This window comes from Hemibagrus wyckioides, linkage group LG02 (assembly GCF_019097595.1).
Source record: "Hemibagrus wyckioides isolate EC202008001 linkage group LG02, SWU_Hwy_1.0, whole genome shotgun sequence".
In the NCBI taxonomy this organism is placed as follows: Eukaryota; Metazoa; Chordata; class Actinopteri; order Siluriformes; family Bagridae; genus Hemibagrus; species Hemibagrus wyckioides.
This window is the reverse complement of record NC_080711.1, coordinates 8,460,813-8,521,760: the sequence shown is the minus strand read 5'-3', so window position 1 is coordinate 8,521,760 and position 60,948 is coordinate 8,460,813. Positions and strand designations below refer to the sequence as shown.

The 60,948-nt window shown below is 37.5% G+C and overlaps 3 protein-coding genes and 1 long non-coding RNA gene across 4 annotated transcripts; all 4 read left to right on the top strand.

Annotated features, from left to right (window-relative positions):
• Positions 1 to 3,222: 3,222 nt before the first annotated feature.
• LOC131367190 (trypsin-1-like) lies at positions 3,223 to 9,328 on the top strand. The gene is made up of 6 exons (XM_058412464.1): positions 3,223 to 3,376; positions 4,069 to 4,089; positions 7,330 to 7,492; positions 7,720 to 7,991; positions 8,343 to 8,488; positions 8,586 to 9,328. The coding sequence occupies exons 1-6, from the start codon at positions 3,316 to 3,318 to the stop codon at positions 8,847 to 8,849; spliced, it is 927 nt and encodes a 308-aa protein (XP_058268447.1). The 5' UTR covers positions 3,223 to 3,315; the 3' UTR covers positions 8,850 to 9,328.
• Positions 9,329 to 30,592: 21,264 nt separating this feature from the next.
• Positions 30,593 to 34,019, top strand: LOC131342936 (serine/threonine-protein kinase pim-1-like). Its single transcript, XM_058374268.1, has 8 exons — positions 30,593 to 30,649; positions 31,325 to 31,391; positions 31,522 to 31,616; positions 32,042 to 32,092; positions 32,357 to 32,732; positions 32,832 to 33,008; positions 33,152 to 33,269; positions 33,403 to 34,019. The coding sequence occupies exons 5-7, from the start codon at positions 32,396 to 32,398 to the stop codon at positions 33,256 to 33,258; spliced, it is 621 nt and encodes a 206-aa protein (XP_058230251.1). The 5' UTR covers positions 30,593 to 30,649; positions 31,325 to 31,391; positions 31,522 to 31,616; positions 32,042 to 32,092; positions 32,357 to 32,395; the 3' UTR covers positions 33,259 to 33,269; positions 33,403 to 34,019.
• Positions 34,020 to 39,012: 4,993 nt separating this feature from the next.
• On the top strand, positions 39,013 to 40,147 carry LOC131362814 (uncharacterized). Its single transcript, XR_009206240.1, has 3 exons — positions 39,013 to 39,133; positions 39,277 to 39,394; positions 39,528 to 40,147. It is a non-coding gene; the product is annotated as an uncharacterized LOC131362814 (long non-coding RNA).
• Positions 40,148 to 46,582: 6,435 nt separating this feature from the next.
• Positions 46,583 to 59,647, top strand: slc4a1a (solute carrier family 4 member 1a (Diego blood group)). Its single transcript, XM_058374379.1, has 21 exons — positions 46,583 to 46,738; positions 49,961 to 50,053; positions 50,197 to 50,252; positions 51,193 to 51,296; positions 51,682 to 51,728; positions 51,834 to 51,999; positions 52,214 to 52,349; positions 52,551 to 52,617; positions 53,427 to 53,469; positions 53,579 to 53,763; positions 54,109 to 54,316; positions 54,492 to 54,686; positions 54,783 to 54,931; positions 55,288 to 55,482; positions 55,663 to 55,839; positions 55,955 to 56,044; positions 56,673 to 56,839; positions 57,350 to 57,591; positions 57,895 to 58,064; positions 58,317 to 58,490; positions 58,906 to 59,647. Exons 2-21 carry the CDS (start codon positions 50,027 to 50,029, stop codon positions 58,981 to 58,983), a joined length of 2,676 nt encoding a protein of 891 aa, XP_058230362.1. The 5' UTR covers positions 46,583 to 46,738; positions 49,961 to 50,026; the 3' UTR covers positions 58,984 to 59,647.
• The last annotated feature ends 1,301 nt before the right edge of the window (positions 59,648 to 60,948 follow it).

Here is a 60,948-nt window from a genome sequence, read left to right as displayed (position 1 = left end):
TGGCGGCGTGCTTTACACCACTGCATCCGACGCTTTGCATTGCACTTGGTGATGTATGGCTTGGATGCAGCTGCTCGGCCATGGAAACCCATTCCATGAAGCTCTCTGCTCACTGTTCTTGAGCTAATCTGAAGACCACATGAAGTTTGGAGGTCTGTAGCGATTGACTCTGCAGAAAGTTGGCGACCTCTTCGCACTATGCGCCTCAGCATCCGCTGACCCCGCTCCGTCAGTTTACGTGGCCTACCGCTTCGTGGCTGAGTTGCTGTCGTTCCCAAACACTTCCACGTTCTTATAATACAGCTGACAGTTGACTGTGGAATATTTAGGAGCGAGGAAATTTCACGACTGGATTTGTTGCACAGGTGGCATCCTATCACAGTTCCACGCTGGAATTCACTGAGCTCCTGAGAGCGACCCATTCTTTCACAAATGTTTGTAAAAACAGTCTGCATGCCTAGGTGATTGATTTTATACACCTGTGGCCATGGAAGTGATTGGAACACCTGATTCTGATTATTTGGATGGGTGAGCGAATACTTTTGGCAATATAGTGTATATATATATATATATATATATATATATATATATATATATATATATATATATATATATATATATATATATATATAGTATTTATACTATATATAATTAATTAAATAATTAATGATTCTGGTTTATTCACCACCATAAACTATTACTAATGGTATTTTTTGTTGTATTAGTTTTACAAAAATACATGCTCAAAATCAGTGTCAGAGATTTCATTGTCATGTCTGGAGCAATAACATCCTTTTGCTTAAGAGATTCTTGCTAATTCAGGCTTCTGAATTTTTTTTTTTTTTTCAGATTAATTATAATAATATAATTGGATAATGACCTTATAGCTTATATTTATATAGCTCTGGTCATTGTGCTTCTCTCTTCCTTTTCCATTAGGCTCACTCGCCCAGCTGGATGGTAAGTTGTTGATTCATCATTTTTAAACAAAGGTTACATATGAGATTTACCAGTTTGTCAGCTAACATGTTTGCAATAACGTGATATCCATGTGAAAGCAACTTTAACAAAGCATTAAGCTTAAAGTTAAATTGAGTCAGAGATTGCAGATCAGCACTAAAACATACACAAGGTTAATATATACACTACCAGTCAAAAGTTTGGACACACCTTCTAATTCCATGGTCTTTCCCGATGTTTATTTCTTTCTACATTGTAAAACAATGCTGAAGGCGGCCGAAATACACAATAATGTCCTCTGAACAGTTGATATTGAGATATGTCTGCTACTGATGCTCTGTAAAGCCTTCATAACGCCTCTAATCTGAGGTGCTGTTAAATGGTCTTTCCTGATGTTTATTTCTTTCTACATTGTAAAACAATGCTGAAGGCGGCCGAAATACACAATAATGTCCTTTGAACAGTTGATATTGAGAGATGTCTGTTACTGATGCTCTGTAAAGCCGTCATAACGGCTCTAATCTGAGGTGCTGTTAATTGGTGATTTCTGAGGCTGGTTACTCTAAATGAACTTCTCCTCTGCAGCAGAGGTAAATTTTGGTCTTGCTTTACTGGGATGGTCTTCATGTGAGCCAGTTTCATCATGGTGCTTGATGGGTTTTGCAAATGCACTTGACAATACTGTTCTTGCAAGAACTATTCCAGAACACCGGACCTTCGTGTCTTAAAATAACAACTGACTGTTTTTTGTTGTCATTACATATGGATTACTTATCTGACATCCATGGTGTTGACCATTGTGTGGCATTAATCTGCATGGACTGCATTTCTCTAGATGCTTATAAACTTATTAGGTCTTTATTTAATGAGGTGAGGTGACTCCATCTGCCATGATTCCCCAAGAGTCTGATGTGGGCTGTTCACCTTGTGCTGGAGTCTCTTAAGGTTCCTGGAGTGTGTTAAGAGCCAACACAAACTGGAAACAAAATGGATCTCTAGTATTTTTGCTAACTTTAGCAAAAAAAAAGTGAGAGAACTGCAAGCATCGATGAAAACCTCACCTTGTATGCATTAAATGAAAGGTCAAATGACTTTGGGATGATCTTATGGGTAAACATGACCCATTGTGTACCCTACACTACTACATAGGCATCCAGAGCGCCTTGTAATACTGTAAGAAGTACCAACCTGTCAAGAATTAAAAAAGAAGGTTGCATCTTTACGATGAATGTATGACAGAGGCATGACAGTCACCATAACAATGACTTAATTGAAGGAAAAGAAATTTTACTTTACTTACATTTACATGCACAATTAATTATGGAATTTTTTATTTTGTTCAGCTTTGTAACTGTTAACTTTCTCTGTTCAACTAAGTTTCCAGCTGCCCAAGAGACTTCTATGCCCATGAAATGATATATACAGTACTAAGTCACTGATGGTATTTAGCTTAGAATGAATTAAGCCATTATACAGTAAATTAACAGTTCACCTAAAATGCAAATCTTGGCATTTATGAATTCTTTGACAATAAGAATGAAACTGAAGTAGTGTTAACGTGTCTTATTGTTCGTTGGTATGAGTGAGCTCACTTAAAAACAATTCAGTGACACTCTCTGTGTTTTTCTGTATAGGTGTGTCTGAATGAACAACACAAAAAGACATTTCCTTGTGAGCTACATTTGACTTTTACAGGAATCCAGATTTTGACAGATGAGCCATGACTCAATTTAAACCTCTCTCTGAGCAGCAGTAGAGAACGGGACTTCAGTAAAAATATTAACTTTGATTAAGTATTAACTTAGATGAGCATGATTAAATCATGAGATTTAGACCTTAGAGAGGAAACCTTTATGGAAGACACCAGTTAATTCTGATGAGACCTACACAGATCATTAGAAACGTTGACATACCAAGAGGTTCAGTAAAGCGTGTACAGAAGGTGTAAATCCATGTCGTCTGTCATTTATAACTGAGGTTGGTCAATGAATTGTTTTAAAACTTGTGAAATTTAACTTGTAATTGTAAAAGACTCAAGAATAATCCTGGAGAGAATTTATATCAGCGTATACATTTTATATCAGACATTTTTACATAGCAAGTGTGACACCTAAATTCCCCTGATGCCTGAGGAAGCACTCCCTGTTATGTAATTTATTGTATGATTGTGTGGGGTGGGGGGACTAGTTCTTTTTTTTATCAGTGTGGGAAGTAACCTCTCGTGAGGGTGTGTAACAGGTGAGAAATTTATGGGAGGTTACAGTTTTCATCTGCTTGGCATATACTACAAGAAATTTAGAGACACATGACATCAAGACACAGAAGACTGTCTGAAACCGGAGCAGACACAAGAGCATGGGGATTAATTTGTGGAAAGTCGTGTATTTTGTGAGTGCTGTACTCCTTAATTCTACAGGTAGGTGAACAGAAAGTCCAGGTGCTGGGGAATATTACATTTAATCTATCATATGATCAACGTATTTAAAGTAAGGCAAGACCCTACAGGTGAATATGGTGATTTTTAAGAAACTATAAATATCACAAGTGCTTGTTTAATGTATTTAATTTGTAATGGGATTTAAAATAGAAAAATGTACAAAACAAGTCGTTGTCTAATTAAACACTGACAACTATGCGTACTTAATAAAACCAAAAAGCTAGTGTTTTGCCTGTTGAGATACACAGGGTATCTTTACTTGATATATCTGTAAATTTATATATCATATATATTCTTCTCCCCTCTGTGTATGTATATATATATATATATATATATATATATATATATATATATATATATATATATATATATACTATATATAATTAATGTAATTAATTAAGTAATTAATGATTCTGGTTTATTCACCACCATAAACTATTACTAATGGTATTTTTTGTTGTATTAGTTTTAAAATCAAAATCAGTGTCAGAGATTTCATTGTCATGTCTGGAGCAATAACATCCTTGTGCTTAAGAGATTCTTGCTAATTCAGGCTTCTGAATTTTTTTTTTTTTTTTCAGATTAATTATAATAATATAATTGGATAATGACCTTATAGCTTATATTTATATAGCTCTGGTCATTGTGCTTCTCTCTTCCTTTTCCATTAGGCTCACTCGCCCAGCTGGATGGTAAGTTGTTGATTCATCATTTTTAAACAAAGGTTACATATGAGATTTACCAGTTTGTCAGCTAACATGTTTGCAATAACGTGATATCCATGTGAAAGCAACTTTAACAAAGCATTAAGCTTAAAGTTAAATTGAGTCAGAGATTGCAGATCAGCACTAAAACATACACAAGGTTAATATATACACTACCAGTCAAAAGTTTGGACACACCTTCTAATTCCATGGCCTTTCCCGATGTTTATTTCTTTTTACATTGTAAAACAATGCTGAAGGCGGCCGAAATACACAATAATGTCCTTTGAACAGTTGATATTGAGAGATGTCTGCTACTGATGCTCTGTAAATCCTTCATAACGGCTCTAATCTGAGGTGCTGTTAATTGGTGATTTCTGAGGCTGGTCACTCTAAATGAACTTCTCCTCTGCAGCAGAGGTAAATTTTGGTCTTGCTTTACTGGGATGGTCTTCATGTGAGCCAGTTTCATCATGGTGCTTGATGGGTTTTGCAAATGCACTTGACAATACTGTTCTTGCAAGAACTATTCCAGAACACCTGACCTTCGTGTCTTAAAATAACAACTGACTGTTTTTTGTTGTCATTACATATGGATTACTTAAGTCCATGTGTGTTATTTCATAGTTTTGAAATCTCCAGTATTGTTCTACAATGTAGAAAATAAATCCCTAAACAAAAAACATTGAATTAAAAGGTGTGTCCAAACTTTTGACTGGTAGTGTACCTCCAGTCTCAGTTTATAAACTCTGTGTCAGTGCTTTTCAACAAGCAAGTAAATGAACTGTGCGTGTCTGTAATGTACAAACAAACACTGAGCCAGTGTAAGACTAAGGAAAAGTACCACATAGTGTTTATGCTCTACTTCCTGTTCCAACATGACTGCACAACACAAAGCTAGGTCCATAAAGACATGTGGAGGAACTTGCCTGGTCTGCACTGACCTCAACATGATAGAACACCTTTGGGATGAATTATTGTGGAGACTGTGAGCCAGGCCAAAACTGAGACGTCTGCCTTTACATGCACATGATTGTAATATGGAGTTGGCCCACACAGCTTTAACAGCTTCAACTCTTCTGGGAAGGTTTTCCACAAGTTTTAGGAGTGTGTTTATGGGAATTTCTGACCATTCCTCTAGAAGAGAATTTGTGAGGTCAGGCAGTAATGTTGGACGAGAAGATCTGGCTCACAGTCTCCGTTCTGATTCATCCCAAAGATGTTCTATCAGGTTGAGGTCAGGTCAGTCAAGTTCCTCCACACCAAACTCACTCATCCATGTCTTTATGGACCTTGCTTTGTGCACTGGTGTGCAGTCATGTTGGAACAGGAAGGGGTTATCCCCAAACTGTTCACACAAAGTTGGGAGCATGAAATTGTCCAAAATGTCTTGGTATGCTGAAGCATTAAGAGTTCCTTTCACTGGAACTAAGGGGCCGAGCCCAACCCCTGAAAAACAACACCTGAATTCAATGATTCGGGGGGGTCTCCTAAAACTTTTGCCAATATAGTGTATGTATGTATTTACATATTCCAAAAATTATATTTGTTATCCAAATCTAGGTTTAAACATGGAATATACACAATCCACATAAAAGACGCAGACAAAAGTCAAACACTAGGAAGAAACCAGGAAACAAATATGGCTTAGTAATGGATTTACTTTAACACCTCTATAATACAAAGTACTAACCAGAATCAAAAGAATTGAACGAATCTTGTCTCGTTAATCTTTTCATAAGTTTGTTAACACAAGGTGTGCTAAAAAGCATACTTTCAGTTATTTTACTTAGCCGGTCAGTGCAACAAGGTTAAACTGGAGGAAAGTTAGATATCTTTACCTCGCAAAGATGCTAATGTTTGCTAATTAGCCTGACAATTTAACAGAAAAGCATGCTTTTGTTCTTGTTTTTCTTCAGTGAAAACTCTGTACCTTTGACAAACTTGCCATTATTTGAAAAATGCATCTGAAAAAAATATGGTTAAAAAATATAAACTGTACAACTCAGGATTTAAAACTTCATGGAAAGTCCGGCCTTCATAAAATTCCACTGAAATGTAATCTAGCAGTCAGATATTTCTATATGAAATGCAGAAATGTGTTTGTTATTCATTACACTAGTTGAAATGTTATATTTTAGCTAATATTCAAGCTATAAAATTACACTTTATATGTTAATGAATATCTGTATAATATTATTGTATAATAACTTTATGTCACTATGTTGCTAAGTGAAATAGCTGATTTTAGCATTGCCACAAGTTCGAGCTTGATGTGGAAATAAATGCAGAATTTGCTTTACTGTCATGTTGAAGAAAATACTATTAGGAAATGTGATCAATAAAGCAAAACAAACACAGAATCAGAGTAGTGCAGAGAACTACTCAAGAACAAGATCTGGATAGGTAAATAGGTTTCAAACAGGTATTTAACAGAAGCTAGACAACGAACAGGTCACGAAAAGGGTTTAAATCAGGTATCTAATTAACTATGTGACTAATCACTTAACACCAGAACAGCTGGAAAACCAAACAGGGAACATGAACCATACAACCAAAGAAGACTTTAACTTAAAGGTGTAAGATTGCCTTCTGCTGGTTTGTCAGGGAAATGTCCCAAATGTCAGCATAGCAGACACTGCTAATTTGGATTTTTTAAATCTCTTTTGCTAAGAAATAAGAGTAGGAATTTAGCAGAAGGCCAGACCAACAAATGAAACACCCACACACCCACACACACCCACACACAGACACACCTGATCTTTTACAAACCACCAGTGGTCTACATTATAACTGTCATTAACAATTTTGTTGTTTTGGCCCATAGGATTTTTTGACACTGTACTGAAGATGTTTCATGCAGACAACAAATGAATTAAAACAACAAATCCAGTATAACTGCCACTATCACTTTTAATATTAATTACAGTACCTACCTGTCAAATCTGTGCTGTTACTGTAAATGTTACAGGTGTGATTTTATTACACTGTGGCTACTTCACAATGCAATTTAGACCCCAGGAGTAACCCAAGATGATGCTTAAAAAGACCAGACAAGAAGTAATAACCACAATGATCAGTGATTGGAAAACATTCTCACAATATCGTGTAATTCAGTTTACAGCCCAGTGTCTGCTGAGTGATGTAATAATTGTTGTTCTTAAAGTTCAGTAACATTTCGGCTAGAATAAAGATGTGTGTTTCTGTGACCTTCCTCTTGTCTCCCAGTGTGTGGTAAATCTCCATTAAACTCCAAGATTGTGGGTGGTGTAGACGCCTCTCCTGGGACCTGGCCTTGGCAGGTCAGCTTTCAAATAGGTGGCAAGCATTTCTGTGGAGGCAGCCTGATTAACGAGAACTGGGTCTTATCAGCTGCTCACTGTTTCCAAAGGTATATACAGATCTGTGCTTATAAAAGTCTAAAATAACCACACAATAATAATGTAGGTATTTCCATTTTCATAGTGTACAACTGCTTAAGGTATCTCATAGTTTACTGTATGTAGGTGTTATTATTTATTGGTAATATAAAACATATAGGGATAAGGGCTGGGGAGTGACAAATTCATAATATAATATCATAGTATCAGTCTCAATATCTCTTCCTTTCATTTTCAGTGTTGCTGCATCTAATGTCAAAGTCTTGCTAGGACTGGAAAATATACAGGGGACTAACCCAAATAAGCAGCAGAGAAGCGCTAGTAAAATTATCAACCACGAAGGCTTTAATGAAAGCAATACCCTTTACAATGACATTGCACTGGTCCAGCTCTCCTCTTCAGTGACGTTTAATAATTACGTCGTGCCGGTGTGCCTCACCGCAACCAATAGCACTTTTTCTTCTGGTACTAATGTCTGGATCACAGGATTCGGTAGAGCCGGTTATAATGGTGAGTGACACATAGTGACACAAAATGGTCTGCTTGTTCAATTCGTTTATATCAATGTGTCAAGTTTATTTGAAAATAAAATCAGGAAAAAAATGAATTATTCCTTGCTAGAAAAATCCAGTATGGACCAGCCTTTCCAATCCAAGCTGTTCCTAACAAGAACAACATATTCCCTGTTTCTGAACTGCTGCAACTAATCATGACAACAACATCTTAGACACGACTGAGAAAGTAACAGTCAGGAAAAACCTCAAACACTGTTGCTGGTAGCCATTCAAACCAAGCTGGATTTTTCAGCAGGTTTCATTATGCAAAAGCATGTTGGTAAAACTAAATTATGGATCTTCACAGTGGATCTGCCATCCCCTCAAACCCTGCAGGAGGTGCAGGTGCAGATTGTCAGTAACAGTGACTGTGCAAAAGTTTATGGAGCTAATGTTATCTTAGACTATATGATATGTGCTGGCGTACCTGATGGAGGAAAAGACTCATGCCAGGTAAGAAATCTAAAACCTGTCGTGTTAATTTGGGACATGGTACAGTCTCATGTAATAGCATAGCAGACATGTAGCTAACAACATATTGTTCATGCAGGGTGATTCTGGAGGTCCATTGGTGTTGAAGCAAAACACAACCTGGGTTCAGGCTGGGATTGTGAGCTTTGGCAGTGGCTGTGGTAACCCTAATTCCCCCAGTGTGTACACCAGAGTGTCTTATTTCCAAGACTGGATTAACAACAACGTCAACAGCAACAAACCTGGATATATGTCAATCAGCAGTCATGCCTCCCCCAAACTTTTCTGTCTGTTCCTTCTTTCCCACATCATCCTGTGCCTTCTTTTCCTTTCTATATTCTAGAGATATCAGTCAAATTCACCAAACAAGCACAAACAAAAGGTGTAAGCTGACATTACTGTATATTATTTATTGCAGTTTACCTATTATATTATCTATTGTGTCTTACAGAAGATCCACACTTAACTTTTACTGGAGTACACAACTTTATTTTCTGCAATACATTTTAAAAGGTCAAGTTTAAGCCTAGTTTCAAGTCAAGTTTAAGCCTCTAACAGAAGGAGTGAGCTAAGATTACTGTATGCTAGACATTTTATCTATCCTACAGAAGAGCAATACTTAGCTTTTACTAACTTACCATCAGTACTTATTTTGAGTAAATCAGTTTGTTTGTATAGTCTATAGATAGAAAGTTGTTCGCAACTAGTTGGCTAGTTGCTCTCTGCATCATCTACAGACAATTGCTTCATTCTCTTGCTTTCTTGCACCCCCGTCTATGTTGCAAAAATAAAGTCCATACACATATATGTTACATTAAAAACATAAAAGAAAAAACAAAAAGTGTCTTAGTACATAATTGGAAGACTGTGAGCCATGAGGTTAACATCAGTGCATCATGGGAAAGATTCTACAAGCTGCTGGACTGCCCTGGGGGGAAGAACATCATTCCTTTATCTGTTAGTGAGTTTTGATGATGATAGTGGTGGACTCTGCTGCCCAAAATCTCCAAACAGTGTTCCACTGGATGAGATCTGATGACTGTGAGGGTCATGCATTATGATTTAAATTATTTTCATACTCATTAAACCATTCACTGAGCCCTCATGCCCTGTTATGGAGGCATCCTGGAATACATTTACATTTCTGGCATTTGGCAGACACCCTTATCCAGAGCAACTTAGATATTTAGGTCTTGAGCAATTGGAGGGTAAGGGCCTTGCTCAAGGGCCCAGTAGACCTTTCCCATCAGGATGGAAATGTTTCATTATAGGATAAATAAGTCAGAAGAACCAGTCAGAAGAACTCTGTATTGAATTGCCATGCAGTAAGGGATGTGCATGAAGTTGGCTCCTGACGTGGTCAGAAAACTAAAACAAACCATATTAATTTGTTTGTGCATCTCAAAATCTGAATGAACACAAATGTTTATTTTGCATGCACAAATGATGCACAAACAAATTAGACCAGTCTGAAGCGATTTTGATGATTGGGGTCTGGGCTGTATCAAAAATATAACATTTAATGTGTTATATAAAAAGTGATTGAGCACAAATGTTTATTTTGCGTGCACAAACGAACTGATAATGTGGAGGGCCAGCTTCACACATGTCAATAAGAGGACAAGTGAACCCAAACCCATGCCAACAAAATGCCTGTCACAGCACAACTGTATGACTATATGTGTGGGAGTGGGAGGATATATAATTTTAACTGATTCCTCTTTGTTAGAATGTATACAATCAGCTGGACTTTACTCAGACAAAAAATATAAATTATTCACAATCTTTAACATATTGAAAACTTAATGCTTATAATTCCTCCTGCACTAACAACTAATATTATATATATTGTGCTGTGCTGATAGTTTCTGAAAACCTATTAAGAATATCACAGGCATATATAATAATATGTATATATATATATACACTATATTGCCAAAAGTATTCGCTCACCCATCCAAATAATCAGAATCAGGTGTTCCAATCACTTCCATGGCCACAGGTGTATAAAATCAAGCACCTAGGCATGCAGTATTATAAGAACGTGGAAGTGTTTGGGAACGACAGCAACTCAGCCACGAAGCGGTAGGCCACGTAAACTGACGGAGCGGGGTCAGCGGATGCTGAGGCGCATAGTGCGAAGAGGTCGCCAACTTTCTGCAGAGTCAATCGCTACAGACCTCCAAACTTCATGTGGCCTTCAGATTAGCTCAAGAACAGTGCGCAGAGAGCTTCATGGAATGGGTTTCCATGGCCGAGCAGCTGCATCCAAGCCATACATCACCAAGTGCAATGCAAAGCGTCGGATGCAGTGGTGTAAAGCACGCCGCCACTGGACTCTAGAGCAGTGGAGACGCGTTCTCTGGAGTGACGAATCGCACTTCTCCATCTGGCAATCTGATGGACGAGTCTGGGTTTGGCGGTTGCCAGGAGAACGGTACTTGTCTGACTGCATTGTGCCAAGTGTAAAGTTTGGTGGAGGGGGGATTATGGTGTGGGGTTGTTTTTCAGGAGCTGGGCTTGGCCCCTTAGTTCCAGTGAAAGGAACTCTGAATGCTTCAGCATACCAAGACATTTTGGACAATTCCATGCTCCCAACTTTGTGGGAACAGTTTGGAGCTGGCCCCTTCCTCTTCCAACATGACTGTGCACCAGTGCACAAAGCAAGGTCCATAAAGACATGGATGACAGAGTCTGGTGTGGATGAACTTGACTGGCCTGCACAGAGTCCTGACCTCAACCCGATAGAACACCTTTGGGATGAATTAGAGCGGAGACTGAGAGCCAGGCCTTCTCGTCCAACATCAGTGTGTGACCTCACAAATGCGCTTCTGGAAGAATGGTCAAAAATTCCCATAAACACACTCCTAAACCTTGTGGACAGCCTTCCCAGAAGAGTTGAAGCTGTTATAGCTGCAAAGGGTGGACCGACGTCATATTGAACCCTATGGATTAGGAATGGGATGTCACTTAAGTTCATATGCGAGTCAAGGCAGGTGAGCGAATACTTTTGGCAATATAGTGTATATATATATATGTATACACACTACCAGTCAAAAGTTTGGACACACCTTCTAATTCCATGGTCTTTCCTGATGTTTATTTCTTTCTACATTGTAAAACAATGCTGAAGGTGGCCGGAATACACAATAATGTCCTTTGAACAGTTGATATTGAGAGATGTCTGTTACTGATGCTCTGTAAAGCCTTCATAACGGCTCTAATCTGAGGTGCTGTTAATTGGTGATTTCTGAGGCTGGTAACTCTAAATGAACTTCTCCTCTGCCGCAGAGGTAAGTTTTGGTCTTGCTTTACTGGGATGGTCTTCATGTGAGCCAGTTTCATCATGGTGCTTGATGGGTTTTGAACTATTCCAGAACACCTGCCCTTCATGTCTTAAAATAACAACTGACTGTTTTTTGTTGTCATTACATATGGATTACTTAAGTCCATGTGTGTTATTTCATAGTTTTGAAATCTCCAGTATTGTTCTAGAATGTGGAAAATAAATCCCTAAACAAAAAACATTGAATTAAAAGGTGTGTCTTATATATACTTATATATATATATATAAGTATATATATACTTTTGACTCGTAGTATATATATATATATATATATATATATATATATATATATATATATATATATATAAAGGGTGTAATTTGGTAAATGGAAGATAATGTTTTCGATTTGAATCCCATTTCCTGCATTTACATACATTTAGAGACTATGGTGATACAATATCCAGGAAATAATGAAGTTGATTATAATGATAAATGCTGTCAAAAAGATTACCAGGCTACTAAACTACGTATATAAAAAAAAGATGTCTTACTTTCTTTTGTTGTTTAATAGGGGCCGATAAGCAAGACTTGAGAGAATCATTCTCAAGTCAAAAATGTTCACCATTAATGATGTGTGAATAAAACTGAAATAATGTGAGACTCAATTTCCTCTGTTAAACAAACTTTTATTTCAAACTAACCGCTGCACCTGAAAATGTCAAATAAATCACTTGTTGCACACGACGTCTGTCAGAGACACATCCGCCAAGCCGACAGGGGTTTAGAATAGAAACAGCAGAAAGCTTTTATCAACTGTGTGTGTTGAATCACTATTTTGCAATATCAATTGCAGACAGACAGCAGCAACATGAATATGTAATTATATGGAAAATGTTGATCATTACTTTAATAATTGTCTCTCATGCATAAACAACCGCCCTTAGTTAATGAACAAATGAAAATATCTACATTCCTGTTGCTAATTATCTGTGCAACACAAAGCTAAAGTAGATGCCTCCAACACTGTATTACAGTGGGATGGGAAAATTTATAACACAATAGAGACACTACTTATCTGGTACACGGGATGCAAGATTCTCACACAATCTCACAAACATTAAAAAAAATTTCATTGTCCTCCACCTATCCTTTCAATCCCATCTCTCCATGTGTCCTAACTGTCCACCTCATCTGTCCTCTGATATGAAAAAGAGTTGAAGAGTTATGATCATACTGAGTCTAACATTAAACTAGCATCCAGAGTCTGCTTGGTCCTACATTGCTGAGAGAAAATGTGAACTCGTTTAGAATCGTCTAATCTACATTAAATATTTAGCTAACGGTCTGAAGTTGCCTAGCAACGACAGTGCACGTTAACGTTAGCTCAGTCAACGCTAGGCTAACAGCAACAGGTGTAGACAGAAAACATGATTGTCCTGACCTGAGCTAATTTTACATAATTTACATCTCCTTCCTTTCTTTTCATCCATGAGGACATTAAAGTCATCTTTTGCTGCTTCTGGCATTATTGTGCCGCAACCGCGATACCTGTTCATTACACCTTCCAGTGAGAGAGTTATAGAGTGTGCACGCGGCGGTCCTGGACGCGGACGCGCGCATCGACACCGGCAAACTCTGTGTGTCCTGCTCGGTCCTGCACCTCCGTGGAAGGGGGGGTCACAAACGGGATTTTGAAAAGTGTGTGTGTGTGTGTGTGTGTGTGTGTTGGGGGGGGGGGGCGTCACCAGTGGAAATGACGCCCCTGATGAGAACTCAATTATGACGCAACAAAACACCGAAGTCAGAGACATAGAGAGTGCTGCGCTAGTGATCAGTTGTACTAGCGTTAGTTTATTAATCAGAAAAAAAAAAAAATGTTTAGGAAGCTAATAAGTAGGGTAAGCGGAGAACAAGCTATATGGATGCAGCAGTGTATTACTCTGTAGGCTTTTCAAAAACGTTAACTTTGTGTAAAACTGTGACGAGTATGGATGGTGTTAAGCAGCAGCAACATAGTCGAAATGTGATAATTGGTTTACAAAACAGTAGTCACAAGATATAGTAGAATGTCATTTCCTGTTTATTAACGATAGAAGAACTATTCAGTAGCCAGTGGCTGTTTTTTTTTGTTTTTTTTTTGTGATTGCTGCTCAGCATCTCAAAATCCATGTCTGTTCAGTCACAGGTATTATTGAGATGTGTGGTTTGAGTATAATTATCACGTTTTTCCATATACAATATTCATGCCATATCATACCATAAACACTGATTTTGTTGTATGAGTAACAATTTTCTGACACTCTGTTATAGCTGAGTTCGTTTCTGAGGATCAAGCGCCGGTCAAACAAGGTTGGAGTCTACTCAGAGTGTGGTCATGTGAGTATTTCTGTCATATAGATAGATAGATAGATAGATAGATAGATAGATAGATAGATAGATAGATAGATAGATAGATAGCTCTGGGAAAAAAATAAGAGACCACAGTCCAATCTCCAGATCTGAACCCTATTGAAAAACCTCTGGAATGTGGATGGATGATCACAAACCATCAAACAAAGCTGAGCTGTTTGCTTTTTTGCAAAAAGAGTGGTATAAAGTTCCCCAACAGCAATGTGAAAAACGCATGCAAATCAGAGTTATTCCACCAAATACTGATTTCTTAATGTTATTTAGCCAAAGCTTTAACACAATTTGTTTACAAATCATTTGCATTTTGTTTTATTTGAGTTATTAAAGCTCTGCAAATGCTGCATGATCTTGGGTTATTTTGATGTGTTGTCATTTCCTTTAAATATACACTCTAAATGACAATAGTTATATTTTGAATTTAGGAGAAATATTGTCAGCAGTTCACAAAAAATGAAACAAAACTGTTCATCTCACCAATACATGAACCTGTAAGAAAAAAACATAAGAAACTGATTATTTTGCAGTGGTCTCTTATTTTTTTTCCAGAGCTGTGTATATTGTTTTTATACAAAATCTGATTTATAAAAGATTGCATACACACATATGAATGAGGTCCCTGTAGTGTAGTGTCCTCCTCTGTTCTGCACCTAGCTATGTTTGAGTTTGCTTCAGTGATTGATTCTAAATCCTGAAATGTATCAGTCAGTGCAACAAAATAGAAAAGGAAGGTTAGATGGTCCAGAGTCTCCCATGAGTATATGTCATTATTTAAGCTCCTACTTAATGTTATATGATTTGGATATTTGTAAACCCTTTAAAGAGTGCATTGACGCCTAACTGGCACAAATTTACACTGCATGTATTTAATGTACTGCATATCTAATAAATGCCATATATGTAGATAAATATCTGCTGTTTGAGCTGAGTCTAATCTACATTCCCTTGTGTGACTTTCCTGACATTTCTCCAACATAACATTCTTTACCCTTAAACATTCACTTGGTTATGAAACCCCTACATCAAGCACAATTATCACTATGAGGTGAAAATAGAAAATGATTGAATGATCACTTTTAATAGTCAGTAGCATTATAAGATTTAGCAGCCTGTAGGATGTTGCTCTCAGGAACATCAGCTCAATGATTAATTGTGGAAATAGGATCAGGTGCCAGTTACTTCAGAAGTAAGGACAGAGTCAAAGGATGTACCCGAGCAAGTCGACAACCAGTGCCATATCAATGAACAGGAGCACAAGAAGAGACCTCGGTTTCCCATGACCCCCTCAGGTACAAAACATTCTTAGAGTAAAGAAAAAGAGTTTACTGATATTAGTCTAAAGGACATTCATGCTGTGTCTGACATGGTTTAGGAAACATCAGCCCAGGCACTTGGGGATTTGATGCAGCCTAGATCCTATTAATTAGACAATAATTTAAAACATAATTAAAAACAATCTGTGCTTTATACTTGCTGTCAATTAACTGGGATAGAATAACAAGGATTGTGAAATTTTACATAACATTAAGTCTTCATCTGTCCATTGGTAAAATTAAATGAGCAGTAACAACATAAAAATCACCACTGGTTTACCCTCTGCTTGTTCCAGATGTGGTCAGGCATTTTGAGGACAGGTTGACTTATTCCGATGTAGAAGAGATCTTTTCCTACCATGAGCTATGGTACTTGGGCAAGAAAATTGATGGATCCGGTCACAATGCTGAATCGACTAACAGCAAGAAACAGGTAACAGTCTGCCTGTATTTTTGTCCTGGTGAATAGTTCAGTAACAATTCTTTCATATATCTGTGAAAGATCATTAACATGTACTGGTTTTGCATCATGTTCTGTGTTTGCAGCTTTTCCACGATCATCTAGCGTACCGCTATGAGGTGTTGGAAATGCTCGGGAAAGGATCCTATGGAAAGGTTTATAAGTGCCTGGATCACAAGACCAATGAGATGGTGGCTGTTAAAGTCATTCAAAACATGAAGTAATAATATTACATTGTATTTTAATACCAATAATTTTATATGCCTTTCAGCATAGTATTACTATACTGGGAATGGAAAAAAAACATTGGCTTGAATTATTCAAGGTGTGTAGTGTAGATTGATTACTGGGAATTACTTAGGAATTGTCCTATAATTACAGCAAACTACTAGTGAAAGCTATCAAGCCAGTAGGTTTGAAAGTGTGACTGCTCACAAAAAAAAATAATATAGAAGAAATGTATTAAGATTAATAAAAGTTTGAGAGAACTGTGAATATGAGAAAAGGAAATGTTGAAACCCTGCTTCTCGTGTTAGAATGAGGAGGGTTTGGTGAAGTTAGCTTTTAAAATTAGATTGAATGTTTTTTCTTAGGTTAGAAAATTCTTTACTGCTGTGAGCATATATGGGAAGGTTGACAGTGAACTGCTACTGTCTTTTTCCCACATCAGACCCTTAATCTAACTGATTTATACGTTGTTTATATTTCTCTTAAATCTTTATATTTCTCTGAAACGTGTGCACACCCACAGTCACTAAGACAAGCTCTTACACTGTAGTTTTTACTGTAGGAGTGCTGTCGTAGCATTAATTTGCTTTGGTCTACATTCAGTTCTTACAAGCAAGAGGTGGAAATCCTTGATTATTTGAGGAAGAAGGACAGACATGGCTCCCACGGAATTGTGTTCATGAAGAACTACTTTGTCTTCCGCGGACACCTCTGTATCGTCTATGAGCTCCTGGGGTGAGTGAATTTGAACTGATGGGCATGTCTGACCTGATCAAGGCCAATATATATCTCACATTCTTTTCTATTATAGAGGATCTTTCTAGTGACAAGTCTGTGTACACAAGTGACAGGAACTATCCATTTCAAATTTTCAAATCAATCTAAATTATAAAAGTCAAAATAACCAAATACAGTCACTCTGATTACATTTTCTTATTATTCCTTTTCTGATAGCTGTGATAAATAATCCACTGAAGGCTTAACATGTCTCTTTCTTTCCACTTAGGAGAACTTTAAGTCAGCTAAAAAGAAGTCAGAGATGCAGCAGTGCAAAATTGCGCTGCATTGCCAGAGATATCCTCAAGTGTTTATGCTTGCTGGAGAAAGAGAAAATTGTCCACGGTGACCTGAAACCTGTGAGTACATTAAGGGGAGAAGACATGTGGAGTGTATAAACCAGCAGCACAGACTGTCTCTAACCAAATAAGTCTCCTGTGCTCAATGAGAGTGTTAACCCGTTCATCTTAAAGTCTTACATCATCTCTCTTTTTGTCTAAAGGGGAATATAATGATAGGAAAGGATGGCATCAAGGTGATCGATTTTGGTGGCAGCAACTTTGAGCAGAAGATATGTGAGCAAAAACGGCATTTTTTCATTCATGTATCAGCATATGTATGTCAGGAACCATGCAGGCCATTCTAAACGTCGCTTCTTCCAACCATCCCATTTCTCTTCTCTTCTATTGCAGGGTTCCCACTGGCCTTCACCCTTTACTACAGCTCTCCAGAGCTGATCATGAAACATCCCTCTACCACTGCTACTGACATGTGGAGTCTGGGCTGTATTCTGGCTGAGCTCCACACTGGCCAGTATCTTTTTCCTGGAACAGATTACAAGGATCAGATAGCCCGCATCACGGAGGTATTATTGGCAGATTTTTTTTTTTTGTTTTAGCACATTTCACTTCATATCCATATAACTGAAAATAATTTTGATGTAATGGCACAGGTGCTTGGAAGGCCTCCAGCTGAATTTTTCCAGAATATGGAAACCTTGGATCATTTCTATGGTAAGGGCTCCATGTGACAATGCTGTAAATTTGTAATACAACACAAAATAAAAAATATAATGCCAAATAAACATACCTGAAATATTTCTTGTTTTTTTATACAGACCATAATGGACGATATAGGGCTATATATGACGCAAAGAAGAATCTGATACTCCCTGGTTCCAAGGATCTGCAGAGAATTCTGGGTACTGATGATCTTGAGTTCCTGGACTTTATCGAGTACTGCCTATGGTATGCAACCACTGACAAGTACCAAAACATAAAAAGTTCATTTTTAAAAAAAATTGACTTCAGAGGAGTCTTGACCTTTCAGACTCCAGCAGTATGTACCAAGATGAAGGCAGTGATTGTGTGGTTCTTGTTATGGTGACACATATTGTGTAACTAGACACAAATTCCTGTGTGTTCAGGCTTTATTAGGCTAAGCTTGATCTCAGATGATAACAGTCTACCCTAACACCTGTTAATAACTTATCCCAACAGCTGGAACCCTGAGAATCGCCTCACTCCATCAGAGGCTATGAAGCATCCGTGGCTGCTGAGTGACTAATCAATGTGCAGCACCAGGACAGGTGTAACATCCCGTCTGGTGAGCCATCGAGCCATCGTTCCCATAGCGAGACTTTGGCTGAAGACAAATAATAATTAAAAAGACATTTTAAAAGCGTGACAATAAACAAAGAAAAACAACTTCATAAATGACACAGATAAGTGCACAGCTCCAATCTTACCATGTGATACCTCGGCTGTATGTGGAACACTGTATGAAGTGGACTCTAAAGATGAGAGATTTTCTGAAAAATAAAAAGATGGATAAACAATACATTCTAAAATTAGAACAGATTCAGCACAACATAATGAATTCAATAAGTCATGTCCAGTCAAGTGAAATACACCCTTACCATCTTTGCTGCAGTCCTCAATAATAGGTGTCCTGCACACTGGAGAGCTTTCTACGGTGCTGCTGTCTGCTAAATAGAGTACCATTCCTCCATGAGCAATTATTTGTATACAAGCTTATAAATATTAAACATGATATTAAATGCTACACAGTAAAGATTAGGTGAACATGATAATTAGCTAAAAAAGAATCTGACACAAAACACACCTGCAGTTGAAACCGGTCTCTTAGTTTGTGCGGCAGCTGATTGTTCTGGCACAAGAAACATCACACTTTTTCTGAGCAGGCGAGGCTGGTGCTAGAGAAGGAAAAGATACAAAATCAAAGAAGAAAATAAGATTAGTACCACCGTAACAGAGAAAAATGTCTGAATATATAAGCAGAATTAAAATCTAATTATTAATAAATAATATACCATTGACTTTTGCTTGGTGTCAGGAGGTGGTACGGAGAGGGTAGCAGAAGGCAAAATCTTGTTAGGCATTTGTGTATAATAATATAAAAGGTTTAAAATACCCCCATTCCTACATTACCTTTTACTTTTAACCTTAGTGATTAACCCACAACAGATAAGATAAGATAAGATAAGATAAGATAAGATAAGATAAGATAAGATAAGATAAGATAAGATAAGATAAAACTTTATTCGTCCCACAGTGGGGAAATTTCCACGTTACAGCAGCAACAACAGAAGAAAAATGTGCAAATATGAAGCAGAAAGATAAAGAAATCTATATAAATACAGAAGAAAAAGAAAAATTTCACAGAACAAACAAACAATTGCACTATGTAATTGCACATCTTAAATTGTTGTTATTGTACTGTTGAATTGCACAGAATTTTAATTATTGTAATTTCACAGTTTAAGAACATCACATACAACAGTGTGTATTATGATGACAGGTTGTTTGTGTGTATTATGATGACAGGTTATTTGTGTGTATTATGATGACAGATTGTTTGTGTGTATTATGATGACAGGTTATTTGTGTGTATTATGATGACAGGTTATTTGTGTGTATTATGATGACAGATTATTTGTGTGTATTATGATGACAGGTTGTTTGTGTGTATTATGATGACATTATTTGTGTGTATTATGATGACAGATTATTTGTGTGTATTATGATGACAGGTTGTTTGTGTGTATTATGATGACAGGTTATTTGTGTGTATTATGATGACATTATTTGTGTGTATTATGATGACAGATTATTTGTGTGTATTATGATGACAGATTATTTGTGTGTATTATGATGACAGATTATTTGTGTGTATTATGATGACAGATTGTTTGTGTGTATTATGATGACAGGTTATTTGTGTGTATTATGATGACAGGTTATTTGTGTGTATTATGATGACAGGTTATTTGTGTGTATTATGATGACAGATTGTTTGTGTGTATTATGATGACAGGTTGTTTGTGTGTATTATGATGACATTATTTGTGTGTATTATGATGACATTATTTGTGTGTATTATGATGACATTATTTGTGTGTATTATGATGACAGATTATTTGTGTGTATTATGATGACAGGTTATTTGTGTGTATTATGATGACAGGTTGTTTGTGTGTATTATGATGACATTATTTGTGTGTATTATGATGACAGATTATTTGTGTGTATTATGATGACAGGTTGTTTGTGTGTATTATGATGACAGGTTGTTTGTGTGTATTATGATGACATTATTTGTGTGTATTATGATGACAGATTATTTGTGTGTATTATGATGACAGGTTGTTTGTGTGTATTATGATGACAGATTATTTGTGTGTATTATGATGACAGGTTATTTGTGTGTATTATGATGACAGGTTGTTTGTGTGTATTATGATGACAGGTTATTTGTGTGTATTATGATGACAGATTATTTGTGTGTATTATGATGACAGGTTGTTTGTGTGTATTATGATGACATTATTTGTGTGTATTATGATGACAGGTTATTTGTGTGTATTATGATGACAGGTTGTTTGTGTGTATTATGATGACAGGTTATTTGTGTGTATTATGATGACATTATTTGTGTGTATTATGATGACAGGTTATTTGTGTGTATTATGATGACAGATTATTTGTGTGTATTATGATGACAGATTATTTGTGTGTATTATGATGACAGGTTATTTGTGTGTATTATGATGACATTATTTGTGTGTATTATGATGACAGATTATTTGTGTGTATTATGATGACAGGTTATTTGTGTGTATTATGATGACAGATTATTTGTGTGTATTATGATGACAGGTTATTTGTGTGTATTATGATGACAGGTTGTTTGTGTGTATTATGATGACAGGTTATTTGTGTGTATTATGATGACAGGTTATTTGTGTGTATTATGATGACAGGTTATTTGTGTGTATTATGATGACAGGTTATTTGTGTGTATTATGATGACAGATTGTTTGTGTGTATTATGATGACAGGTTATTTGTGTGTATTATGATGACAGATTATTTGTGTGTATTATGATGACAGGTTATTTGTGTGTATTATGATGACAGATTATTTGTGTGTATTATGATGACAGATTATTTGTGTGTATTATGATGACAGATTATTTGTGTGTATTATGATGACAGATTATTTGTGTGTATTATGATGACAGATTATTTGTGTGTATTATGATGACAGGTTGTTTGTGTGTATTATGATGACATTATTTGTGTGTATTATGATGACATTATTTGTGTGTATTATGATGACAGATTATTTGTGTGTATTATGATGACAGGTTATTTGTGTGTATTATGATGACAGATTATTTGTGTGTATTATGATGACAGATTATTTGTGTGTATTATGATGACAGATTATTTGTGTGTATTATGATGACAGATTATTTGTGTGTATTATGATGACAGGTTATTTGTGTGTATTATGATGACAGATTATTTGTGTGTATTATGATGACAGATTATTTGTGTGTATTATGATGACAGGTTGTTTGTGTGTATTATGATGACATTATTTGTGTGTATTATGATGACAGATTATTTGTGTGTATTATGATGACAGGTTGTTTGTGTGTATTATGATGACAGGTTGTTTGTGTGTATTATGATGACATTATTTGTGTGTATTATGATGACAGATTATTTGTGTGTATTATGATGACAGGTTGTTTGTGTGTATTATGATGACAGATTATTTGTGTGTATTATGATGACAGGTTATTTGTGTGTATTATGATGACAGGTTGTTTGTGTGTATTATGATGACAGGTTATTTGTGTGTATTATGATGACAGATTATTTGTGTGTATTATGATGACAGGTTGTTTGTGTGTATTATGATGACATTATTTGTGTGTATTATGATGACAGGTTGTTTGTGTGTATTATGATGACATTATTTGTGTGTATTATGATGACAGGTTATTTGTGTGTATTATGATGACATTATTTGTGTGTATTATGATGACAGGTTATTTGTGTGTATTATGATGACAGATTATTTGTGTGTATTATGATGACAGATTATTTGTGTGTATTATGATGACAGGTTATTTGTGTGTATTATGATGACATTATTTGTGTGTATTATGATGACAGATTATTTGTGTGTATTATGATGACAGGTTATTTGTGTGTATTATGATGACAGATTATTTGTGTGTATTATGATGACAGATTATTTGTGTGTATTATGATGACAGATTATTTGTGTGTATTATGATGACAGGTTATTTGTGTGTATTATGATGACAGGTTATTTGTGTGTATTATGATGACAGGTTATTTGTGTGTATTATGATGACAGGTTATTTGTGTGTATTATGATGACAGATTGTTTGTGTGTATTATGATGACAGGTTATTTGTGTGTATTATGATGACAGATTATTTGTGTGTATTATGATGACAGGTTATTTGTGTGTATTATGATGACAGATTGTTTGTGTGTATTATGATGACAGGTTATTTGTGTGTATTATGATGACAGATTATTTGTGTGTATTATGATGACAGGTTATTTGTGTGTATTATGATGACAGGTTGTTTGTGTGTATTATGATGACACTATCACACTTTATATCACACTGCACTCTCTAACACGTCGTTGTCGAAAGACAAAAATTAGCAATCAATTACAACTGTGTTAATTGAAGCATAGTGTACATGTAAAACAAGCTATGTTGTTATTCATACTACCAGACACAATGGCAAACAATTCCTTCATACAAGCAAAAAATAAACAACTGACCCGTTGGCTTGGACGGTCTGACTGCATCTGGCTCCGGAGGTAGTGCCGCAGTTTGTACATCCGTGTCCCTGGGACACAAGTTGCCCCATTATAAAGACCCTCTCTCTCATGGACCACAGCAAGACGAGCCCCTCCTTCTTCCGTGCCGACTTGTCCTGCAGAGACAGGTTATCTTTGATCAGCCTGGCCACCTCGGTTGGCTCCTCCTTTTTTGTGCATGGTGATCTGTAAGACAGAAAAAGTAGTAACTGTTAGATGCTAGTATGTCTGTGTTTCCTATTTCTCAGGTTGCATATGAAACGATGTGCCTTGAAAGAGCCACTGAAGCCTACAAGAAAAATGGAACACTTGCCTCAAAGGTCAAGGCAGACATTCTTGAAAAGTTGTCTGAATCAATATGTTCATACACTGCTTATCCATCAAGTGCACAGATAAGTGATGTTGCTGAAGCACTTGTCAAGATATACCCTTGTCTCAAGGAACCTGGCTCCTTTGCAGGTTACTATGGGTGGCAGCAAAGCAATAAAAGAGAGAAATTATCGCACCAAACTTCGAGGCTTTGGTCTTCCCGTGCTAACCTGCAATGCACTGAAGCGCAAGAGTCCTGCTGACTAGAAGTCAGCAGAAAATATTTAAAAAAAACAAAAAAACAAGTAAAGCAGAGTTAAACTACCTCCCTCTGTACCCAGGAGAGTTTAAAACAAGAGAGGATCCAATTGCTAACTAAAGTCCAGAAAAGGGACATCAAGCTTATAAAAGAGAAAATGTCATGTCATATGAAGTCTGATCTTTAGTTCTTTCCATAGATTTTCAGTTGGATTGAAGTCAGGTGATTGGCTGGGCCATTCTAACATCTTTATTTCCTTTCTCTGATTCCAAATGAGAGTTTCCTCGGCTGTGTTTTTGGGATCATTGTCTTGCTAAAAAGTGCACCCTCATTTCATATTCATCATCCTAGTAGGCAGCAACAGATTTTTATCAAGAACATCTCGGTACATCCGTCAATTATATGAAGTTTGCCAGTACTGTATGCTGAAAAACACCCTTACACTATGATGTTCCCAGCTCCAAACTTCACTGTTGGTAGGGTGTTTTTGGGGTGATGTGCAGTGCCATTTGTCCTCCAAACATTGTGTGTATTATGGCATCCAAAGAGTTCAATTTTGGTCTTATCTGACCAGACTATATTCTCCCAGTATTTCACAGGCTTGTCCAAATGTTGTGCAGCAAACTTCAAACAATAAGCAATGGAGTCTTGCGTGGTGAGTTTACATACAGGCGATGGTGATTGAGTGCATTACTTACTGTTTACTTTGAAGCAATTGTACCTGCTAAAATTTATATTATGCACTTTCAATAACTATTACACTATTATCACACCAATATCAACTCACCACGATGCAGAATCTGAGCTGGTTTCCCTGCAACTAGACGGTCCCATGTGGGGGTGATGGGAGGCAGTGACACTCAAAGCGTGTTCCTTATGTCCAGTCTACTCCGTAATCTTGTTTTGGTTGCTGTTGTTGCAGAAAACCCTGCTTCACAAAGATATGATGTTGGAAAAGGAAGCAGAGCTTTCAGTGTTTTTAGTGACAATGTCAGGGTATTCTGCCTTGACTTTAATCCAGAACACAAGGAGGTTTAAAGCCGTCTCAAATATACTTTTAAGGCACACTATCATTTGCAGTCTCAACCAGCTGATCTTCTACTAGAAGGGTTAAAGTTGATTCACCTGGCCTGTTCACAAAGGGGTTACGGATCCATTCTTGTCATGAGCTTTGGGTAATGACCGAAAGGACGAGATACAAGATACAAGTGGCCGAAATGAGTTTCCTTTGTAGGGAGGCGGGGCATTCCCTTAGAGATAGGATAAGGAGCTCTGTCACCCGGGAGGAGCTCAGAGTAGAGCCACTGCTCCTCCACATCGAAAGGGGCCAATTGAGGTGGCTCATGCACCTGTTTCGGATGCCTCCTGGACGTCTCCCAGAGGAGGTGTTCCGGGCATGCCCCACCGGGAAGAGACCCCAGGAAAGACCCTGGACACGCTGGAGGGACTGTGTCTCTCGGCTGACCTGGGAACGCCTTGGAATTCCCCCAGAAGAGTTGGAGGAAGTGTTGTCGGAACTCAGAGCCCCCTCCGAGTGGACATATCACAGGGTGGAATTTTTGTTTGTATCTATTTCTCTTAGCTTTCCCAATGACCTCCACAAGCTATAAAACTTAGCCGAAATAAAAGAGATCTCAGTCAACAGATGAGAAGAAGCGGGTTTCTTTATTCAGCCATGCAGTCAACAACATGCATATCTGAAGAGAGCAGCTGGTCTCAAAAAAACCCTGAAAAAATCCCCTTTACTTATACCCCAGGCGCCCCGGGGCGCCTCCTTTTCTCTAATTTAAATATTTCCAGCAATTTCCCATTATATTCATTTTGTGGCTACTTTAGTCCCTCCTTCCTTAGTTTACATATGTTTTCCAGTTCCCATTATTTTCGCATTTGTCCCGATACCGCCCCTAAATTGATACCATCCTCCCCTCGATGACGTCAATTTTCCTCCTCTCCAGTTCCCCTTATTTTTAGGCTAAGTCAACAATCTTTAGAAAAAATTGGCGCTTACTTATAGGCGCCACTTCCTTATTGACTTCACTTGACCGTCACCTCTCAAAGGTGCTTCCTCGGCTCATCCTGACCTCGCGCGTTGCCCTCCACACCAATGTGTAAGTACCTTGCTCTCTTCCTCTATGTCATGATGACTTTTCCCTCTACTTACTTGATCTAAGTTTTATTTACTATTTTTAAAATAAGCTTTGCCATTAAGCTGCCTCATATCCTTTCCTCTTTTCATCACTGTTGGTTGCTAGTATTCCAATGCTATTGTCTCCTCTACCCGCCTATCACTGTCATGTCACAGTGACCTGGCCTACTTCCCACACTGTGTTCCTTTTGCCTTAGTACACGCTCTCTTTTGCTGACTACATAGTCACGCAATATGCACTTCACTCATCTTCACTCATCTCTTCCCATTTCCCATTTTTTTTCCTAGCTCAGTCAGCCCGTCGCGCTATCTTCCGGAGAAGTCCCAGGGGTGCTCTGCGACGCTATCGCCAGTATCAGCTATCCTGTCTGGCCATTGAACTTACTGGTTTCCTGGAACACCTATCTGTATCCTCTATTCCTGAGTCTCCTTACCTCGCTCACCATATCGTGAGAGATACCGTCTATCTTGATCAGAGCCCCCAATTTCACCCCACAACCTGTGATCAGTCTACTCAGACCTTCTACTGGCACTGGACACGCACCACCTCTCAAGGCGTCCAGACTGAGGATTTCCCTGTTGAGATCTCCTCTAATGATTCTTCCTCTGACTCTTCTTCATCTCCTAATTCCCCTGACATTCCCCAACTTTCTCCAAATTTGTGCCTATGCCTTACAGTGTTCATGATATTCCTCAGTCTTCTCCTGACTATTCGCCCCCAACTTCTCCCACTGATTACTCTCCAACTTCTCCTCAGGATCCCGAGATTCCGTCTTCTACAACTGACCCTCCGGTCCCACTGATCCCATTGGATAGGCTGGCTGACTGAGTTGTAACTCCTAATGTTCCCATAAATCTCTCCTCTTTTCTGTTTCTTCAGTCCCAGTGTGGTTATTACGCTAGCATGCTGCCATTAATAATTCTGCATGATTATTATAAAGACTATGAGGCTATATCTGATTATTATAGCTATTATTAATCAAAGTTAACTACTTAATCAATGGCTAAATAATTCTTGATAGATACACACTACTTTTAGGCAGAATATTGCTAAGTCAGAGCTTAGAGCATTGAGTACATTATTACTTAAGCTACTTTTAAAGCTAGGTATATAATTCAAAGCTGGGTATATTATTTTTTTCTCCGACAGTGTCTAGGGAAAGGAAAGTCTGAGCATCCCTGCTAAGACTGCTGCCCCCGCGACCTGGCTCCGGATAAGCGGGAGACAATGAATGAATAAATAAACCTTATCTGCCGACATGAAAACAATGGTCATTTTCCCCTGAAGTTAGAGATTGAGATCGTGGAGCAGTTGAATATGTCACACAGGTAAGCAAGTTTTGTGACCCATTCTATGTTACTGAAATAACTCAAAAACTCTAGCCAGTGATCTCCCTTTAGAAAGCCGTCTTACTTCTGTGTACATGAGAAGATGTCTGAGTCCTGCATCCATCTCCTCTCAGAGCTGTTCGCACAGACATGAGTTAAGGGCATGTACTTTGATGTGGTTAATAACTTTAATCACAACTTGCAAAATGCTATTAAGCTCAGGTGACATTTTTCAGCTCACCAGCATTTCTCTATGAATGACACAGTGCGTAGACTCACATTCAGAAGCAACCTTCTTGATTGTGTTGCGAGACCAGAAAGCCGCTCCCTCTGTGCATACACAGATACAAAACGACCAATTAAGTCTTCCTGATATGTAATCGTTCAATGACTTGAATATTTCTGCAGCTGTGGTGTTGGTTGGCAAAAACAGTGCACAAAAAATTCCTGGTGCACATCTTCCTGAAAAATATATTGCACAAAAATGAGCAATGTTGCCTTGTTGTGAACATCAGTAGATTCATCCACCTGAAAAGAAGGAGAAAAAGTTGCATGTTGTCAGCAATAGATAGATAGATGTACTTTATTGATCCCATGAGGAAAATGCTTGTGTTACAGCATCTTAGTCACTTTCAAGCGTAAGGATCTGAGCGAGTTTGACAAGGGACAAATTGTGATGGCTAGACAACTGGATCAGAGCATCTCCAAAACTGCAGCTCTTGTGGGGAGTTCCCGGTCTGCAGTGGTCATTATCTATCAAAAGTGGTCCAAGGAAGGAACAGTGGTGAACCGTTGACAGGGTCATGGGCGGCTAAGGCTCATTGATGCACGTGAGGAGCGAAGGCCGGTCCGTGTGATCCGATCCAACAGACGAGCTACTGTTGATTAAACTGCTGAAAAAGTTAATGCTGGTTCTGATAGAAAGGTGTCAGAATATATACAGTGCTGTGAAAAGGTTTCTGCCCCCTTCCTGTTTTTTTTTTTTCGCATATTTGTCACACTTCACAAAATGATTTAACGATAAACGATGATTTAATTATTAAGGGAAAAAAAGCTGTCCAAACCTGCCTGGCCCTGTGTGTGTGTGTGATTCCATAACAATGCTCTGTAGCTCTTAGTGCACAAGGCAAGATGATCACGTGATCAGGCTTCAATTCCGTTTCTTTGTCAAAATTGCATGTGAAACCTCACACACCTATGCCTATGTGCTTATGAGCAACATGATTACTTCAGATATTCTTCAAGGATCTGTTCTCCAAATACAACATATACATAGGCAAACCAAAATCCCTGCACTTAAGCACACGTACAGCACCCAGTGCCCAAAAGCATCATCATGTCACATTCAGGTCACCACCTCCTTCATTCCCTCACATACAGAAATGTTCATACATTATTTGTCAGAATATTACTTTGAGAAAATATGATAACTTTTAAATGATAAAATTAGATTAAGTAGGTGTTCTCTACAAATTGCGTAATTTATACCCCCCACCTTTTTGCAATGAAAATAAGAATAGTGTTTTAGTTTCTAGAGCTGTGTGCTCCTTTTAAATCCACCTGTGTCCAACTGTATACTTAATAAATAATACATATCTTTGATTCTGAGAAGTCTGACAGCTAAAATAACTAAGCAGATAAATCCTGCTGTAATTGAAACCAAGCTGTTAAGGGGAAAACTAATCTAAAAACAGAGCGAGTTACAGCATGATTTCATGAGGGTCGACCATATACTGCATATAAAACCTCCGCTGGTCTCCAACAGAACGTCGACCTTTCCAACATGGCGGAGGAATTGACGTGTCTGTATACAAATCACAGCGGCGCCCTCTACTGCCTCCTGATATAAGTGAATATGACAAGCTGTTATGACAGGAACGTGTATTTATGAACCATTTATTATAAGATTTATTGAAACACCTTAATCATGCATTATAACCTTAATTAATGCTTAAATAAAATATTAAGAATATAACGCGCCATGTTGTTGTTTTTTGAAAGTCCCGCGCCTTGCTCTGGTTTTCATTTAAAAGTCCAGAGCGCGTGCTTGCGTCATCTAGAAGGCTTTTAAAAGATTTCAAACGAAAACAATTGACACAGCGACACTGCGGATTACCTGAGATATTTTGAAGATAAACAGCAAATTTTCTTGGAGAGAAATGATGAATTTAGGTAAGTATTTTCCCTTTCTAGGTAGATGGACAGGCCGGGGCCTGGCCTGCGCCGCCGGGATGCTCGCGCTCACCTCCGCGGGATACTGCGCGTATCGCTGGATGAAGAGGAGAAGCGATCTTCAAGCTGCTGAAGTTCAAGCTGCTCACGGTGAGAAAAGCTCACTTTTTACTTAGTCTGTGTGTTTCTAATCGCTTTAGAACTTACAAAGAGAGTGTGTGTGGAAAATGAATGACTTTAATCGGTACAGAGGATAAACAGGATCAAATCTCCTGTGTAGTTTAGCTAACAGAGCTAGCCGAAAGCTAAGGCGCGTGACTGAGCTAACATTAGCCGACGATGCTAATTGGCTCATATCAAAAGCATTTTAAAGTATAAAAGTGATTATTGTGTGGTTTAAAACATTTCGATGCACAACATCATGACTTTTAGAAATAGTCTTGAAGTTCTAGGAAAATAATCAAGAACAGGGCGGAGTCACGAAGCCTGACATGAAGCGGAATTACTGTTAGCACCGGGATTATTATTATTATTATTATTATTATTATTATTATTATTATTATTATTATTATTATTCTCGAATTGAAGTGTTTTATTTCTCTTCTTGGTCTCGGCATTGTTTCTTCTGATGTGTTAATAGTTAGAGTGAATGTTGTGGTAATGAGTGAGTTCCTGTTAGCGCATGATTGTAGCAGCTGTAAAGAGTCAGTCCCTCACCAACTCGCCTTTTTATTTCCCTTCTTCTTCAATAAGACTCGTTTCTCCTTACTGATCACTAATATAACACTCTGATTAAAGACATGAAGGGGATGAGAGAGTGTCTTCTTGAAATATTTTCTTTCCTACATGAATGCCAGTTTCCACTGATGAAATTTGTCTTCTCCGTGACATACTGATGTGGTTAAATGTGTCAAATGTTTTACAGGATCTGTTGTTGATGATGTGGAGGAAGCCGAGACCACCGAGGTATGTGTCAGGAAAAAAGGACTAGGCTTAATATATTATATACTACAATATCAAATACATTAGTTTTTCATTTTTAACTGGTGTGTGTGTGTTAAGGTCACTGATCCAAGCGTCCAGCTCCTTTGCGCTGAACATGACCCTCAGATCTCAGCTGATGCCCTGGTAATTTTATATTTCTGTTATTTTTAGTGTATTCTTTAGATGCTTTTGATTGAAACAGCAAATTTTAATCTTTGTGCTTCATTCAGGTCACTGAGATAAATATCCAGCTCCGGAGCTCCAGCCCTGACCCTCAGAAGTCAGCTGTCATTCTGGTAATTTTATATTTCAGACATTTTTCAGTGAAATGTTTCCTGACCTTTTTGTTTTTGTTTGGCCTTGTCACTTGGCCAAGTACTTCTCGCTGGATAATCCTCCTTGGGAATTTCTTTTAAAGACGACGCTTGTAGCCACTCAGAATGTTTGAGTTAGTTTACAGTAATTTACATTTAACTCTCACATGCAGTGAACTCTATGAACTCATATCCCATGATATGAACCATTTAATCAGCTTGTATCGCTTTTTTATTCGTGAAGTTACAGTAGTCACCGAGGTATGTGTCAGTAAAAAGTAGTACAGGTAAAATACTATATACAACTATTTAAAATATATTAGCTCTTCATTTCTAACAGGTGTGTGTGTGTGTGCACTGTATTAATGTCACAACTTCCTTCACTTCTGAGATTTTGCACAGAAGTTATGTGTAGAATTATGTGTCAGTTGAATTGTTTCTGTTAACATAATAAAGAATAATTCCTAATAGACAACTAAGTCATTACTAATCCAAGCCTTTGTACTGTAACATTTCTGTTTGTGAAGGCTGTTTATATTTAATTCATTTCTGAAGATGTGCTTGCATTACATGCAGTCAAATATTAGGCATATCCAGTATGATAATAAATCATATTAATGACGTGAATTAATTATGTACAAAACATTTTATGTACAGAACCCAGCAAATACTGAGACACCTGCTCCTCAGTGTCCTCTTCTGGAGAGCATCATTACACCATGGGGTATGTTAGAATCCACCATTTCCAAAAATGTTGCTGTAATGTGTTGCTAGTGAATGTATGACTTGGTAAAAATGTACTGTGGATTTTCTTATTTCAGCTTGATATGAATGATTGTCTGTCTGTTTCACAGCGGTGTTTGAGTCACTGTACACTCCGGGAGAGCTGCTGGGTGAAGGAGGCTTCGGGACAGTCTGTGCAGGAGTCCGTAATGCTGATGGCAAGCAGGTGACATGACTGCACACGACATCTACTGTTCATTTACACTTAGTAACAAAATGCAGGAATAAAGCATTAAAAATTATTAATGTCCCTGAGGTACAATTACAGGGTTAAGCACTATCACTTGCAAGGAAAAGGCTATGTCAGAACAGCAGAATGAAAAATCATAGTTTTTGCAGGGAACTGTTTAGTAACTGAACAATGTAATTGATACCACTATGATTTATTTTAATGTTTAATCTTCACCAAATGCTGAAAATTGGTCTAATTTTTCCCAAAATGGGAGTATGAGGCTAAGCAAGTCTGAAGACTTATTCCCCAATGAAATAGTTTCATTTTATTTCTGATCATAACTGTGTACAAATTATGAACTGTATATGCTCTGTTCATGTTTTACAATAAGAATGTTCATGTGTTTTATATCTGAACAGGTTGCACTCAAATATGTGGGGAAAACTCCAGACGATAGATTCATCACCATTGTAAGTAAACTTCTACTTCTGTGATTCTGCAGAGAAGACAGGATCCAAATAATAACCACCTGATAGATCAAATGATGTGTCCATTTACTCAGTCCTACTAAAATAATCCTGAACAATTTACCTTCAAATTAGAGTTCACATTTAGATTGTATTCCCTATCATCCATGATAGATATCTGAATCATTACCAGTTCAAACCTTCGTATTGTATCATCTCTGATCCAGTTTACCAATCCAGGGCTAACTGTATCTGTCCGTATTTCAGCCTGGAGAGACACAGAGCCTTCCTGTAGAGGTGGCACTGATGAAAATGGTTTCCAAGCCACTTCATTGTAAGAACGTGCTGGAGATGCTCCAATGGTTTGAGATGTCCGACTGCTTCATCTTGGTCCTGGAGCGACCCAGCCCCTGCATGGACGTCCAGCAGTTCATTGACCATCACGGCCGACTGTCAGAAGCACTGGCTCAAAAAATCATGAGCCAGGTGGTTAAAGCCGCTCACCACTGCTGTAACACCGGTGTTCTTCATCGTGACATCAAGGCGGAGAACCTTCTAATCAACCCTGACACACTGGAAGTCAAGCTAATTGACTTCGGCTGTGGAGATTTGCTCTCTGACACACCCTATACAGAATATGAAGGTAAGTGTATAATAGGTACAAGACAGAATCTAAGAGACTGCATTGATGGGGGTTTTTTGCAACAGTGCTGATGGTGCTCCAACTCTCTTTTTTGCTCAGGCACTTGGTGTTTCTCTCCACCTGAGTGGGTGTGTGATGGAGAGTATTTGGGTTATCCTGCCACCATGTGGGGTCTGGGAGTTCTCCTGTTCCACCTTGTCTGTGGACACTTGCCCTTCAGTAATGAGGATGAGATTGTTTACAGGAAGATGGACTTTGCTCCCGGCCTGTCTGAAGGTGAGAAAATGTAGAAGCATCACCATTTAGAACAGCTGAAGATGTAAAACTGGCATTACAAGATTAATTGATTTTTTAATAATATTTATATATATCTGAAATGTCAAAGCACTATCTATAATATCTCATCACTGCACACTCAGGTTGCCACAATCTGATCAATTGGTGTCTGGACCCGGAACCTGAATGTCGGCCCACGTTTGAAGAAATCCTCAGCCATCAGTGGTTTACATCTGGTGGATCTGAGTGAAGGATCTGAGTGTAGGTGGATCTGTTGAAGACTCTCACCCTCACTTACATAAAGAAAGGAAGAAATGAATAAACAAATGTATATATAAATGTATATAGAAACAAATTTATTGCTGAATAAATGTTCCATTTTTTTCTTATTTAGCCATTTGGATGTCCACCGTGGTGTTACGCCTCGTAAAGGAGCATGTCCAGGAGATGCTGAAGGCCATGGAGGGAGTCTGAGCAACACTCCTCACACACACACACACACACACCTCTCTATCTCAGCCAACTTAAAGAGTGATCAGGACATTTTAGGAAATCTCTTGTTGGCTATTCAGTGGTCATTAGAATATAAAACTAAGATTAATCTCTGCACTTTTGCCCATTCATTTGTAGAACTGCATTTGTTCTCCATTTTGTTAGATGATAGATTACTTGTAACTAATTTATAAGATTAAGAAACCCCCAAAATTTGAACAAAGTAATAATGTCCTGGTCATACTTTAAACACTTTAAACAAAATCTCTTTTCTTTCCCTCAGGATCTCCACAGGTAAGTAAATACTTATTACTGTCTTTTATTTTCTGCAGATTTAAACCTGTCTTGTTTTTCTTCTCTCCCTGAGCAGCTGTACACAACATCGCTGGCCTCTAACATCAACATCTGTTAGTGCTCTCTGACCAACGGACGGCATCAACATCTGCAGCTCCGATAAGCGTCTCCATCTTTAGTTTAACGTTTTATTATATAGATTACTCATTAAGACATTTATCTTTATTATAGGTGTAAGATTTTACTATACTATTTATTAGACATTTAAGATTTTGTTGTATTTTTGTATTTTTATATTTTTAATAGATTTATCTGTTCATTATACTTTTTATTAATAACCTTTTATCAGAGTGTTACATCTTTTATTGTAGTTCTATTTATTATATACATTATATTGCATTTTTTAATTAAATCCTAATAAAAATTTATTTATATTTGAGGTGTCATTGTGATCATTCCCAGTTTTTCTGAATGTTTCTGATGAATGTTAGGGTTGAAATGTAACTCTAGAAACAATCTGAGACTTTTTCCTCCTAGAAAAGAAAGACTTGTTTTCTACTGACTGTGGAATTAGCATTTTATTTAGATTAAAACTAAAATCTATTAAAGAAACACTGTTCATAGTCAAAATGATGAAAATTAAATCAGTCTCATATAGAGCCTCCTGTCCCCTATGGCAATACGGTGTTTAACTCCATCTCTGTTATATACTAGAACCTAATATTTAACAGTGGATTTGTACATGACGCCATCTTCAAACACAAATACTGACCTTTTTGTACTGAAGTGAAATGATGATGGAATGAATGTGAAGTAAACAGTAGTGGCAGAAACACTGCTTAGGTTCATGATACTGAGTCTCTGATTTACAGAATTATATTCCTTACTAAATCCATTTCAGATGCTATGAATCTGACTATAAATTTGGCAAGAGCACAACACACGACAGAAAGGCATTACAGAGGGTGATCAAGCTGGCCAGGAAAATCCCAGGGACAGATCTCCCCTCACTGCATGACATCTACAGTAAAAGGATCTGCAAATGGACTTGCAACATCATGAAGGACACAACCCATCCCATCCACAATTTCCTCACCTTAATGAAGTCTAGCAAGCGGTACCAGAGCACTGCGGCCAGAACATCCAGACTCCACAACAGTTTATATCGCCTGGCCATTAGACTGATAAATAGTCCAAACCCACTGCCACTTCCACCTGTATCATCAGAGTCAATTCAGTCTGTTCAATGGCACTCTGCACTTTACCTGCTGAACCATCATGCACTCATAACGGATAATTATGGACACCTGTAACATTACAATAAATAATATGGAGAAAGAGATTAAGATAATGTGTTAAAAAAAAAACCCGGGGGTTAACCCCCCCCATGCCGAGCTATTTGCACAGCAGGGGTGCTTGGTAGAGTCTGGCATTAGTCCATTTCATGAGAAATCATCAGGTGAAACTTGGCACTACTTTACACAAGCACCATACCAAAATAAAGCATGAACGCTATTTATGGTACGGAGAAGAGATCGACAATTCAATCACGGTAGGTTGTTTTTTTTTTTTTAAATACACACCTTTTTTCGTCCTTTAAACATTTACACACATACTACTAGACATGGCGAGGACTAGTATTTCATTATTTTCTAAATTACCGAATCTGAAAAGGCATTTTTGAATCTGATCGGATTTGTGTCTTGTTCTGCACTGGTGCCTTACGGAGTATTCGATTGTGGGCGTGTCCCACTGCACCTACGGCTCTTTCAGTACAAGGGCTTGTTGATTGCGCTCTTCTCAGCTTTCTCTGTACATTTTAGCCGTCATTGACAGTGTGAGCTTACATGCATGGAGATTCCCATTGTCCAAGCAAACGGTTTCTTATCGTCTCCTGTGTAATGAGTAGGAGTATCCATCGACTTCTGGCCTGGGGTTTTTGCATTAAATTAAAACTCACCTCCTTATTTAAGGCTTCGGTGCTTTTTTTGTACCATTGCAAATGAATAAACGGCATGTTTTGTGTGCTAATCACGTTAGCGCTAGCAGCTAATGCTAATCGTTAGCCTGGTGTGTGCCATTACTAAGCCTTGGATTGGCACAAATAAGTGATGTTCAGATTGAAAAAGAATTGTTTTTGAATTAAAATGATTTTAACTACAACTTTTTGTAAGCCGTATGAAATATTGGGCTACTTTTCTAGCCGAAAGCCTGGTGAGTGTGTAGCATGTTGACTTTTAGCTCGTAGCTTGTAGCTGTGGCTTATATGGTAAGATGAAATGACACCATACTTGATATTGTTGTCTAGATACTTTTCATAAAAACCAGTCGGGAGTTTGTGAGAATGATTTCTAATGTTCCCATGCTTTTTGTACCATTGCAAATGAATAAATGGCATGTTTTATGTGCTAATCGCGTTAGCGCTAGCAGCTAATGCTAATCGCTAGCTTGGTCTGCGCTATTACTAAGCCTTGGATTTGCACAAATAAGTGATGAGATTGAAAAAGAATTGGTTTTGATTTAAATCCTGTTATTTCCTGGTTAAAAGCCTATTCTGGTGAACAAGACACAATTACTGTATAAAAATGCAGAAATTCATAGTAATGTTCTAGTTAAAGATGTTCAAAAGCTAAAAAGGTTAAAAGTGGATGTTAAATAATTCATTTCACCAACTTGAATGTGGCTATGGTAAGAGTACACGTTAGCTGATTCATGTTTCTATGTTAAAAAGCCCATTGTACTTTGTTTTATCTCTCCAAGAAGATGACAAAAACCTTCTCTCTGTGTCGAAATGACGTAATCCTCAAGAAACCACCTGTGATTGACTTCATTTGAGCTTTCCCAGGTATGTTGAACATTTGAAATTGTGTTCTCCAATATAAGGTGTTTGTGGCAAAGTTTTAAATCTGTCTCTCTCTCTCTATCTCTCTTTCAGATCGAGGAGGAATTTCCTCCTCCTCTTCCTGCTCTTTGGCCGAAGAGAAGATGTGATCAGAGGCCTCATTTTCTACTTTGGTGAAGAGACAGAGGAGTTCATCAAGGACTATCAGGTACAGAATACACCTCTGACATCGTTCTAAGTCAATGCCCCACCCGTACAGGACAAGGTAGTGCAATCTAAGATAGCTGATGGCCAAATTAATTTTTGTCAAATCGACTTCAAAACTTCAAGTGATAACTACAGATAAGCCGTTATAGTGTTTGGAAAATTAATACAGTACAGTAAAACGAATAGACTTGCAACAAATGGAGATGAGCAAAGTAAGCACTATTTGTATATACACTTTATGGCCAAAAGTTTTGGGACACTACTCTGAAGGCCACACGACGTTTGGAGGTCTGTAGCTATTGACTCTGCAGAAAGTTGGCGACTTGTGATTTTACGTGGACCGAATTGCTGTTGTTCCCAATTGCTTCCACTTTGTTATAATACCACTGACAGTTGGCAGTGGAATATTTAGTAGTGAGGAAATTTCACGGATGGACTTATTGCACAGGTGGCAGCCTATCATGGTACCACGCTTGAATTCACTGAGCTCCTGAGAGCCACCCATTCTTTCACAAATGTTTTCAGATTCTTTCACAAAAGCAGTCTGCATGCCTAGGTGCTTGATTTTATACAACTGTGGCCATGGAAGTGATTGGAACACCTGAATTCAATGATTTGGGTGTCCCAAAATGTTTGACAATATAGTGTAAATGCTTATGTATTTGTATGTGAGTATATATATATATATATATATATGCATTCTGTAGTGAAAATACATGTTGGAGTTGAAGCCAACTTCCTCTATACTTTACTGTCATACTTCCAAGAAAATGTTTAATCACCATTAAACCCGACAAAGGCCAAATAAACAAACAAAAACAATTTCTAAAGTTTGGGCTTCTGAACATTAGATCCCTTGCACCTAAAGCACTTATTGTTAATGAAATGATCTCAGATTATAGTTTTGACGCACTCTGCCTTACTGAAACCTTGCTTAGACCAAATGACTACATTGGTCTGAATGAGTCTACTCCGTTAGGATATTCGTATAAGCATGAGCCCTGTCAGACTGGAGGTGGAGGTGGTGTTGCAACTATCTATAACAATTTCCTTACTGTTACTCAGAAAACAGGACCCAGATTTAGCTCATTTGAAGTGTTTATCCTTAATGTAGCACTCACAGATACACATAATATCTCCCTGCTATCTCTTGTAGGGCTGAAACGATTCCTTGAGTAACTCGAGTAATTCGAATACAAAAAATCATCGAGGCAAATTAGTTGCCTCGAAGCTTCGTTTAGTCCATTTACTGTAACTACACGCAGAGAAGATTCAGGCCAAAGAAAACGGCTGAAAGTTTTCAAAGTTTGGGATCATTTCAAACTACAATGAACAGAAAACTCTGTACAGTGTGATTACTGTAAGACTGAACTGGTGTTCCACAACACTACAAGTTCCATACTTCAACATCTCAACTGCGGTGAAGTTAGTTTGATATTCGGACATTAGACATTCGGAAGCGGTATTTTAGAGATCGTCGACAAATAAAAATCAGTGAAGACATATTTTGGGATAACAAGAGGTGTACCTCGTGGGGGTTTCCAATTAGATTATTTTGGTACTAGTTTTTGGTCACAGGGTCTCATGAACTAGAAGGAATTGAAGGAATGGTGATTTTTTAAATTAAAAAATAAATAAATAATTTCAAATTAATTCACATGATGCATAATTAATAATATCTATTAATTAAGTTATTTTTATTATTAAAAAAGTTGTATGCAATGACGCATGGCATATGTATATTTAAGAAGAAATTAGAATAACTGGGGCACGTAGCCAGGTAAGTAACAAGTACCACATTTCAGTTGTAGAGAAACTTGTTGATGGTTCCTAAAATACCGCTTCTGAATGTCTGTCTAATGTCCGAATATCAAACTAAGTTCACCGTGTTAATATCTCATTCACACACAGTCCCCGCTTTAAGTCCACGGAGTCGACACGAGCTTCACACTTAGCTTAAATCAATATGAACTGTATAGTATGAACTATACAGAATATGAAGGTAAGTGTATAATAGGTACGAGACAGAATCAAAGAGACCGCATTGAAGTTTTTTGTTTTGTTTTGTTTTGCAACAGTGCTGATCGTGCTCCTTCTCTCTTTTTTTGCTCAGGCACTTGGTGTTTCTCTCCACCTGAGTGGGTGTGTGATGGAGAGTATTTGGGTTATCCTGCCACCATGTGGGGTCTGGGAGTTCTCCTGTTCCACCTTGTCTGTGGACACTTGCCCTTCAGTAATGAGGATGAGATTGTTTACAGGAGGATGGACTTTGCTCCCGGCCTGTCTGAAGGTGAGAAAATGTAGAAGCATCACCATTTAGAACAGCTGAAGTTGTAAAACTGGCATTACAAGATTAATTGATTTTTTAATAATATTTATATATATCTGAAATGTCAAAGCACTATCTATAATATCTCATCACTGCACACTCAGGTTGCCACAATCTGATCAATTGGTGTCTGGACCCGGAACCTGAATGTCGGCCCACGTTTGAAGAAATCCTCAGCCATCAGTGGTTTACATCTGGTGGATCTGAGTGAAGGATCTGAGTGTAGGTGGATCTGTTGAAGACTCTCACCCTCACTTACATAAAGAAAGGAAGAAATGAATAAACAAATGTATATATAAATGTATATAGAAACAAATTTATTGCTGAATAAATGTTCCATTTTTTTCTTATTTAGCCATTTGGATGTCCACCGTGGTGTTACGCCTCGTAAAGGAGCATGTCCAGGAGATGCTGAAGGCCATGGAGGGAGTCTGAGCAACACTCCTCACACACACACACACACACACACCTCTCTATCTCAGCCAACTTAAAGAGTGATCAGGACATTTTAGGAAATCTCTTGTTGGCTATTCAGTGGTCATTAGAATATAAAACTAAGATTAATCTCTGCACTTTTGCCCATTCATTTGTAGAACTGCATTTGTTCTCCATTTTGTTAGATGATAGATTACTTGTAACTAATTTATAAGATTAAGAAACCCCCAAAATTTGAACAAAGTAATAAATGTCCTGGTCATACTTTAAACACTTTAAACAAAATCTCTTTTCTTTCCCTCAGGATCTCCACAGGTAAGTAAATACTTATTACTGTCTTTTATTTTCTGCAGACTTAAACCTGTCTTGTTTTTCTTCTCTCCCTGAGCAGCTGTACACAACATCGCTGGCCTCTAACATCAACATCTGTTAGTGCTCTCTGACCAACGGACGGCATCAACATCTGCAGCTCCGATAAGCGTCTCCATCTTTAGTTTAACGTTTTATTATATAGATTACTCATTAAGACATTTATCTTTATTATAGGTGTAAGATTTTACTATACTATTTATTAGACATTTAAGATTTTGTTGTATTTTTGTATTTTTATATTTTTAATAGATTTATCTGTTCATTATACTTTTTATTAATAACCTTTTATCAGTGTTACATCTTTTATAGTAGTTCTATTTATTATATACATTATATTGCATTTTTTAATTAAATCCTAATAAAAATTTATTTATATTTGAGGTGTCATTGTGATCATTCCCAGTTTTTCTGAATGTTTCTGATGAATGTTAGGGTTGAAATGTAACTCTAGAAACAATCTGAGACTTTTTCCTGCTAGAAAAGAAAGACTTGTTTTCTACTGACTGTGGAATTAGCATTTTATTTAGATTAAAACTAAAATCTATTAAAGAAACACTGTTCATAGTCAAAATGATAAAAAATTAAATCAATCTCATATAGAGCCTCCTGTCCCCTATGGCAATACGGTGTTTAACCCCATCTCTGTGTTATATACTAGAACCTAATATTTAACAGTGGATTTGTACATGATGCCATCTTCAAACAAATACTGACCTTTCTGTACTGAAGTGAAATGATGTTAAATGAATGTGAAGTAAATAGTAGTGGCAGAAATATATTATATTATATTATATATCCATATTAAATTAATTTCAGCTAGCCTCCTGGTAGTCCAGCGGCAGGATCCCGTGCTCTCATTGCTGTGGCCTGGGTTCAATTCTGGCAGGTTGCTAACCGAGCCTCTGAAGAGTTAACTCTCAGTGCTTGTACCAAGCCCAGGTTAAATGGGAGGGTTGCGTCGGGAAGGGCATCTGGCATAAAACCTGTGCCAAATTGAAACGTGGACCAAATGATCCGCTGTGGTGACCCCAAACAGGGAGCAGCTGAAAGAACGACAACATTAGATCCATTTCAGATACTATGAATTGATTACTATGGTCACTTTGAACATTACAATCAATAGAATGAATTAAATGAGGCATAGAATTACAAGAACACAGTTTAGTTATATCATTTAGTAAAGTTTCCCTGGTAGCAATGCTGTATGTTCTCTTTACTAAAAGTGAAGAAATGTAATGTAGAGGCCTTTTTTAAAAAAAAGTTTGTACTCTAATTCTGCCTTTAATCATCCTGACTTCATTACTGAAATACAGACAAATCCAACAACGAGCTTACGAGCTGAACGTCTGTGAATGCTTTCCTTGGACACCTTTAACATGATGTCCACAGGCTACATTTCTCTATTTTAGGAAGTAGATGAAAGTGCATTGTGTCTTCTCCTAGATCAGAGATCACCAAACCAGTCATATCTGCATTTCTGCTCTTTTCTCTTCCATGTGACAACAGCTGAATCAGATCATCAGTCCTCCTCTGCCTGCTCTCGTATGAGCTCATATGGACGAACAAGGAAGCGTTGGCTAGACAGCTGAAAAGCAGTGTCACCTCCCAGCACCAGCCTAGAATTCAGATGCAAATTAGTTTGTGGTTTCTGCAGTCAAATCCTATTCACATAAGAGGACAGTTTGCATCACTAGCCATTTTTTCCATGAAGAAGAGATTTTTTTTAGGATTATCTCTCTAAATTCAAATAGACTTAAATAATGGCTCAGTTTCAGTCAGCAATATTAAAGATGAACACTAATAAGAACCTGATGCGTGGAACAGAGTGTTGTTGTGTATTATACACTCCACCACCCAATTTGGCATGTAGGTACGCCTTATGCATGAACTCTGGCAGCTGATAATAACTCCTCACAGTGTGCTTGCCCTTGTGTAGATAGAGCCTATCACTGGCTGCTCTGTGGGTGTGTTCAGGCAACGTTTCAACAAACAAGACACACAAATTCAAATTCATGTACACCATCACAATATCACAGAGTCTTCCATAAGAATTGGGTTCTGTTTTTGTTATAAGACATGCAGCTGTTAATGCATGTAGGTTACTGGCCTGGTCTTATTTATTTATTTTTAATTAAAAGAGATAAGAATAATTCACTAATATTATTTTAAAAAATATGGACATACGGATATCATGTGGACGTTATATTTGTGCTGTATTTGTTCCCTCCCAGTCCAGCGTCGATTCCTTTCCCTTGCGTAACGACGAAGCACTTTGTCCTTGATGTTAAAAAAAATAATAAAATAAATAAATAAAAGGACCTTTTCACTTCGCAGTCACTCCAGAATTACTGGCACCTTTTTAAAGAGAATGGACCAAGAATGGATTGTAATAAAATAAACATTCCACCCAGTGAGTTAATTTCTCGATTTAAGTAGTTGCTTTTCTTTGCTCTAATAAATAAACTAATTAAAATAATAATTTAAAAAAAGCACATCAAGTACCCTTGAATATTTTTCATGTTTCAGGTTCATGCTTTAAGTTTATACAGTGGACATAAAATAGCTACACACCCAGGTTTTCGTGCTGTAAAAAAATGTAAATAAAATAAATCATGTCTGATTTATTACGTCTACCTGTAATGTAATATAAACAACTTTCAAGTGAAATACAAACAGGATTTTTTTCGGATATATAAACTTGCACTTGCAGAAACGTGCACACCCTTTTATCACGTGACATGTGACTGATCTCAGAATTAACCACAATATGTTCAAAAGTACTTATCAAAACCCCTGTCCCGGAGAAGTGTTCCTGATGAACCCTGAATAAAGATCAGCTGTTTCTGTAGACTCGTCTTGGGTCCATCCTGCTGCTGAAGCCATACACTGTCTCTATACATCTACTTTGCCACAAATTCAAATCCAAAGTCAACAGAAGGAAGGATTTCAGAAGAAGAATGAACTGTTTGTTATGGCCTAGTCCTCAGATCAAAATCCTGTCAGAAAACCTGTGGAATGATTCGAACAGGGCTTTGCAATTTCATTGATCTGGAGCGTTTTTGCAAGGAAGAGCAAGATCAAATTGCCAAATCGAGATGCGTTCGGTTGGTAGACTGTTGCTCAAACATTATATTTAGAATAGTAAATACTATTAATAATATTAATTGATTAATATAATTATTAAGTCTGTTTATATACACAAAAAAGTCATTCTTATACACTGATCAGGCATAACATTATGACCACCTGCCTAATATTGTGTTGGTCCTCCTTTTGCTGCCAAAACAGCCCTGACCCATTATGCACTGTGTATTCTGACACCTTTCTATCAGAACCAGCATTAACTTCTTCAGAAATTTGAGCAACAGTAGCTCGTCTGTCTGATCGGATCACACAGGCCAGCCTTCGCTCCCCACGTGCATCAGTGAGCCTGTCTCCGGTTCACCACTGTTCCTTCCTTGGACCCCTTTTGATAGATACTGACCACTGCAGACCGGGAACACCCCACAAGAGCTGCAGTTTTGGAGATGCTCTGATCCAGTCGTCTAGCCATCACAATTTGGTCCTTGTCAAACTCTCTCAAATCCTTACGCTTTTTTTCCTGTCATTTTTCCAGCTGATCGGTGTATATATGTTTAATATTTCCAAGTTTTAAAGTTTAGTTTTTGTAAAAATGCAATTTAAGTCATAATATTTCGTTTTTGATATTTCATTTTCGTAAAATTTAGTTAAATATAATGCTGTGCTATAACACCTTGGGAAAATTTAGCATAACCTATTGACATGCATTCATAAGGAGGAAGGAACCCTACACAGACACAAAGAGAACATTTAAAGAAACTTCTATGCAGACAGGAACCTGAGCTCAGGCTTAAACTGGGAACTCTGGAGCTGTAAGGTTGCAACTCTACCCACTTTTAAAAATCTTGAAATCCAAAGTCTTGAATCATAAAGCATAAAGCAAACATAAAGCAGCAGATCCAGTTTGCTTACAGATTTGAGCTCCCAGCCTTCCAGTCACAGGATCAGAATTTTAGCCATGTGCCCTTTGCTAGTTTGATTACAGTTATGATACTGTGACAAAAAGGAGCCAGGTTTCTGATGTCGAGTCACAAGCACCAGGCTTGTATAGTCAAACAGGCTATAAACCTCAAGAAGCTGGAAATATTCTCTAAGAACTAGTTGCCAAAAAGGGCACCGATATTTCTATATTTAACATGTGTTGATAGACAGTTTAGATCTAACTTCATCATACTGTAACTAGATTTCAAATAAACATGCAACCAAAGTTGTCAGAGGGTGTTTTACAAGTCGAAATGACAAAATGCATGCATGTGAGTTGCCCTGCCTAAAAGGCATGAACTCTAGTGCAAGTAAGACAGATGACAGGCAACACAATTGACAAGTAGAGATGTATCCATGCTAATTGGGTGGATGTTGGTGGTCCAATGGTGGTTTAATACCCAGGTGCTAACTGATTAAAAACCAAAGCAGTTATCATTCTCTCATCGTTCTGTCTTTATCTCACCCCTTTCTTTCATTTACCTGGCTCAATAAAGCAGCTGAAGAAGAGCTGCTCTCACCTGACTCTTGTCTGTGAGGAATACTATCCAATTTCTACCTCCCTAAAACCCTAGATGTAACTGTTATAACTGATGCTATTTTACTTGTATCATGCAGGATTTATCCAACAGGGACTACTGGTGCTAATGACTCCTTTGCAATGCATCGCAACCACAGAATAAAACTGCATCATAAATGGAGTACATCCAGCGTTCGTGTACACAAACACAACTTGTGACTGAAACAAAGCATCCACAAATCAGAAAGTTATCTATTGTAACTGTTACAGTAAGTAGGTCTATATCAAAACAAAGAAGCATGTGATCTTTTGACTCTAGTGCTGGGAGCTCAAATCACAGGACTGTCAATAAACCATTGTTGGACCTTTGAGCAAACCTGAGCTATTGCTTTATGTTTGAATTGAACAATTTGCATAAAAGTGTTGGATGTATTTGGAAAGGTAACGCTAAAATTAACATGGAAAAATGGTGGAACGGTGGGTAAAGTGGCTACCTCAGCTCCAGTGCCCCCAGTTTGAGTCTGAGCTCAGGTTCTGGTCTGTGTAGATGTTTCTGTGAATGTTTTCTTTGTGTCTGTAGGGTTCCTTCCACCTTATAAAAGCAAGTCAGTACGTTAGGCAATGATAACTTTCCCCAAGCCGTGACTAGGATCAGTGTTTCTGTGATAAACCCTAATGTGACCCTGACCAGGATAAAGCATTAACTTAAAATAAATTAATTAATCAACCTACTTTACACAATGCTCTATATATCTTCTGTCACTGTGTGCAATTTGGTAAAACTCAAGGCACAACATGGCAGTTGAACAAGTATCTGTGTAACCAGAAGTACTCTAATGTTGTAAGGTCAGACTTTTTATACCAGGAACTGAGAAATTTTTGAAAGACTTAGGTACAAGGCAGAGACTGAGCTGATTCAAACAGGATAGTGACCCTAACCAGCCAAAGCTACACTGGCACACAAGCTACACTGGAGAACATGTAGGTCTCAGAATAACCCAGCCACCATTCAATCCAAGAGATGCGTTGTAGGCTGTATTGACCATAGTATGTGAATGGATATGTGAATGTGTGCGATTGTACCCTGCGTAGGTTGCCACAGTGTTCAGGGTATCCTTCGCCTTGTGCCTCAATTTCCCCTGGAATAGACGTCAGGCTCGCTGTGACCCTCTGTTGGATAAGTGGTATGTAAAATGGATGGATAGATCACAGGATCTAGATATGTAAAGCTGGTTGAGAATTACTTCAGAAGCTGTAATTGCAGCATAAGGAGGTTCTACCAAGTACTGAGATATGTACAATCAAGACATTTCAGTATAATCACAAGTTAAACTGAAACAGACCAAGGGATTAACACTATTATAGTGCACTTTGGATTTTAAACCAGCCTGGACCTTAAACATGTACATTTTATGCTGCAACATTTTACACATCTGGATGAGTTTGCTTTTGATACGTATCCTGTTTCATTACAGGTATATTTCAGTCGCTAATGATGCCCTGCAAGAAACATGAACCCAAGCAACACTTTTAGCAACATCATTACAATTCTGAATGACTCAGTGGAAAAAAAACACATATCAAACTGATCAGAGGAGGGCCATGAAGGGGAAGCCCTCCGACAAGGGAATCCCCAACTAGTAAACAAGTTGACCTCAAAATACCAGATGCTTTCATGCTGATTACAAGACCCTGCTATCATCATGGACACCTCACACACACCATAGTTGCCCAGTCTCCTGTTTTACTGCCTTTTCCTCTCTACATCTCTCCAAAACTTGTGTACTTTAACTTAGACCACAGTCTATGGAAGCTGGGGAATAATACTATGCTAGCAGGTTTGGGGTATCCCTGCTGTAAACTGGCCTTTATCGATAACACCCTCTGTGCAGTGGGTGCTTATCAACCTTCTGCCACCCTGGGTACTAAGCAAGGGGGGTGGGAGGGTGGTTCGAAACGTCAGTTTGTGCTTCATCCCTCTTTACGTGACTCAGAAAGCTATGGCGTCAGAATGGGTGTTTCCCTTTCGTACCATCACTCTGCTTTTTTCATCTATCTATCTTTCTTACACCCCCTGCACGGTTACTCCCATCTTGGAAGACGGCGGGTTTCACAGCGCAGCTGCTGGTGTCCACACTCCAAGAAAATAAAGAACCTCCAGAAACACCTGGATCCAGGTAAGGGAGTATTCCTCAAAAAACGACATCTATGGATATTTGTGTATGTATATTGCATTAAGAATTTGCAGATCAGCATCTAATGCTGTAAGAGGTGGCACAAGACAACAACACAACAATACTGTTGGCAAAATTATTGTATGTTATTGTAAAAATTGTTTTTTGTTTTTATAAAAACCCACTCGCTACCTGCTTTGCAGAATCCATACAAATTTTATAGAGCATTCCCTCAATAACACAGGGTTCTAAACTTTAAAGAAACCCTTAAAAGTTCTGTGTAGGACAGGGTTTAAGTTCAGAGTAGAACCAATTTTGGAAGCTAAGATCCCATTACTATTCAGCAAACCTTTGAGTATATCATATGAAATTTATTTTGCCATGGTCAGACAAGACATTTGTGCTAGATTGGATTATTTGAGCTAAATATCACAATGTTTGCTTGAACATTTTTCTCTCCACCAACAAACACTCAGTGAGAAAGAAATTAATAGAAAACATTTATTTGAAAGTGCATTAGTGTATTAACTAAACATGCAGCATCTCTTTCAAATTCTGCAGTGGATGCCAGTTTGACCATTTTTTGGGTGTGCATGGGTGTGCAACCTGCTGGTGTGTGTATGATAATTCCCATATCTATGAAGGTTTGTCCTACAGACAAGGCTGACACAGGCCATTCAGCTGCTTTAAGCGAAACACAATTGTGGCTCCCGCTCTAAATTTGCAGCGTCACAACTTGACTGCAGCAAGACCCAAATTTAATTTTGCTTACACTTTCACTCCGCATTATGTAAGCTCTAAAACAGCGACTAAAAGTGCAAAAGAAAATATGGAATGAACTGAAAACAATACTACGGTATAGTAAATGATATAATACCATAGCACTGTTACATTCTGATTGGTCAGAAGGTGTTTATTCATTCATCAGCAGCACTTTAATTCACAGGGTTATATTAATGCACTCATTCTGATATAATAACAAGACTCAAGTACTTGGATGGCAGATAATAATTATAACGTGAGTTGCAGTATTCAACTGGAATGAATTCTACACTTTGATATTATGAAATATTTTGTAAGGGAATGTTTATTTAACATTTATGAGGGTACGGAGTCTTGAGTGTCAGAGATATGTAACAGTCAGTAGGTTTTCCACTACAGCAGAGTCTTCAGGGCCGAGGAGCTTGGTTTAAATGTAAAAGCTTGTGAGCAGTTAACTGTTTGTAGCTGGTGTTCTGTCATTTAAGCTATAAAGAAATATAATAATGTGTTGTACACCGTGCAATTTGTTGAGCAAATGAATAAAATAGCAATAGGCAATTTTTAAGCTAACCACAGAAGGGGAGAGGCTTTTGGATCGGACCAACTAATGATATGTATATAAAGATTAGTCTGCTTTAGAACTGCAACTCCGAATTAAAATAAGGATTAGGGAAATAAAATACTCGCAACACGGCAAGAGCTGTTGGTTAGTTAACTAGTCACACTATAATAAACATATTGTGTACTCATACATCATATTAGGTCATAGTATACAAAAAAAAACTGTAGGCTACTGATAGACTCATGAATTGAGGAGGGCGGGTAACGTAATGCCCCAAAGAGCGATGACTGACACATTCATGAGCCCCAGAACAGGCTTTCACACAACTCTGTAAAATGACATACTTTGTGAATGGGTTATAATATGTAGTGTTGCTCAAATGCTCTCGAAAAAAATTAATAAAAAAAAAATAAAATAAAAATAAATAAATAAAAATAAGGTAAAATGTAAAATAAATAAATACATAAATAAATAAAAATAAATAAACGTAGTAAATGGCACTAAATTCAACCATTGCTTGTCAGAATGGTGGTACCCTCATTTAAAATACATAATTAGACTTTATGGCACATGGTTTTATGTTAATATTAATACAAATGCATGATACAGGCACAGTTTCACCTCCAGAGTATGATGTGTTACAGTTTAGTGCAAATACACAGACAATGAGCCAAGACTATCCAGTACAGAGTCTAATCTAGCCCATTAACTGAAAATTAAATGATTTAAAAAAGAAGATAAAAAATAGCTATTCTCTGTTATTTCACTAGGGGGCCAAATAACTCAACAATTTCACAGTGCAAAAATCTTAGACAAACTACATTCAGTACAAATGTAATAGATTTTTCATGCCATTGTGCATGAGACTTATTTGTTTTATTTTTTTGAACCTTATTTTTTAATCCAAATGGTCACCAAGCCAAAAATGTACTTTATTTATTACAGTTTACTCTTCATAATGGAGTAACATTTAATTTCATTTTTTTTAACTCATCTTTGCTTTACAGCATTTCTTTGCATTTGCCTATTTTTGCACAGTGTTCTATATTTACACATTTAATACAATTAAATTGCAGTGTATTTATTCTAAATAGCTATACATTAGATGAATTGTTTTTTGTGTTTTTTTTTTGGACTAAGCATAAATGTTGCCCAGTAACATTAACTGCGAGTATCACAACATCAATTTACAGTCTAATAAATTAATCTAAGTTTTGCTGTGGCGAGTGGATTTTTAAGTCAAATTGTGTCGCGTGTTGCTGAATTGTGACTACTGATAGCAGGGCTTATCAGAAAAGAGCACATACTGCATGAGAAATCTCCTTGTCTCTGTAAGATCTCATCTCACAGAAACACTAGTCTAACATAGGACTTCTCAACCCCGGTCCTGATCATTCACTACTTTGCACTGGGTCCAGTTTGAACACTCAAACACATCAGCTTACTTCGTTCATTATTAAGCCTTTTATAGTCTAGCAAGGCAAGGCAATGGATTCTTTGTAGCTTTGTAGGAACCATGATCTAACAAACTGCACACTTGTTTCAGAGTAGATGTGAGAGCAGGGGTGACAGAGAGACAGACACAGAGGCGGGGACATTCAACTGTAAAGGGTTAAACAGCGATAAGAAAAAAGTGCTTTGCCTATACAGAACTGAAAAGTCTGTACAGAATTGTTAGTGAAAAATGTATTTGCATAATACATGAAATAACAAACAAATTGCATTATGTTTTGTTTATCATATAGTGCAGTATTTCATCCATCTGATGTGGAGAAGCAGCGCAAAAAACCACATTAATACATATTGATATATTAACATAAATCATGGCAGTATGATATTGAAACAACATTTTTTAGAACCTGATATTAGTATATCTATTGTGTGTGTGTGTGTGTGAACAGGTTCTGTGTAACGTTTTCTGAATTTTGGGGAAACATTATACAGAAGACAGCGCACAGACCCCACTGATGGAAGCTGTTATAAATTTTGCAGGGGTGAGTAAAATGTCAATATCTAATGTGCTACTAATATATATATATATATATATATATATATATATATATTGTAAATATTTATGTAAATATTGGATTTTATCTGCTGCACCCCCTGACACACACCCTGTCTTCTGTCCACTCAGGACAATGACATGTCCTATGAGGATACTGAATCACCTCCAGCCTCGCCATTCAGCATGTGAGTATCACACCCATGCACACACACACACACACACACACACACACACTCACACACACTTCCCTCCTCAGATCATGTTGTTTGTCCAAAGTGCTGTCTGTCTATAAATAAATAAAAAAATAAACAGAGTAGCATAAGAAATATAAATAAAACAATAATTAAATACAGAACATTTAAACAAATTAAGCAACCTTAAAATATTAATAAATGTTGTAGTTAACTTAACATTTATAAATACAGTCCAGTATTTATTTATTTGATTATTAATTATTTTATTCAGTCATGCATTCTTTTATTTTGGTTAAGCGCCATACAGTAGTCGTACTTGCTTGCATCACCGACACAAGTGATGATATTTAGTGCATATTTATACAGCCTCCATTTTCAAATACCACAGCAGTGAAGGTGTTTCCTGGGAATTTCCAACTTCCAACAAATGGAATTAATGCAATTTCATTAAACTCCCGTTGAATCCGATCCCATTAGTAATAATAATATATGACTTATAATCATGAACCGTCTCCTCATAAGCCTGAACACCACCATCTAAGCATACAGCACATGTTCATGTGGCCAAAATGTTCAACAAAACAGCGCCCTCTGTTGGTGAGAAACACCTTCTGGTTAAAAAACTACTGTTCTTATCTCCTAGAACCAAATGTCATGTAAACTGCTGTTCATAAATGTGTGGGTGCACCAGGACCTGTAAAAGAGAAAAAAAGACTAGTCTAAAACCCTGCTCTAGCATAGCCCTAGACTCACTGATAATAGATTAAACATTACTGTTCATATTTTAGGATGATAAAAAGAGGACAGAGCGCAGCCTGGCCTATCATACGTAAACTCTGGTGAGACCAAAGAGTGTGAGTCGAAATGCTGTGCAGTGAGACACAGTCCTGAGTGTCATTTTTTCAGCCTGGGCTCTCTGTCGCCCCTGTAGGCCTCTTCCTGAACACAAAGGGAGTTATGACTTGGAGCAGAAGAGACTGGAGCAGCAGGAGGAGCAACCTCCTGAGAGCTACATCATCAGTGCACACCCAGATGGTAATAAAACACACACACACACATTTATTTGACATATTTATTTGACTTCATACACAGACATGCACACACACACACACACACACACACACACACACATATATATATATATATATATATATATATATATATATATATATATATATATATATATATATATATATGTGTGTGTGTGTGTGTGTGTGTCTGTGTGTGTGTGAAGTCAAATAAATGAAGTGAATGGTGTCAGATAAAGTGTCACATAAATGCACCTATTTGTTGAAAGCCTTAGAGAGTGTTAGAGATCATACCAAACCAAATGCTTGATGAGCATATGCAATTACGATAAGATCCTCCTTATATGTCTTAATATTATGTCAAGTTTTACCTCATGTGTCTCGTGATACAGCGTCCTGGAACACCAACACCAACGCCACCACCCGAGGCGATGCTCAGGTAAGCACATGCCCAGTACCTGTAAACTGATTGAACCCCACAACTACACATACTCCACACCGTTGATTGAGTTCCATCATGTGACTCTGTGTCTATGTGTATCAGTCATATGTAGAGTTGAACGAGCTGTTGGGGGTAAAATGGCAGGAGACCGGTCGCTGGGTGGGGTATGAGGAAACGTTCAATCCAACCAGTGGGAAATGGGGGTCCTCACACATTTCCTGTCTCACCTTCAGAAGCCTTATTCAGCTCCGCAAGGTCATGAGCACAGGTGAGATCACTGAGATCAAGGACATTCAGGAGGAAATTTGTGTGGTAAAGATAATGACACAGGAAATGCTGCTATTCATAAGCATATTACTTGTGGTTTTTCCTCAAGACATGAGAATTTCAAATATCTATATATAAAGAGAATTTATTATAAGAAGGATTGCTGTTCCTGTTGTGAATTAAAATAACACCTCGTTTGGATTGGTTATCTGCAGCGGCAGTGCTGTTGGACCTGAAGGAAAATGACTTCACAGTTATTGCTGAGAAGATTGTAGATGAACTTCTGACAAAGAATGAGATTCGGGCCTCAGATCAGGAAACCTTGCTGAAGACACTGTTAGAGAAGCGCAGGTAAAACACATATACACAGACATGCACCCACAAGATGTTAGTGTTGGTCCAGTGTGTAATGAGAGCTTGGCTGGTCCGTGGGCTAAAGATAAATTGACATTAGTTTTGAGTTCATCCAGATGAATAAACTCTCTTCTGTTAGGAAACCTGAGAACACAACCATGAGAATTAACTTACTTTTACTTTGTTGCTGGTTCACAGTCAGGCTGATGGCACCCAAATTACCTCAGCAGGCATTGAGATGCAGAGCTTCTCTGTCACCAAACAGGTAAAAATTCTTTATTTACTAGATATATCTCATTTAAAGATATACCTAAATACTGCACCTGTTTATCTATCTACACTCTCAGAAAAAACACTTTTATTCAAGGGCCTAAAAGAGATAAAAACTAAATCTAAAAAATAACTTTTTTTTGTTTTAGAGAACTTAGATTTACTCTTGAAGCTAGAGCCCCAAGTGGATTTTAAAATAAAAATAAATAAATAAATAAACAAACAAACAAACAAACAAACAAACAAACAAACAAACAAACAAATAAATAAATAAATAAATAAATAAATAAATAAATAAATAAATGAGATTACATTTTCCCCATTCTGATGATTGATATGAAAATTAAAAAGCTCTTGACCTGTATCTGTATAATGTTATGCATTGTTCTGCTGCCACAGGATTGGCTGATTAGATAAAATGCATACATTAACAGCTGTACAGGTGTTCCTATTAAAGTGGTCACTTAGTGAATACTGATCCATCCATCTTGTATACAATCTTTTGTCCCCTACTTATCCGTTGGAGTTTTTCTACCCACTACAGTGTACTGGCTTTTATCTAGGAATTTATTCGGTTTGTCCTTCTAGGAGAATCCTTAAAGGTCCTGGTGTCAGACTCTGTATCAGTGTTTTCTTTTCCAAAAAGGTTCCACTGAGTGCACTTATTTAACACTTATTTAAAAAAACAACTTACAACCATTAAACATGTTACAGTACTCCTTGAATCCATTTTTCTAAGCTTCTTGTGATAACCTGCAATACCTTTCCCTTTCACTGATTCTGCTCTCAATTCTTCTCAATCAGAGAGACTCTTCTGATAACATAGAGGCATCTATTGTGTTATCAGGTGAGGAGGAAGGATAATTTGCCACACATTTTAAATACAAAAAAAACCCATAATTATCCCAAATATCTTTGCAAGTACAATTTCTCTAACTTTTTGACTATGTGTGTAGGTTCGGTGGACTTTCTGCAGAAGCCGGTCGTGGCATTTGTGCGACTACATGATTCCGTGGTGATGGACGGGATTATGGAGTCTGCACTGCCTGTGCGTTTTATATTTGCCCTGGTAGGCCCTACTGAGAGCGGCATAGATTTCCACGAGAGCGGGCGAGCCATGGGTACACTCCTGGCTGACTGGGTAAGAGGAAGTGGATAGGAAATATTATTAAACACTAAGTAAGAGTAAAGCAGCCAAGTTACTTAGGAAGTTCTTCCTGGCCTGGCATGAGGGGCGGGATATTTGGGATGTCATAGGTCATTTTGGTCAAAATATGTTGGTCAAAACATATTGTCTCAGGCTAATTAGTGTGCGTTGTGAGCAATGCATGAAGCAAAAAATAGGACAGGGGCAAAATGAAGAATTGAGCAACAATGAGGAACAATGAGCTTTTGGCTGTTAAATTCCTCATCTTTTCATATACAAGAATAAGTTTTAGTAGTTTTGGTCTTCAATCTCTTCTCCCCATCTGACTCTCACCAAAAGGTCTTCAGCTTGGAGGCCTTTCTTGCCAATAATGAAAAAGAGCTGACCAATGCCATTGCTGACTTTATGGACTGCAGTGTTGTGATCCCGCCCACTGAGATCCAGAGCGAGACCATGTTCCAGCCAATCATCCGCTTCCAAAAGAAGATGCTACATGAACGACTCCGCCCTGCTGACACCCGAATCCTACTTGGAGCAAAATCTAAAGGTTAGCCCTTAAGAGGATTAGTAGAGGATTACCTCATCAGAAATTTCTTTTAGGGTGATATGTTGGAAATTATAAATAAATGGAGCTGATGCAATGTGAAGATAAAAAAAAAGCTAGAAATTATGTTTATCACCTTGGTTTAAAAAAGTCATCCTTTATGTTCAAATATGAGCAGAGCCTGAGCAGCCCCGGGACGATCCTTTGGTCCGAACTGGAATTCCATTTGGTGGAATGGTCAAGGATATCAAGCGTCGTTACCCCCATTACCTGAGTGACTTCACTGATGCTTTAAATCCTCAGGTGCTTTCTGCCATAATTTTCATCTACTTTGCCGCCCTCTCTCCTGCTATCACCTTTGGAGGACTTCTGGGTGAGTATCATTTTCCATGTAGATCTTGTTCAATCTGGATTTGGACCTCAATTCTCAGCTGTTCTCAATTCTCACATTTCTCTCTGCTGTTCTTAGCGGAAAAGACCGCAGGATTGATGGGAGTGTCAGAGCTGTTGATCTCCACTTCCATACAGGGAGTCATTTTCTGCCTGTTTGCCGCCCAACCTGTGCTGGTCATCGGCTTCAGTGGACCACTGTTGGTGTTTGAAGAAGCGTTCTTTCAGGTAGGTCTGCCAATTTTTTAGTTACAGATTGAGTTAAATTGAGTGAGATATACTTATTACACAGTGTAATTATTATGTGAAATACTATCTACGATCTGTGGACTTTAACATTCATCACCATATGCTTACATGACTGTGTACACATGTATCACACTTTAATAGAAAAAAGGTTAAATACAGTAGTTTTCTATATGGGGGAACCCTTAGATGTTTAGAACAAGTGGTCTGTTTACTTTCATTATGTAAAAGGGTGACATTTTTTATAGACCTGTCTAGATTACATTAAGATGTGCTTCCTAAATGGGATGAAGTGGATTCATAAAATGCTGTCCTGTTTGTGTCTGTTCATCTGTCAGTTCTGTAATTCGTGGCATTACGAGTACATTGTGGGTCGTGCATGGGTTGGAATGTGGCTGATCATCATTGTGTTGATTGTGGTCGCGGCAGAGGCCAGTTTCCTTGTCCGCTTCATCTCTCGTTTTACCCAAGAGATCTTCTCCATCCTCATCTCCCTCATTTTCATCTATGAAACCTTTTTCAAGCTGTTCAAGGTAAGCACAAAGATTAAAGGGTGCTCAGTGATTTTTTATTCACATTTTCCAAAGCTCTCACCTTCTGACAGCTCACATTCTGACATATACTATGCATTTTCATGCATTGACTGAACATTTCTTTAACAGCCCATCAGTAGTCATCTCTTCTCTTCACTCTTATCCTATTCCTCTGTACAGATTTTCCAAGCTCACCCTCTGAAACTGACCTACCCACATCCTACAGACAACAGCACAAAAGCCAGCGGTGGACCCTATGCCAACACTGCCTTGCTTTCAATGTGCCTGATGCTGGGCTGCTTTTTCATTGCCTTCTTCTTCCGTCAATTCAAGAATAGCATCTTCCTTCCAGGCCCTGTACGTGCATTTGGGGTCACACGTAAAATCATTACAGAGCTGTTGTATTTGTTTTGATCAGAGAATGATAATAAATTCATCACCCCCCTTTCATTGAATCACTGTCTTTCCCCAGATTCGCCGCATGATTGGAGATTTCGGTGTGCCCATCGCCCTCTTTATCATGGTTGGGATTGACCTCCTTATTAAGGATGTTGAAACGCAGGTCTGGGAAACCATTATTTCGAAATATTTCCAGTGTGAAAATGGGTGCTTTCAGCAACTGTATCAATTAAATGATTATTCACTAATTGATTGAAGTTGATTCTATATCTTCTGGATACTGGATTCTGAAACACTTGTTTGTTTTATTTAAAATAAAATGTTAGAGAGAATTACTTGATAAAAACAATTAATTAATAGACCGCATTTCAGTGCATGAAGGTAAATGCTTGTCACACCAAATTTATTTGATATATGTATATAAATACATTACTGATAAACATATTTGCAATGTTTCAAAGAGTTTTATGATTCTGCCACTAGTGGTGAAGGCATTAAGTCTGAGTGACCCGAATGGGTCAGGGTCACATCACTGTGAGCTATCTCTGTTGGCACATTTTCTTGTTAAATGGTAAATTCAAATTGCCTTTACACAGTCTCAGTTTCTCATATTACTTTTTGAAAGTACAACAAACAATCACAACAAATCTACATGAATGAACTACATGGATTTTTCATTTATTTATTTTTTCTATTAGAATACGATGATAAACATCCTAAACATCATGGTCAAGTCTGTTCTAATATACATATATATATGTGTGTGTTCATTTTCTCTCAAACACCTTTAGAAACTGACAGTCCCGAAGGGTCTGAGTGTGACCAACACTACTGCCAGAGACTGGTTTATCCACCCATTGGGAAAAAATAGAGATTTCCCTATTTGGCTAATGTTTGCCTGTGCTCTTCCAGCTTTACTGGTTTTCATTCTCATATTCCTTGAGTCCCAGATTACCACGTGAGTAGCTTCTTGTATAGAAAATAGTTAGGAGCTCTTGAATGGCAGTAAAGCATTCATCTCTCTCTCTCTCTCTTCCCACTGTTAACTACCATTAGAGTACTCCCACCCTGCACATATTGGGGTCCTTTGTCACTTGTTAATTAGACGTTTAGTTGAATCAAGTGACACATCAGCACAGTTGAAAGCATGTACATGATAAAGGGAAATTACCTCTTACCTCAAAGTGCTGCACGTGTCTCACGTTCCTTTCCCTATTGGTGTCGAGGAATCAGCTAATGGCCAAATGGGAGAATGGAAGAATTAAAAAAAAAGAAAAAAAAGAATACATTTGACATAGCAGAAAAAAATTACAGATGCTTTTCTTCTCCAACTCAAAAACAAGTAACAAGACCAAATCATGGGATTAAAAAGATGCATGGACTCCAGTTTACATGGCTAATAGAATAGCAGAATCTTCAGAATGCTTTACTTGTTAAATTGCAACTTAATGTACTGGTTTTTCTGCAGGCTAATTGTAAGTAAACCAGAAAGGAAGATGGTGAAGGGCTCCGGCTTCCATTTGGATTTGCTCCTCATTGTGGTGATGGGTGGAATTGCCTCCCTTTTTGGTTCCCCCTGGCTTAGTGCTGCAACGGTACGATCTGTCACCCATGCTAATGCCCTCACCGTCATGTCCAAAGGCCCTAAACCAGAGATCAGTAAGGTACTGGAGCAGAGGGTTAGTGGGATTTTCGTGGCCGCATTAGTTGGTGAGTATTGTATTGAGTACTGCATTGTGGTCTTTGTATGCATAAATACATTATACATTTCCTCTATGTAAAATATGTGGGGTAGGTTTAATACTACTGCTGCTAATATAGTATGCTAATGCTCATTTACTCATACTCACTCTGATACTATTGCGATGTTGTCTAAATACAAATTTCATAATTTCTGCCAACATAAACAGCTAAACAAAATGTTCCTTGGTGTTTCTGTTTTCAATCAAAAAACCATACACTTATATTTGGTCTAAAAAAAATATCTGTGTCTGTAATTTATTGTTTTGCCAGGTGTATCCATCTTTATGGAACCTGTCCTGAAGTTGATTCCCATGTCAGCTCTGTTCGGCATCTTTCTCTACATGGGTATTACCTCTCTAAGCGGTGTTCAGCTGTGGGAACGCATACAGCTATTGATCGTTCCCAAAAAGTACCACCCGTCTAATCCCTATGCCACTCGAGTATGACAACATCTTTATACTTTACTCTAATGTTTGCCTGGAAAAAAAAAATGTAATAATGTTGTAATATAAGACAACATGCTTGCATTTCATTAGAATTAATTGTCATTTTCTGGACAAATATTAACTTTATACATAGACTAGAATGAAATTTTGTGTGAAACCATATGCTCATTATTATCACAATGCATTCCATTGTTTGGCGGATTATTTTAGTTTTCAACCTTGTTTCTCTGCTTGTTTCCTTTTCAGGTAAAACCGTGGAAAATGCACCTCTTCACCTTCATCCAGATGGTGTGTTTGGGCATCCTGTGGGCAGTGAAATCCACCCAAGCTTCACTGGCCCTGCCATTTATCCTCATTCTTACTGTCCCTCTGCGTATTCTCTTGACTGGACGCCTCTACACGACCACAGAGATGAAATGCGTAAGTGGCTTAGCTGTCATGTACATGTCATTAGGGACTGACAGAAAGACTAGTGTAGGCAAGAAACTCCACACTTTACACACTTTTAAGTGCAAAGTTTCTATCACCACATGGGAACAAATAACATATAGGAGATGTGACTCTGTATTACACTTCACATGGAAGAGACTGTAGACTGTAGGCATAAGCCGGAGAAGTTATTAAAGTACATTTATCATATTTAAAGTGAGATGCAGCATGCAATTTAGTTTTTCTCACTATTAATATCTTAATTATACTATTTGACCTTGAATGATAGTTTCCTTAATTTTGTATGCTTTATTTATAAGCGTCATAGTATCATCTGCATTAATAGCTTTCTGTCTCATCTACTCTATTTGTGTGAATGTAAACATTGTGCTTTATCCTGTCCTAGTTGGACTCAGATGATGCCAAGGTGACATTCGAGGAGGAGCAGGGAGTGGATGTGTTTGACGAGTGCCCCTTCTCATAAATGACTTCTTGATTTTCACTTGAGCCTGTGAGCTTGACATCATGCCTTAAACTTTCTCTAGTGCCTTCGTTAAAGTATCACAGGAATTCCAGCGTGGAAGCACAACCATTGCATAGCCAAGCTTCATCAATCTTTTTTTTTTTTGGTTTGCATAAACGTTTTAATCATTTTCCACTAGTGAATAGATCGTTAGTACCTTTTTTTTTCTTCTTCTAAGACTGTTTTTGCTTTTCTTTTTGGATAGTTAGAATTTATATTGTTTTCACTATATAAAAAAGCCATTAGATAATAGTGTTTAATTACTTCTTTTTTTAAGCTCTATTCAAAAGCTTTGTTTTATGTAGCAAGTGTTTGAGATTAAAAATAGCATTATGCCTATATTGTATTTCTACATTGACAGCAGCTACAATATCACTCTGTATTTTTTTATTATTATTATTATTTTAATTGATTGATATTTGGTTCAGAAAATCATATCTGTAAATTTCTTATTCCAGTCTAGGAGTTGCTGAATGATTGTTGTTGCAGTTAATGAAATCATGGACATTTTAGAAATTCGAGTGGGTTTGAATAGTGATGAATGTACATTATATTGTTATACTTCTTTGATATTTAATCCCATGTTGCAAATCATGTAACTATTAAAGTTCTATTACTAAAATAATCTTATTGACCACTTTGGATTTTATATATTCAGACCTGGAGAAAATCGTTCTTCCGACCGCTTTTATTAGCAGAAACAGAGTAAAATGAGATATGATGGTCATTTTTAGATACGTATTAGGGGACGAAAGTGAAGCATAAATTAATTAAGCGAATTAAAAGTAATGAACTGTGCCATTAAAACAAGCTAAAATAATGGAAATAATGCATTAAAAAAATTCACCTTTATTACCAGGTACCATGGGTTTACATGTACAAGGAATGTCTTGGTGTTGCGGTGCATAGTAATAATGAAGTGAAGAAGCATAAATATAAACTATAACCTATGGTAACTGAGAATGAACAGTAAAAGGAAACATTAACTGTATATAGTGTGGAATATGGACAAGTGAAAATTATAGAAGGTACAGCTGCAGTATAGCAGTCTGAGTTGCACGTTAATGTAACACATATGAAACAGCAAAGTGGGGTTATACGTCATGAATTCATATTAGACTTAAGTATGATCCAATGTTAATATACTTTCTTGAAACATACTGCTGTCAAAGATCTCTAGCCCCAAGGTTGGGTATTGTTGCTACATTATTAAAATAAATTAAAATATTCATGGATGATATTATGTACATGTGCATATTATTCAAACTAAATCGATCTTCATCTTCAACAAACTAGATTTAATATAGAAACATACAGATGCACATCTAAGAGAATACACTCACTTTATTGTCACCGACTTTATTGTCATTTCAACCACATATAGCTGACACAGTACAGAGTGAAATGAAACAACGTTTCTCCGGGACCCTGGTGCAACATAGACAACATACCGCATATAAATACAAAAAACAGAAACAACAACACAGAGCTAGGCACAGAAAGTTTGTCCTAGCTACATAACGTGCAACGTGTGCATACAGTGCATAACAAAAGACAGTGCAGAAACAGGAAACACACACACACACACAAAACAACACAAGACAGTACAGAACACATGCACTTTATGTGGCTAGGACAAACTTCTGTCCTAGCTCTGTGTTGTTGCATTTTGTGTTTAAACTTTATGTTGTATGTTTACGTAGCACCAGGTCTTGGAGAAACATTGTTTCATTTCACTATGTACTACGTCAGCTATATGTGGTTGAAATGACAATAAAAGCTTCTTGAATCTTGAAAAAACATGTGCAGCAAAACAGAACGTGCAATCTAAAGGAACTGTAAAACCTGTGGTATCTTATAATATTTAAGACATTGTAAACATATACACAGACACACACTCACACACATATATATATATATATATAT

Coding starts and splice junctions, on each gene's coding strand:
- LOC131367190 (XM_058412464.1), top strand. CDS start 3,316: ATGGGGATTAATTTGTGGAAAGTCGTGTATTTTGTGAGTGCTGTACTC. Junction 3,377..4,068: donor TGTACTCCTTAATTCTACAG/GTAGGTGAACAG, acceptor CTTTTCCATTAG/GCTCACTCGCCCAGCTGGAT. Junction 4,090..7,329: donor CTCACTCGCCCAGCTGGATG/GTAAGTTGTTGA, acceptor CTTGTCTCCCAG/TGTGTGGTAAATCTCCATTA.
- LOC131342936 (XM_058374268.1), top strand. CDS start 32,396: ATGAAAATGGTTTCCAAGCCACTTCATTGTAAGAACGTGCTGGAGATG. Junction 32,733..32,831: donor ACCCTATACAGAATATGAAG/GTAAGTGTATAA, acceptor TTTTTTGCTCAG/GCACTTGGTGTTTCTCTCCA. Junction 33,009..33,151: donor TGCTCCCGGCCTGTCTGAAG/GTGAGAAAATGT, acceptor CTGCACACTCAG/GTTGCCACAATCTGATCAAT.
- slc4a1a (XM_058374379.1), top strand. CDS start 50,027: ATGGAAGCTGTTATAAATTTTGCAGGG. Junction 50,054..50,196: donor CTGTTATAAATTTTGCAGGG/GTGAGTAAAATG, acceptor CTGTCCACTCAG/GACAATGACATGTCCTATGA. Junction 53,470..53,578: donor GGCATCTATTGTGTTATCAG/GTGAGGAGGAAG, acceptor CTATGTGTGTAG/GTTCGGTGGACTTTCTGCAG.